Source organism: Dasypus novemcinctus, chromosome 26, assembly GCF_030445035.2.
Source record: "Dasypus novemcinctus isolate mDasNov1 chromosome 26, mDasNov1.1.hap2, whole genome shotgun sequence".
Lineage (NCBI taxonomy): Eukaryota > Metazoa > Chordata > Mammalia > Cingulata > Dasypodidae > Dasypus > Dasypus novemcinctus.
Genome location: NC_080698.1, coordinates 3,524,088 through 3,590,975, shown reverse-complemented (window position 1 = coordinate 3,590,975; position 66,888 = coordinate 3,524,088). Strand labels below are relative to the sequence as shown.

The window sequence follows — 66,888 nt, the reverse complement described above, 5'->3', positions numbered from 1 at the left end:
GTGTGCACATACCCACGGTGGGAGTTTCACCTGGTCTGTGTTCCAGGAATTCCTACACGGAAGACAGGTGTTCAGCAAAGCAGCACTGGGTTGGTGGACAACTGAAGACAATCTGTCCATCATGGACAAAGCATGCAGGTCACCACGGAGCATGCTTTAGACAATGTGGCAACACGGATGGCTCTTCAAAACATAGAGCTGGGTGAAAAATAGCATTTTTATGATTAAACGTATGTGTGCACCAAATGATAAGAGTATTTTGCAAGAACATATAGGAAAGGTGCCTGTTAAACACCTGAATGGTTGCCAAGTTGGGGCATGGAGTTAGGTGTGGAGATAATGAGGAATCAACAAAAAAGGGGGAGGGGTGGTGCTGGGGTGCGGTCACGCCTGAGGGCCAGAGAACCAGGGGAGCCAGCACTGCCTCTGGAGGCTGCCCAGTGCCAGCCCCGGGCTCCGGGAGGCGGGGGCCTGTCTTTGGGGCACGCCAGGGCCCCCCGCTGCCGTGTTTGAGCCTCCGCACCCAGGGAGGGCTGCATCGTTAGCCAGAGGAGGGCTTCTGGAGGTCAGCGGGGTGGGAAGGCGGAAGTCCAGAGCGGGAGGCAGGCGGGGGCTGCTCGGGCCACCTGGGACCCTGCCCTTCCCAGACCGCCTGCCTGGCCAGTGGTTTCCCGGCAGAGGCTGTTTCCCACACGGCACTCGGCTGGAGAGGACAGGGAACACAGCTGCGGGGGGCAGAGGGGTCCCCAGGGCAAGGCCTTCCTCCCACCCCAGAAATAGCCTGTTCTGCCCCAGGCAGAAAAGTGGGAGCCTGGGGCGGCGAGGCCGGAGGGAGGGCACGAGGGGACCAGGACCCCCAGTGACCTGAAGGCTTGCTCCAGGCCCCGTGAGGCCCGGGTGTCGGGCTCCCAGTGGATGCGCTTTCTCACGGGGTGCCCCAGCGGTGCAGCAGAGCTGTACCCCGAGGTGTACAAGCAGAGCCGCGCAGGCGCCGGGCTCCCGGAGTGCCGCCCCCCGCCTGCACCCAGTCTGCCCGGGGGGCCGGGCCGCGGGGCACCTGCGTCCCCAGAGCACCTCCCGCCGTGCCCACTGCGGCCAGGCCAGATGCCAGCCTTGGGAGGCAGCCTGTGCCAGCTCCTGTCGAAGAGTGAGTACGAGTCTTTTCAAGAGCTGCCTGCTCTCTGTCACCTGGCGCCGGAGACGCTGAGCGGGCGGCCTCACGGTGCGGACACCCGGGTGGAGCCGCAGGCCTGGGTCCCTCCTGCCGGAAGGGCCAGGGAGCAGGCCGCAGCCTCACCCTAGCTTCCCCAGGGATCCCCCAGTCGGCAGGTCTGGAGGTCCTCGGGGCAGGGGCAGGGGGCTGGGGCATTTGCCTGGACGGCAAGGCCCTGGGTTCAAGTCCGTGGATTAGTGGGTGGAGGACGTCTGCCCGCCCCAGCTAGCAGCACCTGCCTCGTCTTAGGATTTTTTCTCATTTACTGCCTGTCTCCATGAGGTCAGGGCTCTGCCTCACTCCTCACCACAGCCTCCACGTCCAGAGCTGGGCACACAGTAGATGCTTAGTAAGTGTCTGCCGGGTGAACGTGGTCAGCACGATATTTTGAGCATGTTCATAGATCTCTTCTTCCCGTCCCTCCTGAAATTAGGCTCCTCTGGGGCTGTTGCACCCTGACGCCCGGCAGGGCTGGGAGGAGCATCGCCCGTGGCCAGTGCACAGTGCAGGCTCAGGGAGGAGCACCAGCCAGCCGTGCTGCTCAGGTGCCCGCTCTGGGTGAAGCGCCGCCTGGGGAAGCACCCCAGACGGCGGGGCCCATGGGGTGGACCCGGGGTAGAAAGGCCGGGGGGCCTGGCCCATGGGGTGGTCCTGGGTGGAAAGGCCGGGGGGCCTGGCCAACAGGGTGGTCCTGGGTGCAAAGGCTGGGCAGCCAGGCTCGCGGGGTGGTTCTGGGGTGGAAAGGCCTGTGCCTGCGCCCCCAGCCCCCTCAGTGCTCAGAGGCCTGCGCCCTCCAGGGGCGCGAGGTGGGCCTCGTGGGCCTGTCGTGGTGCTCCAAGCGAGTGGGGGATGGCAGGCGAGGGCAGTTCACGCGCCCGGCTGGGTGGGGGCAGGGTGAGCGGGCCCAGCAGGGGCCGCCCAGGAGGGGCCGCGCAGCAGGGCAGCCCCGGCCGGCCGAGAGCGGGCTCCGCACACCCGCCGACCCCACGGGGCGCAGCTGTGGCCGCAGGAGGCCCCCGCGCTGGCTCGGCTTCGTCTCCTGGGGCTGCCCTTGCCCGCTTCCTCCAGGCGTAACCAGGCAGCCCTCTCCGCCGCTGCACCACGGATGCCTCCTTTCTCTCCTAGGTCCTCGGGGGCCGTGCTGTGCACGCCCGCGGGAACCTGCGTGGAAATCACATGGGCCTGAGGTGGGCATCGGAGGGAGCTGACCTGGACGGATCTCGGGCAGCGGTGGCGGGAGCCAGGGGTAAAGCCCCCTCTTTGTCCTTCGGGACGGCAATTTCAAGGTGTGTTCTGCCAGCTCCTCGGAGGGTCCCAGTGCAAACGCGTCCCCGTGGCCACAGCAGTGGCCGGCTCAGGAACTCCCCGCCATGGGGGCTCTTCCTGCTCCCGGTTAACTCTTCTCTGCCATCCTGCTTCCTGGGGGCCCCCGAGGTGGGAATGCTCTGCGGGCCCGGCAGCTCTCCAGCCCCTCCGTATTCCCCTGTGTGCCAGGGGCGCCGGGGCGCCAGGCTAACAGCTGCCCGAGCCGCTCGGGCTCTGGGTGCGACGTGGGCTCTGCAGAGGGAGGCGCTCGCAGCAGTGCTGGGGGCAGAAGGGGGGGAGCCGTCCTTCCCGCAGCGAGGCGCCTGGCGGGCGGGTCCCGCAGCCCAGGCGCCCACAGCAGCAAGCCGCCGGGCCCTCTCGGTTCTGCCGGCGCACGCCCAGGGGCCGTGCCTCCCTCCCGCCCAGCGCCTCGGGCTTCATTGCCTCCACTAACCTCTTCCTGCACACAGCACCTGGAGCGCGCTCTGCTTCCCGCGCTGACCAGGGTGGACCTGCACCCTCTCCCCAGACTTGGGGAGGGCCCTGGAAGACCACCCCCTCCACAGGGCGAGGCCCCGAGATGCGGAGGCGACCCTTGAGGCGCCCACCCTTCCTCCCGGGCTGACCAGCCCCCTTACTGAAGACGCCGCCCTTCAGCGGGCGCCTGGGGGGCCGATCCTGGCCGCGGGCGGGGCTGGCTTCCCGTGTGTGATTTTCCCCAGTTCAGGGAGACTCGAGGAGACACCACCTCCCTGCGCTGAGGACACCAGCACTCGGCGCTCGGCGTGGACGGCCTGCGGACGCCAGGGTGGGGGCCTGAAAGCAAAACCCAGCCGAGCCAGGGAAGGCTGGAGGACACCCAGGGCTGTGACATCATCGGGCCCACCCCAGGAGGCCCCTGCCCTCCAGGGCTCTGGGTGCTGGGGCCCTTGGGAGCAAGGCTGGGACTGGACCAGGGCAAGTGTGGCACCTGCTTGGGGGCAGAATTTAAGGGGTACCACCCTGATGAAGGGTGATGTTAACATGGGGAGTGTGGGGGGGTTGGGAACGGGGCATGTGGAATCCCCTGTAGCAGTTTGATATAACCGATGAATTCCAAAAAGGAACATTGGATTATGCTTGCAATCTGATCTAACCTGTGCATGATTGAGTTATGATTAGGCTTTGATTGGGCCGCGTCATCAGGGCGTTGCGTCTCCACCCCTTGGTGGGTGGGGACTCACTGATGAAGGCATGGCAAAGGACAGAGCTCGAGCTTTGGATGTGAAGGTTTCCAATGTTGGGAGTTTGATGCTGAAGACCTGGGAAGTCAACACACAGAGGAAAGAGAAGCCAGCCCCAGGAAGGAAGGAACCTTGAACCCAGAGGAAAGCAAGCCCCAGGAACGTAGGAACCCAGGAAGCCTGAGCCCTCACAGACGTCGGCAGCCAGCTTGCCCCAGATAGACTTTGGTGAGGAAGTAGCTTATGCTTTATGGCCTGGTATCTGTAAGCGCCTTCCCTGAATAAATACCCTTTATAAAAACCAACCAATGTCTGATATTTCGCATCAGCACCCCTTTGGTTGACTAATACATCTCTATATTTTTAATGTAACATTTATGTAATCTAAGTATCTTTAAAAAAACTATTTGAAAAAATTTAAGAGGGAACCAAAAGACTCAGTAATCAGGATAGAGACTGTATATTTTAACATTGTGTTGTGCTTACATAACACACAACATGAAAGTTCCCGTTTTACAGCCAAGTGATATCAATTTGGGGTCCCAGCACTGTGCCACCAGCACCCCCCTCCGTTACCAAAACATTTTGCACCACCCCAAAGAGAAACTCTGTACCCCATGAGCAAAACTCCCCCATTTCCCCAACCCCACCTCATCATCTACTTTCTATCTCCAGGAACTTGCTTAGGGTAAATGATATTTTAATGCAATATTTAAAAAATCAAAAGTAATGCAAAAACACGAGAATAAAATATCAACATTTTAAATTGTGCTGATCACGTGCTACAATGTGGATAACTTTGAAAGCATCGTGTTACACAAAAGAAGCCAGGGGTCATATCTTACGACTCCCCCGATATGAAACGTGCACAACAGGTAGATCATCAAGGCAGAACGTGCCCCGGCAGCTACAGCGGCAGCGGGACGGGGGAATGGGGAGCCGCTGCTTAGCGGATACGGGGTTTCCTTTCGGGGTGATGGAAAGGCTTCGGAACTGATGGAGGCAGTGACTGCACAACGACGTGCACGTGCACAATGACGTGGAATCATTCGCTTCAAAACACTTGATTACATGAATTTCACCTCAGTTAACAGCAACATTTTAAAATGAAGACAGACTCAGTGTCACCAACCGGGTCAGCTCCTCTCGTGCCCCCAGTGAATCTCATCTGTGACAACCCGGCCGCGCTGGACGGGGCTCTGGGATCCGGGGACCTGCGTCCGGGGCCCAGCTCTACCCCTTGTTTCCCCCCCTGAGCCCCAGCGTCTCGGGTCGGGGCGCGGCCCCTGACCCTTCCCCTGCCCCCAGGCCTGCCGAGGTCACTGTCCCTCCTCCTGGGAGGCTGTCCCCAGGGCCGTCGACTCCTGGCTATCTTCATCCGGCCGTCCTGGCCTGCACCGGGTGTTTAATGACGGCCAGCTGTGGCTCGGCCCCCTCCCCGGGGACCGACAAGACCACTTCCTTTCCCACATGGGGGGGCCTGGGAATGGAGGGGCCGGCGCGGACCTCTCACCCCAGCCCTGCCCGCCGCCGATGCAGGTGCCTGGGGTACAGGCCCCACCCACGGGGGCTGCCCTGGCCCCCCACCCCTCCCGGGAGCCCGTCCCTGCGGGTCCTGGTCCCCCGGCCTTGCGGCTGCTCCCCCCGACGTGGCGTTCGGTGTGGCCCCCCTGGCCCTCCCCTCCCTCCCGTCGTCGCAGGGGTGGCTGCGCTCCCCAGGCTGCCTGTCCCCCAGGGGAGCCCCCGGTCTCCCAAGGACCGCACTGACCTCCTGCTGTGAGGACCCCTCCCTGGTGCCCCGTCACCCGGACTCAGGTGCCCTGGCCCCCGTGATGCTCCAGAGACCCCCCGGGGAGCTGCCCCTCCCCCACCCGCTGGCCCCCAGGGCCACCTGCGCCCACGGAGTCGCCCTGGTCTGCACAACTCCCAGGAGGGGGCCGGCTGAGTTCTGTCCTCGGGACCGGGGCGGCCTGGTGGGCTCAGCCGGACTCACGGCGCGGGAGGTCAGGTAGGGCCGAGGACCCCTGCCCTTGAGGAGCCCGAAGCACCCACCAGGTGGCGGCAGAGACAAGCGGCGTCCCGGGAGGGCCAGGGGCCAGAGCGGGGCCAGACGCAGGGCTGCAGTGTCCCCCACGCCTTTGCCCAGCCGGGGGCCCGCTCCAGGCTTCCCCCTCCCGGCCGGGCTCCTGCCCGCGCCGTCCCGCTCACTGTCTCGGGGGTCGCAGCGCCGCGGTCACTCTCCACCCTCGTGGCTGGCGGCCCCCTCCCCAGGGCTGTGGCCTGACCCCGAGGTCACGACGCAACCGCTGGGCTTCCAGGCCGGGGGGCGGGTGCGTGGGGGTCAGCTGGGCCTGGGGCCCACGGGGCCGCCGCGGAGCTCTGGCAGCGCGAGGGGCGCACGATCTGCAAGTTGGGGGGCTACGCCTCCTCGGCAAATGCCCTGCTGCTAGGGCCCGCGGTTCCTCGCGCTCCTGCTCCCGCTCCTCCTCCTCCCCCCGGCCTGAGCCCATCCCGGGGGGGGGAACCCCCCCGTTCTCTGATCTCCCATGTGTCCCCCCCCGGCCTGCCTGGGGCTCCCTCCTCCAGCCGCTGTCCCTCCTCTGAGCTCAGAGGGCAGAGCAGGGCTGAGCAGGACACCCAGCTCAGGGAGGAGGCTGCAGAGAGTCCCTTACCCACCCCCTCCCGGGCAGGCGGAGAAACTGAGGCCCGGAGAGGGGCTGCTGTGGCATCGGGGCCACAGGACGGATGGACAGGTCAGCGGAGCACAGCTGGCTTGGCCCTGCCTCCCTGCGCCCTGCGGCCAGGTGTCCTCCTCCACATTTACAGGAAGGAGAGCCAAAGATGCCCGCTGGGTCCGCGCGCTGGGCCAAGGGCAGCCGCTCTGCCCTGCTGCCTCTCGCTGGACGTTTCTGGTCACTGTCGCTGCTGCCGCGGCGTCTTGGGAACCCCCGTGCTGGCCTCCGCTCGGCTGAAGCCTGGCAACGGGGGCATCGCCGCCCCAGGCCCACCTGCAGCTGCTCTGCGGGGACGACTGCGGCCTTGAGAGGCTCAGGACGGCCCGGCCTCGGGAGCGGCAGCTTTGCCAGCGGCTGCGCAGCGATCCGGGAACAGCGCGGGCCCCCGGGCTGGGACTCAGGGCCGGGAGCACGTGAGGGCCCGGGCCGGCTCACGAGGTTCGGAAGGGGCCCTGTGGGCGCAGCGGGGGCGCCCAGCAAGACGGGCTCCAAGGCCCCCTGAACGGTGCTCGACACAGGAAGTGGGGGTTCCCTCGTGAGTCCAGGGGCGGTGGCATCCAGCTTCAGCAGCGTTTCGGACCACACCCTCCTTGGGGCGAGGGGGAACGGCCACGAACTGGAGGCCAGTCCCCGTTGTGGGCCTAAGCCCGTCCAGCCAACATCTGCCACACAAGCCAGCTGCAGACTTGAGGGGGTCTCCCGGCTGGGGGGGGTGGCTGGGCCCCCAGATCTGTGGCCACGACCGCCAGGCTCCTGCCGCGATGCTCCCTGGGCTGGGGGAGCCGGGGATTCAGGACACAGTGATCCAGGTGAGCCCTGAGAGGTCCAGCTCGTGACAAGGACAGACAGCAGCAGGAGGGGTCTACTTTCCCGTCAGGTCGGCGCTCGGCTCTGGTGTCTGGCCCGGCGAGGTCCCTGCGTGGTGAGCCTCAGTTTCCTGATCTGTCAAACGGGGCCAGGCCTCATGCTGGGCTGAGGTGAGGCCCGGGCATGGCGGGCAGCTCGCAGGGGCAGGCACGGCCGCTCCCGGTGCTGGTTGTGGCCACGGCCCAGGGACACGCGGGCCAGGCCAGGCCACAAAGCTCCCCACTGCTAACGGGGTGCCCCCCACAGCGCCCCCCACATCCCTCGAGGACGGGCAGTCGCCTTCCTTGGAGGGGTCAGGGGCAGCCAGGGGAGCAGGCCAGTGTGGGGGGGCACATCTCCGGCCCTGGGTGGGAGGAGGGGCCCTCGGGAGTGTCTGCCAAGTGGAAACCCGCCCCGCATCCTGGGGGGAGTGCCAGCTCTCCGCCACCCTGCGCGTCCCCCTCGCCCAGGCGAGGGCCTCCTCGCCCTCCCAGGGGCTCCAACAGGGCCTCGGGGGCCGGTCAGACGAGGGAGGCCTCGGCCTGGAAGCTGGAGGAGCGGCGCGCGCCGGGGCTGGCGTGGGTCAGCATGGAGACCTGCGTGCTCACGGCGCTGCAGCTGCCCCGTGGGTGCTGGTACTTGGCGTGGGAGCCCGGGGGCGCCTTGGGGTCGCCAGTGCCGCCATTTCCTGCGCAGCTCTGCCTGCACCTGTGAGAGGGGAGCGTGGTCAGGCCCGCCCCTGCGGAGCCTCCCCCGCTGCTGATTGGGCCGCTGTCTGCTGAGGGGGCGGAGCCAGCCAATCACATCCTCTTCTGGGAGCCTGAGCTGGGAGACCCGGAAGCGGCAGGTGTTGCAGAGCAGGGCCCTTCCCACCCCCGGCCTCCGGCTCGCGTGAGCCGGTCCAGATGGGCCTGGGTCTTGCAGGCAGGGCTCCACAGCCGTTCCGCCCTTACCCGCCGCCCCCACCCCTCCCCACGCCGCACACGGCATTTAACCAGATGCTTCTCAAACTCTGATGTGCAGACGTAGTTTGGTTAAAACGCAGATTCCAGGTCAACGGGTCTGACCCCGGCCCAGATATCTGCATTTTTAACAGCAGGGTGACTCTGATGCCTCTTCTCAGGACCGCACTTGGATAGCGAGCTGTCACCCGCCCTTGCTCTACACGTGCTTCCCGGCGGCTCTGGGCCCCAGGCCCCCCTGAGTTCTGTTGCCTGGCCCCCAAAGCCGGGGAGGGGCTTACCTCGCCGTTGAGGAAGCAGTAGAGGATGGCCACCACAAAACCCTGGGGAGAGAGAGGGCAGGGGAGGTGGGCGCAGAGCCCGGGCGCTCCAGTGCCGCCCCTGCCCAGCCCCCCGCCCCTCCCAGGCCTGCGTGCCTCTGGTTAAGCATAGAGCTAAGCACACAGTAGGTGCTCAGGCAGTGCCCATAGTTGGAATCCAGTGTCGGGGTCGCCAAGGGCCCAGGCTAAATTCTGCCAAAGGCCAGAGAAGAACGCAGCCTCAGCCGGCGGGCGGTACCTGGAAAGAGCCCACGACCAGCTCAAAGGCCAGTTTCGCTTCACGCCCGAAGTTTTCCGGGAAGAAGGCGAACATGATGTAGTGTGCCCCAAACAGGGGGATGAGCAGGAGCGTCGACTTGGCCAGCCTCCTGGGGACAGCAAGGGTGGGCAGTGCGTGGGCCCACACGCGCGGGCACGCCAGGGCCCCGTGGGGGGCGGCAGGGCCGGGGGCACAAGGGGGGAAGCCGGGGCTGGCTAGGGGGAGGGCGGGCTGCTGGCCCCCCACCCTTCAGGGCCTGCGCCCACAGCGCCTCTGCTGGCCGGCCTCCCCCGCCCCCCGCAGCCCCCCAGCCTGGGCGGAGGGTGGGCGTGAAGGAGAGTCCTCTTTCCACCCCGCTGGAGGAGGCCAGGGGAGAGGTCCGTGCCAGCCCGAGGACGACGCCCAGTGGGGTCTCGGGCCGTGGCAGCCCCTGGGGAGGCAGAGGAGACCCTGGCCCCCTTCTCTGGCTCCAGCTCCCCATCAGATAAGGGGGTACGCGTATGCGCAACGGGGCCAAATGACAGAAACGGGGTCCACTGTGAACTCGCAAGAGCTTTGGGCGCATAAAGCGCAGTGCTTCCACGAAAGACCACTGCCTGCTCAGAACGAGGGCTTCTGGGAAGGAAGCCTCTCTACCCGGGGCGCTGACCAAGTGTGCCCAAGGGGGCTCGGGCGGGTGCCGGGCGCCCAGGCTTGTGCCTGGAGTCAGGGAAGTGCAGGGCTGCTCGGCCCAGCTCCACCCGCCCCCCCCTTCTGCTGTGCGCGCTCCTCCAGCGGCCGCCACCTTCTCGGGGACTGCGGGCCCCCCGCCCCTTGCCCACTGATCCGCCCACTCTAGCCTCCTCTGAAGGACCAGCTGCCCCTCCACCAGCCTCGGGGGCCAGCAGGGTCCACACTAAGTCCAAACGGCGCGTCCCTCCCCGCGGGGCGGGGCTCGTGCCCGCCTGGCCCTCCGCGCCCCCCGGGCCTGGCTCCCAGCCGCGCCCCGCGCCCTGAGCGCTGCCCAGACCTGCCTGGCCGCGAGCCCGTCCACAGCTGACCCACCCGGCGGAGGCTTTTGGGCGAAGGCTTCTGGGGAGGGGGAGAGGGGCTGCCAGTCCCCAGCCCCCCACGGGGCGCTCCGTCTCTTGCGCCCGCCCCTGCCTTCCGCCACTTACTGCCCGTGAGTTCCCATCTCACCCCCCAGCTCCCTTTGCGGCAGAGTCCGGCTCTTCCAAGCGAGCGGCTGCGCGCTGGGGGACAGGAGAGCACGGCTGCCCCTCAGCGGGCTGCGGACCCCCCACGGCCCCTTCCTCAAACAGCAAGGGCAGCTCTGCCTGCGCAGAATGCCGCCACGCCAGGGACACCAGGCAGGCTCACGAGAGAGAACCAGAGGATTCCAGAAGAAAAGCCTAAAGTCCAGCGGTGCGGGGCCTTCCCGCACAGACCCCCACAGCGAAGCCAGGCCCAGGGGGACCTCTAGAACCCAGGCCTGGGGGCCCCAGGCCCGTCTCGTCAGCACTGCTGATGAGCCCCCGGAGCCCACCTGTGGCAGACCCTCCTCGCTGCCCGCGGCCGCCCGTACCCCACCTTCCTGCGCCCGTGGCTCTGCTGCCAGCCTCGGGGCTCTGGCGCACGCCCGCCTATCCGTGCAGCCCTCCCATGCCCAGAGGATGGCCCTCGCCCCTTTCCCAGCCTGGACACTCTGCCCCCCGCCCCCCGCCGCCGAGCTGTGCTCCTGGGGGAGGAGGAGCTCGTGTCGGTTTGGGGGCAGCTTGGGGGCCTATGTGGGTGAAGCGAGATGCTGCGTGGAAACCCCTTAGCACTGCCTGGCACACAAACGCCCAGGAGACTGCACGGGCCATTTTGTTGGGGGGCCACTGGGCTCAGGGCAGGGCTGGCTCTCTGGCAGACTGGGGGTTCCTCCAGGGCATCCAAGCACTGTGCGCTTATTGCACCCCTTCTATGTGCCAGGCACAGGCCAGGTGCTGCAGACGTGGACAAACCTCGGGCGCTTTGCCGACCCAGCCCCCCGGCTTGGCCGCAGGGGTGTGCCTGGGGCAGATCACCTGCTCTGAAGTGAGTCCAGGAGCAGCAGCAAGGTCTGAGGGCAGCAAGGGCTGAGGGCAGCAAGGGCTGAGGGCAGCCGGGTGAGGTCGGGGACACCCAGCGGCTGCGCCAGGCCGTGAGGGTGGAGAGTGGGAGCCACGTGGACGGGTTGGCTGGAGGCTCTGGGCAGGGGGACATCCGGGGAGGCGGCCATCGGGGGCGGGGGAGCAGGGCCCTGGGCTGGCACTCACGAGTGTGGGCTGCTGTCACTCGTCCTGACATCCGGGGGCCGCAGCTTCTGAGCCAGGATTCGGATGATGCAAATGAACAGGACGAAGTTCATCTGGGGGGCAGAGGCCATGGTTGGGGGGTGGGGGTGTGTCCAGCCCCCGGGCCACTGCCCCTCCGTCTCATCCTCCCTTGGTCTGCCCCTCTGGGCTGACCCCCACCTCAAATCCCCAAGGACGAGGCCCCCAGTTCTCTCGTCTACTCTAGAGGGTGCCCTGGGGGACACGGGGACAGCCCTGCACTGGGCACTGGGCAGCTCAGGTTTCACTCCGACCTCATGTCCCGTGTCAGCCGGGGCCTCGGTGTCCCCACCTCTCAGGGGTGGAGGAAGCCTTACCAGGATGGAGGCGAGGACGGGCCCCTTTATGATCCACCAGATCGGGGACTTGATGGTGTCCCAGCACCTGGGGGCGTGGGTGGGGGACCGAGAGGAGTCCTCAGCCCGGGAAGTCAGGGCAGGAGGCCTCCCTGCTGTGCCCCGCTCTGCCTGCGAACCCCTTGGCAGCCACGGCCCAAGTCACCCCCAGCTATGGCCGTCCCCCTCTGGACCCAGTGGGGTGGCTTTCCCACCAGCCAAGCCCAGGTGGCATCGTCATCCCACCCAGGAGATCTGTCCCACGTGACGGCAGCTGGGGCAGGGGTGGGCGACACTCACTCGATATCCTCAAAATGGCTCTTGACGATGGTCCACACCACGATGAAGGTGCTGGGCACCCCTGCGGGGCCACAGGAGGGAGGACGGGGCCAGGGAGCAGGGGAGAGAAGGAGAGGGCAGCCGGAGAGAGGGAGGGAGAGGAGAGGATGGGTCCCCAGGGCTGCCCCCAGGGCTGCGCGGTTCTCCACTGTGCAGAGCTGCACCACCCAGGGCCTGTCCAGCTCGAGGGAGTGCTTTTCTAATTTTGACCAAGTCTTCTTGTGGAATAAGAGTGGCCCTGAGTGTTTTGGGGGCTGAAGGGGATGGGAAGGATGTTTACAGAGCCTGTGTGTCCCACAGCTGCAGCCTGCGGGCTCGGGCCCCGAGGGTAGGCACTTGGGGGACTTTTATCAGCCCTTGGCCAAGAATGAGAACATGCAGGCAAGACCTGTGGCCTAGCAAGATGCCAACTCTGCAGGCTGGGTCGGTGCCCCCCAGGCCTGAGTGAGCTCCCCGGGCCCCGGCCCCTTGGTCCCCACCCCCAGCCTGGCAGCCCACCCTGGTACCATACCCCAGCCGATGAGTATGTACCCCCAGAAGTACTTCCGCTCGGAGAAGGAGACGGAGAGCAGGGTGTAGAGGTAGAGGCCCTCCACCAACAGCCAGAAGAAGTTGGCCATGACACAGTACTGGAATAAGACCACGGCTGCCTTACAGCTCGCCTGCGGGGAGAGGAGCAAGGAGGGGTCTCCCTGGGCCAGCGGGGGTCCCTGCCCGCCCAGCTCTCTCAGGGGCGGGGGACAGTTGCAGTACAGTCCACTTAAGCTCCTAGTTGTTTTGCATTATCTCTTTAAAAACGAACTCGGTGGTTTTCCCATTATCCCTGATACCTGATATCTTGGGATATGGTGATGATTTTAATTATCCATCTACCCATCATCTATCCATCTTTCCGTTTTTCCGTCCATCCACCTGCTCGTCCAACCATCCACCCATCCATTGACCCATTTATCCTTTGTCTACCCAGCCATCTGCCAGAAACCCACTACCAACTCACTGCCCATCATCTACCACCCATGCATCCATTCGTCAACTCATCTTCCTATCAACCCATCCACCCACCTGTCTCCCCACTCATTTACCTCTTATCTTCTAGACACCCACTGCCCATCCACTCACCTAGCCACCCGCCCATTCATCTCCCCACTCACCCATCAACCCACTCATGCACTCATCTCGCCATCTACCCACCCACCTAACCCTCAACCCATAATGGGTCCAACCTTCCTTCCTTTATCCATCTCTCCCTCCACCTACTCAGCCAGCCATGCACCCATCTAGCAGCCATGCACCCATCTAGCCACCCACTTAACCATCCCCCCCACACACACCTACTCATTCATCTATGCCAGTTAGGATGGAAGGTGCTGGAAGAGGTGTGTGGGAGAATGCCTGCTGGAGTTGGTAAGAGTCTCCCGAGTGTGCCGCGTGTGGGGTGAGGACTGTGGAGCCCGGAAGGGCATGTGGAGGGGGCTGGGGCTGAGGAGCGAGGAGGAAGAGGAGGGTGAGCAGGAGCACATGGTAAGGGAGGGGGCCTCCTCTGGGTGGAGGAGCTAGCAGGAGGCGGGCGAGGACAATGGCGGAGTCGAGACCCCCGCAGGACGCCCCGGGGGCGTGACTGGGAGTCTTGGGCCCTCCTGGGCCTGCTGGCAGCGGCTTCCATTTCAGATCAAGCCCAGCCGCCCCGAGCCAGGGCTCCAAGCCCCCTCTTCCAAGAAGCCCTCCAGCTTCCTCCCTCCTCATACCCAGAGCATGGGTCCCCACCCTTCCCTCGAGGGGTCTTGGCTTGGAGACCCCCTCCGAGAGTTCTCCCCCAGGCCCCACTGACCCGGGTTCTCGTCCCCTGCCTGGCCCCTCTTTATGACAAGAGGAACTCAGCTCTTCACAGGCCAGGTAGCCGTGCCTTAGAAAAGCTGCACAGAGCAGTTAACGGCTGGGGGGTTGCCCAGCGTTACCCTTAACAGGGCTCGGGGGGCTGCGGGCTGCTCCCCCGCTCTGTGGTGCGTCTGAACTGGCTCCCAGCGCCTGGGCCAGATCCTCCGGGGAGCGCTGGGACTGGCTAAGGTCACTCTCCTGGGTTTTCTCTCCCCTTGTTGATACTCCTGAGAGCCCACCGCCACGGGGCTGTTCTTCGGGGAGAAGGTACTGCAACCCGGAAATACGCACTGCCTCTCGGGTGACTCACGAAGCAGCAGATCACTGACTGCAAGGAGAGGGCGGGAGCCAGGGCTGGTCTCCAGCTGTCTGCCCTGTGCTGGGGGAGGGCCTGGGGGCTGGGGGCACTCCGCGAGGGGGCCCTGAGTTCAGAATTACTCGTGGACGCGACTGGCCACGAACCCGGTGGGTGCCCCTTCCCTGGGAAGGCCCAGAACTGGACCGAGCGCCAGAGAGGGAGGCCGTGTCTGCGGGGCGCCGCCCATAGCAGAGGTGGAAAGAAACTCGGAAGTGCGTGCGCACGTGGGGAAACTGAGGTAGGGAGCTCGCCGAGGTCACGTGGGAAACTAGCCACAGAGGCTGGAGGCTGTGGACGGGGAGGCGGGCGGGCTCTGTGCGGCCGGGAGAGACTCGAAGCCGAAGCCGCAGCCGGGAGGGGACCGACACTGCTAGAAGGGGGCAGCGCAGCAAGAGCAGCAGGGGGGAGAGGGGACGAAGCGGGCGATGGGCGCTCACCGAGCCCTTGTCGCAGTGGTTGTCCTCGCTGCTGTGGAAGAGGGCCAGGTCCTTGAGGAAGACAGCGGCCGCCCTCAGGACGAAGGAGGCAAAGAGGTGCATGTGGATGTAGTTCCGCGTGCAGCGGAGCCTCCTGCAAGGGCAGCTGGGTCGGGGGGCTGCGCAGGCTGCGGGACCCCCGGCCAGCCCCGACCCGGGCACGGGCGCGGGGGGGCGGGCGCAGGTCCCGTCCCGGCGCGGGCCCAGGCGCTCCGTCCCCGCGTGAGGGCCGCCCCGTGGGGACCGGGCCGAGCCAGCTGCCGGGACGGGTGCGGCACCCAGGAGAGCTGCCCGGTGGGGGCTGAGGGGGCGGTGGGCGAGGGGCATGAGGGCGCTCGGCGGGCCTCACCTGCACAGGCTCAGGATGGCCATGGCCACCAGCAGGGCCGCGAGGGACAGGCCGTAGCCGACGGTGTAGCCAGCCTTCACGGAGCTGTAGAACGCCTGCCGCGGCGGGAGGTGGGGGGACGGGCTCACCTGGGGCGTCGGCAGGCCCGGGCACCCACACCCCCTGCCTCGGGCGGAAGAGGAGACGGAGGCTGGGGCCGCCCAGAGCCACTGCACACCCCCTTGGTCCCCGGGTCCCAGCCCCCAAGTTTGCAGATGGTTGGGGACTGCTTCCCAGGCCGCAGCTGGGGTGCAAGTCCAGGGTCCTCTCGGCGCCCCCACGAGGGCTGGTGAGGACGGGGGGTGGGGAGGGTTCTCATTCATTCATTCTGCGTGTGGCAAGCTCCCCGCTGTGCCCGGCTTTGAGCTTAGCACCCCTGGGCACCAGGACTGCTCGCCCTTCAGGTGCCCTCCTGGGGCCCTGGGGCCTGGGGGGAGGCCCCCGGGGCCTGTGGGAGGCTGAAGAGTCTCCGCGGGAACTTTGGGGTTTCGGGTCGGGTGGCAGGGCTAGCGCAGGGCCCAGCTGGGCCCCGGGGCTTCCTGGCTGGCCCTCTCACTGCCTCCTGGGCCACACCTGCAGAGCAGGGGCCGGGCGAGGCCCTCCCCTCCCACACGCCGCCCCGACCGGACGAGGGGGCGCTGGGTGTAGGGACGCTGGGGCCTGCGGCACCGGCGGGAGGGCCCCTTGGGAGGAGTGGGAGCCCCACCGAGAAGGCGTCCGGGCGCGGGTGCCAGCTCAGCCAGCCCCGCAGCGGCTCCCGCTCGGCAGGAGCGCGTCCCACCAGGGGCTCAGTGCCACTGCAGCCTCCGCGGCCACCCGCCCACTGGCTCCTGGCCCCCGTCCTCGCGGAGCCCCCCGCGCAGCCCGCCCTCCTGGCAGAGGCCCCGCTCCGGCCCTGCTCTCGCTGGCTGCCGGGATCGGAGCTGTTTCCTGCCGTGGCTGCACCTGCTTTCTCTCTGGCTGTGACAGGTGAGACGGTACCTGCCCCCTGTCACCTCCAGGCCTGAAGCTCCTGCCCGCAGTAGGGTGGCCCAGACTGGGGTGCTGTGTCAGATTTTGCTGCACTGGGCACCTCCTCTTATGTGATACCCCCCTCCAGCACCCTGCCGGGGGCGGGTGGGGAGCAGCCAGAAGGTGAAGCCCCGGAAATGCGGGTCCAGAGAGGGAGGCAGCTTGGGGAGGGCACGGCCAGGGGGCCGGGTTCCCACACTGACAGCAGCCTCAGCCCTTGGTGGGTGCAGGGGCCCGGCGGCCAGGCATTGGGGTGGGTGTAGGGGCTGGAGGCCAGGAGTCCGGGGTGGACCAGGGGGCCAGCAGCCAGGTGCTCAGGGTGCGTGCAGGGGGCCGGTGGCCAGGAGCCTGGGGTGGGTACAGGGGGCCAGCGGCCAGGCTCCCAGGGTGGACCAGGGGCTGGTGACCAGGCGCCTGGGGTGGGTATGGGGGCCAGCGGCCTGGCGCCCAGGGCAGACCAGGGGCTGGGGGCCAGGAGCCTGGGGTAGGTATGGGGGCTGGCGGCCAGGTGCCCAGGGTGGACCAGGGGCTGGTGGCCAGGCGCCCAGGGTGGACCAGGGGCTGGTGGCCAGGCGCCCAGGGTGGACCAGGGGCTGATGGCCAGGCGCCCAGGGTGGACCAGGGGCTGGTGGCCAAGCGCCCGGGGTGGGTGTGGGGGCTGGCGGCCAGGCGCTTCAGGGTGGACCAGGAGGCTGGCGGCCAGGCACCCAGGGTGGGGGAGGCGCCGAGGCCCACCTCGGCCCAACCTGACGTCTTGTTATTCCAGTCGCAGGCCACGGGGTAGGGGCCAGGCTCCAGGGCTGTCCAGCCCTGGTCGGTGCAGCTGCGGCTCACGTTGCGACCTGGGTGGAGAGCAGGGCAGGGATAAGAGAGGCGTGGGGTGGGCGCGGGCAGGTGCGGGGTGGCACTGGGGCCACAGAGGCCTGTCCGCCCCCCACTTGCACAGGGAGGGGAACAGCCCATGCCCGCCCACCCCTGGTGCTCTCCGCTCCAGCTGCCCAGACCTGGGGAGGAACCAGGCAGGAGGCGCCCCTCCAGAGCCCCCTGGGACCCTCCCAAACAGACAAGCTGGACCCCAGCCACAGTGTAAACCCTGCTCGTGGTCTCAGGGACTCAGCCTGGCCCTGGCCACTAGCGGAACGCTGACCCTTGTCCGGATGGAGGCTGGACCCCGGCCGCAGAGGCGCAGGGCCACGGGGCCCCTGGTGGCTGGTGTGGAAGATGGATTTCTTTGTCCTGGGGGTGCAGAGAGCAGCCCCCCGCGGGGCACGGGCACAGGCCTGCCCAGTCCTCTGTGGTCACGGCCTGCGGCCTGAGGGCCCGGGTTGCCTCCCCCACCCTGGAGGTTTCGGAGGTGCTGCTGGAGAGGGGGTCGGGGGGGAGGTAGGGGGCACTGATCAGGGCCCAGATCTGAAATCCTCATAAGAGGGGAAACAGGGGGCTTCCTGGTAGGGAGACCTGCCCAGGTGAAAGGTGTGGACGGGCACTGAGGACACAGCATGCAGGACTCGGGCCGAAACGAGCGCGCGGGGCTGGGGCTCCAGGACAGCTTGGGGGGGTGGGGGACGCTGGTTTTACAGCACGGGATGACGAAGGGACAGGACAGCTACAGGGCACATGAGGAGAGGAGTGCCACCAAGCCCCCCTCTCCAGCCCTGGGGAGGTACTCTCCCCGCTGAGAGGGAGGGAAGGGGTTCTGTAGACAATGGGTGAGCCAGGGAAGAAGTCCGCCTGCCCCTCTGTTAACCTGGGACTCATAAAAGGGCGCTTCCCTCTAGCAGAAAGCTGGCCAGGCAGGCTAGTTGAGAAGGGAGGGGAGAGAGAAGAAAGGAAGAGAGAGAGCAGGAGGGGGGAAGGCAATGGAGGAAGAAGGGGGAGGGAGGGAAAGATAGAGAAAGGGAGGAGGAGAGAGAGGAGGAAATGAGTGAGGGGAGGAGAACAGAGGAAGGAGGAGAGAGGGGAGGAGAGGAAAGGAAAGGAAGGAGTAGGGAAAGGGGGGAAGAAAGATGTAGGGAGGGGAGAGAGGATGGGGTGAAGTGAGGAAGGGGGGGGGAAGGGACCTGTTCCTTCCAGAATGTGGAGCTTATGTTGGGAAAGAGGCCTGCTGATGGGATGGGGTGGGGCTGAGATGGGTCCTAACACCCCTGCCCTCCAGCTCCTCTCTCACTGGCACGACCACCACCACCATCAGAGTGAACGTTGTTATCCTCACCATGGCACCATCGTGACCATCATCCACACCGTTAGCGCCATCACCAGCACCATCAGCATCAGTAGCAGCATCATTAACAGCAGCAGCAGCAGCAGCAGCAGAGTCAACCCTGTTATCCTCACCATCACACCATCATCACCACCATCAGCATCATTAGCGTCACCACCATCATCGTCACCACCACCGTCACCACCAGCAGCACATCAGTGGTGTCACCACCACCATCATCACCATCATCAGCATAATCACCATCACCATCATCACCATCTGTATCATCAGTACCACCATCATCACCATCACCACCATCACCACCATCACCATCATCACCATCATCATCACACCAGCAGCACCATCATCACCATCACCATCATCACATCACCATCATCACCATCACCACTACTCCCATCATCATCACACCAGCAGCACCATCATCACCATCACCACCAGCAGCACATCAGTGGTGCCACCACCACCATCATCACCATCATCAGCATAATCACCATCACCATCATCACCATCAGTATCATCTCTATCACCATCACCATCATCACCATCACCACTACTCCCATCAGCAGCAGCAGCAGCAGCAGCACCATCACCGTTGTCGCCATCATCGGCATCGGTATCATCACCATCATCAGCACCAGCACAACCATCATCCCATCATCACCGTCAGCATTGTGAGCGTCGTCACTTTCACCAGCACCACCGTCACCACCATCACCACATCACCACTGTCCCCATCAGCAGCAGCAGCAGCAGCAGCAGCATCACCATCGCCGGCAGCGCCACCACCCTCACCCCTCCTTCCCCAGCACCCTCACCACCACCACTCTCAGCACCGCCATGGTCGGCGGCAGCAGCTGTTGAGGCTTTCCGTGTCCGCGCTGAGTGCACTTCACGCACACCATCTTATTTCATCCTCTCAGGAAGGTGACTCCACAGCATCATCGAGAAGCAGAGGCTCCCAGAGGCCGGTCACTGGCCCAAGGACACAGGGAGGACGGGGAGGAGCGGGGCGGGGCAGGTTCCCCGAGCGCCCCAGGCGATCTTGGCCCTCACCTGCACTGACGTAACCTGAGGCCTCGTTTCGGGTGTCGGGGTCCAGGACGGGGGAGAGGAGCTGCCCCCTGAGCTCAGGAGAGTCACCGAGCACATGTGTCTAATTGCTTTCGCATTTTGCCTTGTGCCCGGAACATACCGGGTGATTCCGTATCTATCATTTCTGTAAATCCCCCTGGCCACCCCACGCACCCCACACTTTACGGACAAGGGACTGAGGGACAGCTGGAGGGAGGGGAAGGATATCCAGAAGGGAGCGTAAGAGCCGTGGCCCTGGCCGGGTCTCCTTCCCTGGGGAGGCCTGGGGAGGGCAGAAAAGGCTTTGTGGAGGAAGTGGCCCTGGGCTGGGTCTGCTTCCTTCCTTGAAAGCCTCTTCCCTGCCCACGCCTCCTACCCACTCTGTTGCCAGGGGCTCCAGGACGGGAGAAAGCCCTTCAGCTGCCCCCACTCCGCCCACTCAGCTCCACCGTTGCCGCCACAGGGGGCTCTGGCTGGAGCCTTAGCCCACCCCTCGGCAAATCCCAGACCCCGTCTTAGCCCCGGTTCCAAGGAGCTCCCTGTGGGCCCCGAGGCTGCGCTCACCCGCCTCCCCACCCAGGATCTATTTCTTTTAAAGGCCTGTCCCCTCGCTGGGCTGGGGTGCCTGCAAAAGGGGAACAAGGCCAAAACCAAGCCTTAGCCTTTGGCCACCTGCTCACGAAAGAGCCGGGGACTCCGGGAGCCGGGCTCTAAGGCAAATCCCGGTATGGTAAACCCTGCCGGGCGAGCCTGGGGGCTTGGCGCCCGCAGCAGCTCCGCTCGCCGCTCGCCGTGTGCGGACGCGAGCGCGTTTAGGCTGGGGGCGGGGACCTATCCTCAGCCCCTCAGCCCCGCCGAAGAGCGAAGAGCGGGGATCCCCGGCCAAGGGCGGTGGGGGGGCCGTGCGGGGAGGGAGCAGTGGATCTGGGGTGCAGCGCCTTCTGCGCTCTGCGCGGCTGCTGAGAGCTTCCTCCTCAGTGCTGGGTGGGCCCTGGGAAGAGCCTGGGACGTGGCTGAGCCCCCCACTTTCCAGGAGGTGGCAGAGGCAGCCGCCACGGGACCCCGAGAAGCAGCCAAGGGTCCTGGGCTCGGGAGGGCGGGTGGTGGGGGCGAGGTGGCAGGCCCTGCGTTCTCCCAGCGCCCCCCCTCCTTGTTTCAGAGAGCAGCCACAGCCGCCCCCCTGCCCCGGCTCCTCCCTCTCCACCCCTCCCCAGCAGTCACCCGCCCTGTGCGCCCGCCCTGCTCAAGGATGCCTTCCTAGGTTAGGCGCCCATCTCTTCTCCCCGGGGCCGGGGGGTCTCCCGTCGGGTCCCCCTGATGGCCTGCCCCGCACCCCCAGGCGGCAGAAGGGAGGTTCTAAAATGCAGGGGCGTGGCGCTCCCGGGGGGTGAAACCGAGTCAAAGGCGCCTGTCCCTGCGGCCAGGGCGGAGGTCCTAGGGTGGCACCACTTTCCCATCCACGGCCCCATGGCTCAGGGTGGAGGGCCCAGGAGCCCGCAGACACGGGTACTGGGTGCCGAGCCACCCCGAGCACCACGCTGTCCTGTGTTTCATCCTAAAAGCAGAGGTCCACGCTACCTGAGCAGGGGAGGCACCCCAGGCAGAAGGACCGGCCTCAGGAGAGCCTCGGTCCTGGAGGAACGACCGCCACCTGTCGCCTCCCGTCCCCTTGTTCCCGCCCGGGTGTTTTCCCCAGCCGGGGCGACTGCCTTCCCTCCTCCAGCTCCTCTTCTCCAAGCTTCCCCAGCTCCTCGGGGTCCAGGGAGGACCTGCCTCGCCACCCACCACCCGGAGGGGCAGGAGTTGGGACTGGCATCCCTTGCAAACTGGCAAACTTCCCCCTTCGGTCACTCATCACATCTCCCTCACCCAGCTGCCCCGGGACACATCCTCTTTCTCGTCCCATCGGCCGCTGGCCCACAGTCTCCCAAGCCTCTGCGTGGCTTTCAGAGACGAGGGTCATCAAGCTGGCGGACGGAGGGGGCTGAAGTCCACCCGTACCCAGCCTGCCGCTAGGGGACTCTGCCAGAGCAAGGGGGGTCCCTGTCCACACCGAGGCACCCGCGGGCTCCCCGGGCCCCCTGGGGCTCCGAGAGAGGCAGCGCTCAGGCTGGGCCCAGGGGTGTCCCGTCTGCCACGAGCGGGCCCCGCTGGCTGGGAGCGGACTGCCCTCCTGGTGCCTCCCCTCTTCCCCGAGGGGCTGGGGCTGGCTGCCCCAGGGCTAGCCGGGTGGCGGGCAGGAGCCCGGGGTCTCAGGGGAGGCGATGCCGACCATGTTTCAGGGGGACGGAAGGGGGAGCTCTGGGGGAACGCGATTAGCAGGTGCTCCCAGGAAGCACCGAGAAGGCTCTTGGCCGGGCGCTGAGGATGGGTGCACCTGAGACCTGCCCGAGGAACTCACCTCCTACCTGCCCAGGCCGGGGGGTCCCCGGAACAGGACGTTGTTCCCAGAATCCTCGGGGAGGGCAGCCACCCCGCCCCTTATTCTGCGACCCGGAGATTTTACCCAGCCTGCGTAGAGAGGGTCAAGCTCTCCCGGCCCATCCCCGCTCCGTCCACCTCCAGGCACGACTTCACGAACGAGGAAACTGAGATTCAGAGAGGAAAAGCCTTTCTACCCACTCCCTGCTGGTACTCTGAGTCCTCACCTGCTCCCCCACCAGCCCTCCCCACCCCAGGCCATGCCCTCTGCCCGCCCAGCTAGTCAACCAGGGCCCCCTGGCCGACCCCCCACGCCACCCCTTAGCAGGTCTCCCCTTCTCGCCTCCACCACAGTCTGAACCTGTCCCCTTCTCTTGCCGCCTTGGCTCGGGCCTCTCTGCCTGCACTTGCAGAATCCTCTCTTCTCACCGAAGCCAGAACTCTCAGCAAAAAGCCTAAATCAAACGCCTTGGGTGCCCTGCGGAGCCCCGTCCCCAGTCCCCTGGGGGCTTCTCACCGAATTGAGGGGGAAAGTCAAGTCCTCACCTCCTTCTCCAGGCCCTGCGCGTCTGGCTTCCCCCTTGCATCGCCCTCTCCTTCCTCACCTCCCCGCCCCGCGCATTCTCCTGCCCCAGCCTTCTCGGCCTTTCCTTGAGCCCCTACACGGCAGCCAGGACCCCGCTGACATCCCCCACCTCTTGGGCTGGAGGCCCCTTTTCACCCAGGTCTTAGCGGCCAAAGCGCCACCTCCTCAGCCCCTGGACCACACTCGCTGGTTTTCTGGCTCAATGCCCCCCGTCTGGACGTTAGCTGGCTGCTTGGTCTCCTCCTGCCTCCCCGGCCGCTCCTTCCAGTACCCACAGTATCTCTGGCTTCCTGTAGACACTTGACGCACATGCACTGAACGGCAGTATCGCCGGCGCCTCTTCACTGGCTCGGTAGCAGGGAAGCCTGCTCGCTAAAGCACCGGCCGTTTGCCCTTTCTGCCTTCTCGTGATCAGGCAATAAAACAGAACCCCAGGACGAGGGTGTGAGCCCCGCCTTGCCGGGAGCTGGGGCAGCTCCGCTGAGCCCGCTCCAGCCTGAACAGGGGAACGCAGGGCCATAATTCAATTAGCACTTGTCGGTCCATCCGTTCACAATTGCTGAGCAAATATTTAGTAAGCCCTTCCCTCCTGCTTATCACCACCTGAAGAGCTAATCAAAGCCCGGCAGCCTTCAAAGCCCCACTGGCACAGGGGAGAGTGTGAACTGCAGGGTGCACTATTACCCACGTGGTGCAGCAGCGCTCCAGAACGTGTTCACCGAGTGTGATGAGTGTGCCGCAATGATGGGGGAGGTTGTCGGTGTGGGAGGACTGGGGTGGGGGGGTGGGGGTATACGGGAACCTCATATTTTTAACATAACTTTTTTTTGTGTGATATGTATATCTTCAAAACAATACAATTTACAAAAATGATGGAGTGGAGGGGTGGGGAGTGGGGAAAAAAATTAAAAATGGTCATTCTATGCAGCTTGAGATGATATCTCATTATCATTTTGATTGGCATTTCCCTAATAGTCATATGGAACTTTTTCATGAGCTTGCTGGTTATTTGTATTTCCTCTTTGGAGAAACGTCTATATAAAGTTTTTTGCCCATTTTTTAAACAACAACAACAACAACAAAAAGCCCCAATGGCCGCTGCTTCCTCTGCTAGAGCCCCCCGCCCCGGCTTGCTCTGGCCCTTGGGCCGCTGTCCTTTGCCTTCCCACGGCCTTGAGAGCCAAGGCCACTCCTGCCGCCCCAGCTCCCTCCCTTGCGCCCGCGGCCCCTACCTTCACTGGAAGAGAAGAGCTTGAAGATGGACGGGCAGACCCGGACGACCACCTGGCCCCGCGGGGTGGCCGGCCAGCAGGTGAGGTTGTCCCACATCTTGCCACAGCCTGTGGGGTGGAAGCAGAGGAGTCGCAGGTGCCTCCCACCTCCTGCTCGCCCCCTGCCAGGCGGGGGGAGCCCAGGCTCTCCCCTGGGGGGGCCTCCAGCCCGAGGGCAGGTACCACCCCCTGCGGCCCACATACAGGGCCTGGCCTGCCCGAGTGTGGGGGGGCTTGGCTCCAGCTCCTGAGCCCCGGGGTGGGGTGGACCCCCCCGGGGGCACCTGCCAGCACCACGGACAGCGGCAGGGGTCTGGGTGGGCCTCGAGGCGGGTGGATTGCCTGGGGGGGCCCGTGACTTTTGGGGGAGCCCTGGGGCACCAGCATCGGGGAAAACCTTTTGTGGATCCGGGAGCCTGCACTCACTCCATCCGACATGTAAACAGACGGTGCTTACTGCACAGGCTTAACGCACGCCCATGTGCAGGAATGGACCCCAGAGGAAAGGGGAACGAAGTCCCCGAGTCCGGCGTGGTGTGTGTCCTGCCTCCGGCTCGCGCTGCCCTCGAGGTCCGGGCACCGCGCGCCCCCTGGACACGGCAGCCGGCGCACAGCTCTCGCCCGCGCAGCGCTCGAGTTTCACCTGCAGCCTCAGGCCGCCTCCCCTTTCTCCCCGGGGCAGCCACGCTGAGTGTGTGCGTCGTGTGAGCCGAAGGTGCTTTCTTTTTTATTTTAATTTTACATGACGGCTAGAACATCTTTTTTTAAAAAATAAACGTGTGTTTCCTGAATTTTAATTTGGACAGTAAAGAGTCATTACAAAATATTTGTTACTAAAAAGGTGGGCACTGGGCTCCACAGGGTGATGCGTGCCGGGGGTGGAGCTAGAGCTTGTGGAATCTTCCGGGGCGCACGGAGTCAAGGACGCCCCGCAGCCCAGCGACCTGGCGCCGGGAGAGCCCAGGCCAGAGCGGGCGTCGCGGGCTGCGTCGCTCCGCGCAGCGCGGGCCCTGGGTGGCCTGGCCAGCGCAGTCCTGCGCGGGAAGCCCCACCCCTGCGCCCACGCCCGGCCCAGCCCGGCCCGGCCCAGGTCCGAAGGTTCCCGCGTTCCCAAGCCGGGGCTGGCGAGGAGGTGGAGCGCGGTCCCGCCCCCGGCAGGGCTGCGGCCCCGGGGGGGCGGGGGGAGGGGGGCGGCGGGGAGGCGCAGCTCCCGGGGGCCAGGCCACCGGGAGCAGGGGACCCCCCGCGGGGACCCCAGCCCCGGCCTCCACGGTCCTGCCGGCCTCCGCGCCCTCATCTGGCTCAGCCCCTCGGTTCCTGCGCCCGCCTCCGGGGAGGGGCTCGACGGTGGGACCCCAGGCCCGAGCACACCAGCGGCACCCCGAGCCCGCGCCGGCGGGCACGTTCCAGCGCCCTCTTCACACGTGCGCCTTAGGAAGGAGCCCGAGGCCCAGCGCCCCGTCGGAGCGCGCAGTCCGGGTCCCGCCTACCGGGCCTCGAACCCGTCTCCTCCCGCCCGGAGGGCGTCTCCGTGCCCCGGGAATTCCGCGGCTGCTGGGCTCGCTTTCCCGCTCCCCGACAGCCCAGGGCCCGCCCCGGGTCCCCGCCAGACTTGGGGCCCTCTCCGAGTGGCTGCCGGCGTCGGTCGGGGAGTGGGTTTGGGGCCAGGTCACCCCGCGTTTCCAGAGGTGGGATGGGGGCGAGGGCGGCCCCGCCCTCCGGGAGACACGCTGGGCCCGGGCAAGGCTGGCGGGGAACTGGTGCCTTGCTGGGGGGCAGCAGGCGGGGAGGGGACACCCGGGGACCCGCCAGGGCCGCCTCCTGCAGGACGGGGAGCGGGCGGGCGCGCCGGCCCCTGGGCGGGCCTGCTGCTGGGGCTGTCCCCGCAGCACTCTCTCTGCGTCTGCCCCAGGGAGGCCCCCAGCCCGCAGGACGTGTCACCAGACCCACAGACACCCAGCGTCCAGGCTGGCTGTGGGACCCCCAGGGACTGGGACCCCAGCAGGAGGGCCTGGGCGGGGGGTGGCGGGCTCTGCTGTGCCATCTTCTTGGCGGGGGGCACACGGGACCTCTGACATGCGCCGCACACCTGCACACGGGAGGCTCACAGGCTAGCAGACACCGTGCGCCTGGACAGATGGGCGTGCCAGACAGACCCACTGCTGCACCGACACGGACGCTCGCTGACACACGCACGTGGCACACACATCCAGGTGCGTCCACGCCCTAGTCACACACAGACACCCCACGTCCGACGCGCGCGACTGAGGCCCCACGCTGGCTCGGGCAAAGCCGCAGCCCGCACCTGCCCTGCCCTGGAGCCCCAGCACTGCCCGGGGAGGGTGGTGCACCCGCCGGCTCCCTGCACCAGCCACGACCCCACCGGGCTCACGAGGGCGCTGCCCACCGGGCCCGGGAGGGTCTGGGGTCTGGCGCCCACCGAGGCCTGTCTGCAGCCCCGTTCTGCCCCTGCCCGGGGTGGGGCAGGTGCCGGGCAGTGGGCGGGGCCAGCTGCCCTTGACTCAGTCTCAGGGGTCAGGGGGCAGGGGTGTCATTTCCTTGAGACCTGGGGGGGGGCAGTGTCCATCCACGAGGCTACACGGGGCAGGGGCCAGAGAGACCGGGCAGCAGGGCCAAGACAGATGGACGCCGGTGGGGTCTCAGAGAGGCGGTGGGGGGCGGGGAAGATGGGGCGCCACGCCTGGGGAGAGCAGGTCTGAGCTCTAACTCTGAGTCATCCTTGAGATGACCGGCAGGGCGGCCGGAGCCAGTGCTGCCAGTCCCTCCCTCTCCTCTCGGTGAGCCCTGGACTTGACCCGCACCCCTTCCCTCCACGCAGCCCGCCCCCTTGCCCCCCGCCTTCCAGCTCTCTAAACCCTGGCTGCCCTCTGCAATCCTTCCTGCTGTCAGCGGCCCGCTGTGCGGGGCGGGGAACAGAAAGAAGAGGTGTCGGCCACCTGGGCCGATGGCCGCGCTGGGCCTCCAGCTCAGGGTACCCCGCGCCGCGCCCTCCGCCAGCGGGAGCCCTCCCACCCCCGAGGGGCAGCCCGCGTGCTCAACCTGTCTCATCAGCAGCGCGAGGGTCTGTGGGGGGGAGCCGTGCACCTCCGTGTGTGTGTGGGGTCGCGGCTAACCCCTCGGGAGCCATGGGGCCGCAGAGCCCGGGGCTGGGATGAGGGAGCTGGTCCTCAGTTTCCCCCGTGTGACAACCTCCCAGGCCTGTGCAGACAAGCTTGGGGTCCCTGCCTGCTCCGCCAGGGTGGCTTTGAGCATCCAGACAGTGGGGGCAGAGAGAGCGTCCCCCACTCTCCCTACGCCGACACAGGACAATTGCCTGCTCCCCTGTGTGGTGCTCTGGGGCCAGGCGCGTCTCAGCCCCCGCTGAGCACAGGGCTGGGGCCCGGCCCAGGGACACCCCCCCAAACACCCGAGCCCTCGCGCCCCCAGCAGCCGGGGGCCCCATCTTCACGCTTCCTGGAAGAGGGGCGAGGCGGCCCACACCCTGGTCATTCCCCTCCAGTGTCGCAGGATCCCCCTGCTGAGGGCAGTCGGGGGTGGGCTGGTGGGAGCATGGGGCCGGGTAGCCCCCGTCCTTCCCCCTGACCGCCCCCCCTGCTCCCAGCACCCGCTCCTGACCACCCAGTGGACTCCTGGCCCCCTGCCCCGTTGCAGCACGTGTGGGCTGTGCAGACGTGGCCTGGCGGTGTGAGGGGAGCGGGGCTCCCGGGGGCTGCGGCCCCCACTGTGCTGGCCCGAGGGGTCTCACCTGTGGTCTCGTTCTCCGGGTCCTCCTCCTTTAGGCACTTCTGGTGCTCCGCCTCGATCTCCTTCAGGTAGGAACACCCCTCCTGCAGCGGTCCCGTGGCCTGGCCACCCTGGGGACAGAGGCCGGTCAGCGCCCGGGCCCCCCTCGCCCGCAGGCTCCAGGGCAGGCGGCAGGCAGGCCCGTTGCCAGACTGGACCGTCCCCCGGGAGGCCTTCCTGGCTCTGGACCAGCCCCAGTGCTGGCCCCACACTGAGCCCTGACCCTGGCTTGGGTCTGACCCACACCTGTTCCCAGTCCCCAAGGCTTCCCGGTGGCCCCCAGCAGGGCTGTGGCCGGTACGACCTGGCCCCTCTGCGGGCGCTGCTATCCTGCTCAGAGGCCTCTCCTTGGAGCCTGGAGCTGGGCCACGGGCTCTGGAGCTCCCTCCATCCCTGCCTCAGTCTCCCCGATGGGTGGGGCCGTTGCGGGGTGCTCCTGGGTGCAGCCCTGGGAGTTCCCGAGAGGAGGGCTGCGTTTCTCAGCCTGTGTCCCCCTCCCAGGGGGAAGGTCCCCGGGGTCCTGGGCTGGGAAGGGAACTCCTCCGGCCCTGCTGTCCAGACTGCACCCGCCTCGTCCCCAGCGTCGGAGAACTTCAGGTCGTACCAGACCTGGTGCGGGCGAGGGTGCACGCGGGAAGGCGCAGAGGCCCCCGGGGCTGCTCAGGCCCTGCTTGCCCCTGAGAGGCAGGGAGAAGGGCAGAGGGCCCGCGTTCTCCCTCTCCTCCCAGAGCCAGGGACCGGGTTGGGGCCGGACGGGGCGCGCGGCAGAGGTTGGCAGTGGGCAGACGTGTGTGGGGGCCGGTCACTGTCCAGAAAGAGCCGGAAAGAGTCAGGCCTCGCTTGCCGCGGGTGGCAAGGTGGGCCGAGGGACCTCGGGGCTGGTGCAGCGTCGGCTGGTCTCCGGCTTAGGGGCGCAGCTGCTGCCCCAGGCAGGCCCACATCAGTTTCCTCATCTCCGCTGGGGAGGAGAAGGCCGCAGCACCCAACGGGGCCCCAGGGCGCGGGCAGCAAGGCCGCTCCCGTTCTCAGTGTCACCTCCACGTGCCCCTCCCACCCACGAGCTCCTTATCTCCCCGGGCCTTAGTTTCCTGTGGGCCAAGTCTCTCCTTTCTTGCCACAGGGTTGTGGGGCAGGCGCGGGGGGGCGGGCGCCCCGCCATTTCCTTCCTGTAAGGGGCCCTCACCTGACCCCGCTCTTGTGGCCCAAGGCGCCGACTTTGACCGCTGCAGTTCTCGGTAAATCGACCCAGCGTTGAGGGATTTGCACCCCAGAGCCAGGGAGTTCACTGCAGGTGGGGGCGGGTAGGGTGGTCCACATTGAGGCCCAGGGGGCCTCGCGGCTGCGCTCCTTCCGCCTCCACGGCTCTCCCAGCCCGGGAGCCTCCTGCTCGCGGAGCTCACCCGCGGTGCCACCTTCCCCTCTGAAGCTAAGAGCCGTGGTTGGCTAGCTCAGGGGTCCCAGGGAAAGCCTCCCTGTCCAGGATGGCTTCCGGGCGGCCCTACCTGTGGGCCCTGGAGCCGTCAGTGAACGCGGGGCTCCACCTTAGACTGTCAGTTCTACCAGCCAGTTGGGGTGAAGATCTCAGCTGTAAGTCAGGGACAGCTTGGCCCTTTTCAAGGAAGCCTGACCCACCAGGGAGCAGGATGCAGCGCCGCATGGCTGTCTCGAAGAAGAGACGGGAGGCTGGAAGGAAACCTGGTGCCCGTGGGCCCCCTGGGGTCAGGTGCTTCCTCCTTCTGCTCGCCCTCAGGTGGACAACGTCTGGAGGTGCTCCGTCGTCAGGGATGTGGGGCTCGTCCCGCCCAGGTGTGGGAGGAGGGGGAGCCCGAGGACACCGGGAACTGGCCACCGCCACCGCGGCCTGCCCCGTCTTCTCCCCAGGGGAGCTTTGGGCCCCTCGCCAGCAGGGCCCATCTTGCCTCCTACCCTTTCCGGCCCCAGCTTCTTCTCCTGCCCGTTCTCACCTCCCCATCACACCACAAGGTCAAGGCAGGGCGATGGGAGTGGACCCTGCTGCTTCTGCCTCCCAGGACCCCTCACGCTCCTCTGGTACCTATGTCCCCACTCCTGGAAACCACCTCCTTGCCCACTGCCAGCTCAGGGCGCTCTGATGAACCCTCTTCCAGGGAATGGACATGGGACCAAGACGTAAGCCGGTCAGCATTGCTAGCTGGCACAGGGCCCAAGCCAGGCTGCTCAGAGCGGGGAGGTGCACTCCCGGGATTTAGGATGAAGCACACAGCCAAGGGGATTTGCTCTTTCCCACTGCCCTGGAAACCTCCAAGGACTCGGTGCTGGAACTACCACTGCCATTTTGTTGCCAAGTGGAACTCAGTAATGAAAGCCACACAGCCGCAGGCAGAAGAGAGAGGCGGAGCGAGGCGCTTTGAGCTCCCAAATCCAGGTGCGCCTGAGACCAGCCCTGCTTCCTGCAACCTGAACCAAAGCTTCGCCTTCAGGACTCAAACCAGCTGAGTTGTCCTCCCTGCAACCAAAGAGGCCAGTCTGTGCTCTGAGGACAGGCAGTGCGTGCCCCACTTCCTGGAGCATCTTGAGATAGGGCTGTGGCAGTGTGGTTTGCCAAGTGGTATCTACTTGTCAGTCGCAATGGGCATCTGAGAATTCCTGGAACCTTCTGCCTGCCCCTCTCTGGGGCGGAAGGGTGTAGGGTAAACCTCTCCAGCTGACCTTCTGCCCCAGCAGAACAGCGAGAGGAGGGAGGGGTAGACGCAAGAGCCCCCGGGGAAGCTGGGGTGTCTCTGAATAGAGTGGGCACAGCCTGGAAAACGGGCTCTTGTCCTCCCCATGATCTAATTGGGTGCTGGCTGTCATCGGGAGAGGAGCAGAGGAAATGGCAGAGAGAGGCAGTGCGGCACCAAGGTCACCAGTGAACGCACGTTCCCAAGGCCAGATCAGATGGGACCCGAGTCTCTAACAACTGCTCTGGACTTTGTCAGTCTGTCCCCATGACCTTGGCGCGGGCCATCTGGTCAACCATTGCCCTTTGGGGGACGGGGCCAGGACAGTTCTCTCCAACCCTTATCACTGAGGAATTCAGGCAGACTTTGGACTTCCTTTCCTAGTAATTTCCCTATTCTAAACATCCTCATTATCCCTCTGGTCTCCAGACACACAGAGTTGGAAAATTGGCTGAATATAGCCAAGCCCTTGGCTGATCCCAGGAAAGGATTCCAGGGTGGAACAGAGCTGTGGTGTGTCTTCAGAGAGGACGGGGTAATAGAGGAGGGTCTTGGAGGATGTGTAAGAGTTTGACAGAGATGGAGGGAGAGCATTCCAGAAAGTGGGAGCAGTGCGTGAAGAGGCACGGAGGCATGAAAATACCTAACACAGGGAAATGGACTTGGCCCAGTGGTTAGGGTGTCCGTCTACCACATGGGAGGTCCGCGGTTCAAACCCCGGGCCTCCTTGACCCGTGTGGAGCTGGTCCATGTGCAGTGCTGATGTGCACAAGGAGTGCCCTGCCACGCAGGGGTGTCCCCCGCGTAGGGGAGCCCCACGCGCAAGGAGTGCGCCCCATAAGGAGAGCCGCCCAGCGTGAAAGAAAGAGCAGCCTGCCCAGGAATGGTGCTACCCACACTTCCCGTGCCGCTGACGACAACAGAAGCCGACAAAGAAACAAGACACAGCAAATAGACACCAAGAACAGACAACCGGGGGAGGGGGGGAAATAAAATAAAATAAATAAATCTTAAAAAAAAAAAACTAATACATCCCAGGGTTCCAAGAGGCCTGAGCTGGCTGCAGTCACGGGGAGGGGGGGTCAGAAGACGAGTTGGGACATGTAGGCAGGGGCGGGGCACCAAGCTTAAATTGGGGGTTTGACCCTAAGCCATTGGGACCATCAAGGGGTTGAAGCGAGGGAGTGAGGATGGAGCACCCATTCCCAAAGGTCCCTTGGGGCCATGTGGAGGGTGGGCGCAGAGATGGAGGGGAGGGTCCTGTACCAGCCGGGCAGAAACCACGCGGCCTGGCTCAGGCGGGGGCAGCGGGGATGGAGGAGAGCACCACGAGGCAGGTGGCACTGCTAACACGCGGCTGATCCTGGCCTCACCGAAGACTCGGGGTTCCCCTGCCAACCCGCCAGCGACCCCCGAGCTTACTCTTGCTGCTTTCCTTCCTCGGGGCTCAGGAAGGTGGAGAGGGTGTTGGAGCTCTCGCCTGCCCTGAGCCCCCGAGCCTCCACCCGCAGGGACAGGCCGCGCTTCGAGGCAAAAGCCCCCTCTTGGAGCTCGGCCCGGGGCAGAAGCTGGAGGGTCTTTCCATGGGGGGGGGCTTCCCAAGACGGGGCCAAAGGCTGGGGTGTGGGGGTGAAGGCACCAGGTACCCGGGCGGTCGGTCAGCTGCCGGGCCGGCTCGGCTCAGGCCCCCTCACTGGGGCCTCGATCAGGCCCTCCGGCCTTGCCCAGGGCCTGGGTGTGATGGCAGGAGCCGAGGGCCACAGGCGGCCCTGGGAGCACGAGGGCCTGCGGGCAGAGCTGGGTGGTGAGAGGGTGTCAGATGCAGCAGGCTGGGGCGGGTGAGACCGGGGGAGGGACTTCCCGCCTGCCGCGTGGCCGCTCCAGCCCTCTATAGAAGCCCTGCACGCCTCCAGCCCTGTAAGAGCCTCCTCTCCCCGTGGATCCACGGTGTGGCCGAGAGACCCCTCTCTCGGGGAGAAGTGAGGACCCAGAGGGGAAGGGGGCTGGCCAGGGGCTCCCAGGGCCCCGCTTCCCGGCCACCCCCCGCATTTTGGCTTTTTTACTTTTGAGTTGGTGCGGGGTGTTGGAGGGGGAGAGGGGAGGGAAGGGTAACCGGGGGAGAGGGCAGGGCGGCAAGGAGGTAGAGCGTGGAACCCGGCGGGGGCAGAGGCGCGGAGAAGCAGGCTCAGCTCTGCAGAGGGCACGGGGGAGCCCAGGTGAGACCTCGTCTTACTGGAAAGCGGCTCCAGCGAGCCTGCCGGTGAGACAGGACAGCGCTGGACATGGCCCGGCCACGCGGGCCAACCCGCGTGACAGCACGCCGAGCCGCCACCGCAGACCTGCGCCCTCTGCTCATTTAAAGGACAACAAACCCTTCTGCCAACGCCCTCGGGGTGGCACGTGGCATGCCACGGCCCCTCTGGGAGGAGCGGCAGGACAGCCTGGTGAGTTCCACGAGGTTCTGGGGTCAGATCGCCCCTTCTCGGCGGGGTGGGCCGGGGCAGGTCACCCAAACTCATCTGTCCCCTGGGGACTTCCGGGCAGAGGGGCGCTGGCACGCGGGGGCTTTCCAAGGAGGTTCGGCAGGCACCGCGCTGCTCGGGCAGGCTCTGCTGTTGGCGCCCAGCTGGGGCGCTGATTTGGACCCGAGGTGGGGAGGGGGCTTTCCAGAGCTCGAGGTGGTGCCAGGACGCGCCCCGGGGGGACCAGTGACAGTGCGCTCTGGTTATTGGCCAAACCTGGCCGGCCTCAGCCTGGCTTACGCCCAGGGGCCCCCAGGCCCTTCTCGGGGGTTTCCCTTCAGGCGCGGAGGCTTGAGGACTGCGGGGGGAGCCGGCAGCAGGGGCGGGCTCCTCGCAGGTCCCCCGGACACCTCTGGGGAGCAAGGGCTCGGCTTGGGAATGCAGGGCCCGGGGGAGACGGTGCTGCGGCCCCGGGGACAGCTGGGCCCAGCGGCCCTCAGGGCAGCGACCCCCTCGCCAGCGGAGGCGGCTGGCGACCTCGGCCCCCTGCCTGGCCGCCCGCTCCGCAGGGAGAACCTGCCTCTAGGGTAGGGGGCGGGGAAGCGCCTCCTGAGAGGAGCCTTCAGCTCGCAAGCCCCGCGGGAGGGGTGAAGCCGCACCCGCCGGCCCCGCGGATCCCACCCGCACACTGGGCGCCTGCAGCCCGCTTGCTCTCGCGGCGCTCAGTAAACGCGGAGCTCGACAGGCCGAGGAAAACGGCATGCGGGGGACCTGTGGGGATATTTGAATATTAGGCATCAAGAAGTCACGCTGAACTTTGTTAGGTGTGACAATGGTATTGTAGCTACGTAGGGAAATGGCCTTTGGTTTTAGAGATGCCTCTTGAAATAAACTGGGGTGGCCTGTCGTGATGTCTGTAATTCGAAGCATTTCAGCCAACCAAGCAGATGATGCAAATATTAATTGCAAGATTATAAAGGTTAACCGGGTTCCACCTGGGAATTGGGTATTTGGATGTTCATTACGCTCTTCTCTCTCCTTTTGCATGTTTGAAATTTTTCATTATAAAAGTTTATGCACACACGCGTGGGAGAGTAAGCCGTGTCTGGTTTGCTCCGGCCGACGCACTTCTAAGTCGTGCCACTGCTGTGTTCACGTCCTTTCCCACGTGTAAGGAGGTCGGGAGGGCCGGCAGGGGCGAGCGGAGCCTCAAGGCGCTGTGGGGGGAGGGGGCGGCGGCCTTCGCCCGGGCCCTTCCCGCACCCCGTGGGGCCCAGGCAGGCGGCAGGCGCCGGCAGGGCAGATGTCCCCGCCCGCCCGGGCTGGGCCGCCACCAGGCTCCCGCAGCCTTCACCCGCCGCTGGCCGCCCCAAAGGACCCACCCACGCCGCCGGCCTGGAGCTTCAGGCCATCCCAGGAGGACGCCTCGCCCCCCCTGGGGCCCTGCTGGCTCTGGGGACCCCCGGGCTTCTGCCCAGGGGCCGTGGCACTGGCAAGCGGGGGCTCCCAGGCCACTGGCACCACTGTTCTCTCCCCCCAGCGGCCCCCAGGCCCCGCCGCAGGGAGTGGACGTGCGGAACAGAAGTTGTCACTTCGCCCAAGGGGGAGGAGGGCTGGCGCGCCCAGGCGCAGCTGGTTCCCTAAAGCCCATGGGGCGACCTGCGGGGCCAGCGGGCCATGGGGTCACGGGGGCCGTGGCTGTGGGCAGCCCTGGGGAGGCTGGGAGCCGGGGGCAGGCGAGGGTGTCTGCGGCAAGGGGAGCCACGCCTCCCCTACTCCTTGGGCCAACCCAGCCTCTGGGCCCAGCTGGGACCTCTTCATCCTTCTAGGGACAGGCCCAGCGTAGCCACATTATCCCAGGCACTGTCCTGCCTCCTCCAGGAAGCCCTCCCTGACTGCTCCTCACAGGACTCCCCTTCCACAGGCTGGGAGGCTGCACCCCACACCACCTGGGCCCTTCCCCCAGGTCATGGGATTTGGCTTCCCCCTACCAGCCCGGGCGTCCATCCAGGACGGGGCCTGCGGGGGTCTGCTCCTCCCCGGTGCCCCCCCCCCCCACCCGGGGCTGACTTCCTCCTCCGGGAGGCTGGGGGTTTGCTTTCCGTTTTTTGCTTCCCTGTTCCGAGATTTCCCAGGCAGAGGTCAGGGCGCCATAAACAGGAGCGATAAGACTTGGGGCCTTCAGCCTGAACTTTGCAGCTGCCGTTTTACGACTCTGATAACGTGGCTGCCCCCCCCCCCCCCCCCCGCCCGGCTGCAGCAGGATTGCCTGGTGTCACCCCACGAGGCAGTGAGCGGGGACTGAGGGGCGGGGGGCGGGGAGCAGCCGAGGGGGCGGGGCCCCCACTACAGCCCAGCTGGGGCTGGGGGCTGGGGGGACACGGGAGGTGGAGGGGCCAGTCCTCGGTCCCAGGGGTGGTCAGCTCAGCCCCGACTGGGAGGTGGGCAGGGCTGGAAGGTCGGGTCAGAGGCGGAGGGCGGAGTGGGCTGGGGCAATCAGAGAAGGCTGCCTGGGGGAGGACCTAGAGTTGAGCACTGAAGGAGTACGACGTGGAGAGAGAGCGGAGGGGACACTGGGCGAGTCCAGGCCTGGGCATTGGGGCAGAGGTGGCCTGGCCTGCGAGGAGGTCCCACAGAACCCCTCTTGCCCTGGCTGAGACAGCTCCAGGGACGGGGATGGGGTGTCAGTGTGCTCTGAGACTCCCGGCTCACCCAGAGCTGTGGACCCAGGCCCGGAGCTTGGCTGGGAAGTGAGTGCTCAGGAGACGGGCCTCAGGGCTACAGGGGGCGGGGAGGGGGTCCTGTCCACTGTCAGAAGTCCACTTCCAAGACTGACAATGAGCTCCCTGTCCTCAGGGCTTGCGAGACACCAGCCAGGTGGAAAGGGGACCCTGCCCTGGAGAAGGGGGTGGTGTGAGGGTCACGGGACAGAACCGCTGCCCCCTTTGAGCCTTGCCCAAGCAGCACCCCCAGACTCCTTGGGGCCTGAGGTACTGGGGGGGGGGGGCGGCCTCTCTGTCCAGGCCTGGCTGGAGAGGGGCTGGCTTGGGGAGCTCTGCGCCCCGCGGGCCCGTCTGTAAAAGAGTGGGGGCGAGCCTGCATTCGCATCGGGGTCTGCCCCGCAGTCGGGGTGAGGCCCCCCCAGACACGCCCATACCTGGGTGCTGCGGCGCGCGGGCGGGGCACCTGGGCACGCCTGTGCCAGGGGTGCACACATGCTCACGTGGGGAGGACGCGCAGGAGGGGCAGGCTTGGGGGCGCAGGCTCTCTGTCCCCTCTGCCCCTGCCCTCACCGACCCTCCGACCCTCAGGCCCACCGCCCTCCCCGAGGGAGCCGCTCGCTCAGGGGGCGAGCGCCCGCAGGGGGCTCCCGGAGGCGCCAGCGCTGAGGCTGCTGCTGGGAAGACACCCCCATCACCCACCCCACGGACGCGCCAGGGGCCGACCCCCCAGACCCTGCGGGCGAGCCCAGCACTCTCCGACCCCGCGTGCGCTGACCTCCCACCCTGCGCCCACCTGCAGCCACTCCGCCACAGGCAAGTCCGGGACCCCGGGGTCCTCGGGTCGCCACGCCGGCTCCGGGCTTCGCGGCTGGGACTGGGCGCGCCCCTTCCCGGGGTTAGATCCCTCGGGGTTAGATCCCGACCCGGGCGGGACGGGGGCCCGCGCGCCCCTTCCCGCCCGGGCACCGACGCCCGCCCCCCACCCCGGCTGCGGACCGGGCACTCACCGCCGGGCCCAGGGCGCAGGCGAGGGCGCCGGCCAGGACGCACAGCCAGCGGGCGCGCGGCGGGCGCATGGTGCACCCTGAGCCCGCGGCGGCGGGCCTGGCCGAATGCGGCGGCCGCGGGCCCGGCACCCAGAGGCGCCCGGGGGCTGGGGGCGGGGCCCGGGGGCTCGGCTGACGGGCGGCGGGGGCGGCCAATGGGCCGGCGGGGGCGGGGCCGGCGCGCAGGTGCCGGGAGGGGCGGGGTCGCCCCCGCGCGCCGCCGCCAGGCCCCCCGGGTCCCCGTCTCGAGGCCTCCGCCGTCCTTGGCCCCCGGGGCCACCCCGGGAAGTCCACGCCGTCCCCCTGCTGGGCTCGCCCCGGGCCCCGCGCCTGCGCGTGGCCTCCCCGCACGCCCCTCGGGCCCACCCCAGCGCGCCCTTCACGTGCAGCCTCGGAGCCGCCCCCTCCAGGAAGCCGCCCGCCGGTCTCTCGTTTTCCACTGCGGGCCGGGTTTCGGGGGAGGAAGTGGCCCATCTGCCGCCCGGGTGCGGCTGCAGCCCGCCCTGCGCCCCGGGCTGGAGACCCTCGAGGTGCGGCGCGGGGCGACCCGCTCTCCGCAGCCCCTCCGTCGCGGGGGACGCGGGTGGGAGGAGGAAAGCGCGCGGCGGCGGCTCGGGCCGAGGCGCTGGCGTCCCCGCGCGGGGAGCCCCCGGCGGCTGCGCGCACCCAGAGGGCGACCCAGAGGGCGCGCACCCAGACCGCCCGGCGCCGCGCGCCCCCGCCCGCCCCTTGCCCCGCGGGGCCCTCTACCAGACTCCCCGAACCCCGGCCCCACGGGAGGGCGCGTGGGCGCTGCCAGCCCTTTCCGAGGGCCCCGCTGGCGCGACGCCGAGGCCACAGCCGGCGGGGGTGGCGGCGGGACCCGGGCGGGTCGGTGAGCGGGAGTGACGGGGCGCGACGGCTGGTGTCGGTGCCACGAGGGGCTGAGAGCTGCGTGCGCGGAGGTGAGGCGCCTGCAGGTGCCAGCCTCCCTCCTCCTCCCTCCCTCCTCCCTCCTTCCTCTCTCCCTCCCTCCTTCCTTCCTCTCTCCCTCCCTCCTTCAGTCCTCCCTTCCTTTCTTCCTCCCTTCTTTCCTTCCCTTTTCGCTGTGCACTGGGCCCCAGCGGGGACACAGGGCCACATTCCTGGCAGAAGTTGCGGAGGAGCTCCTGCGGCTCCGCCCTGCTTCCGCGCCCTTCCGGGCATGTCCAGGGATCCGGACGGGCCCTTCTCCAGGTCGGGGGATTCTGGAGGTGGCCCTGCCCCAGCTCCCTGGGATTTGGACCAGTCTCCCGAGTGGAGGGAGCGTGTGACGGCGCCAGCTCCTCTGACACGCACCCCCCCCCCCCCTCCGTGGGCCGTGGCTAAGTTCAGAAATCAGGAGCGCTTGCCTCCCCTTGTGACCCCGACAGCACCCCCTTTCCAGGCCTGTTTTCCCAGCAGGGCAGTGGAGCTGTGTCCTCAGCCTGGGGAGTCACTTTGGCTGGACATCTGGAAATGAGCGACCCCGGGCGAAAGGGGACGTCAGCTGGGGCCGTTCTCTACTGCGCCCGCAGCCAGTGGACCGTCCTGCTCGGGCAGCACGTCCCCCCGTGGCCGATCCCCAAGGAGCTGCTGCGCCAGCCCCACCGCTCCGGCCGCTTCGCCCAGTGTCGCAGTAAGGAGAGGGGTCCGCGTGCAGTGGTGTCCACGCCCATCTCCCCCGCCACACTCTCGGATGGCCAGCAGCGCCAGCACCTGGGACCTGCAGGGCCTGGACACTGCTGAGGACGGGACACGGCCTTTGCCCGCAAGTGCCCCGGGTCCCTGCCGAGACCGCGCCAGTGGGAAGCTCAGTACGAGCCGCAGCAATGCTGTTAAATTATCTAGTAGCATGTTTTTAGAAGTTAAAAGGAACAGGCGGATGAGGATGCCAGCGGCTCGGTGCCAGCCATCCTTGCCCACGCCTCCCTTGCGCCCACGCCTCCCTTGCGCCCACGCACGCAGCACCCAGCAAGTGCGGCCTCTCAGCGCCCGCCCTGTTGAGGCTCGCCTGCCCTCTCTCGGGTATCTGGGGCTACGCTGCGGGGTGAGGACTGGACTGAGGGGGGGGGGCCCGCTTTGCCATGCCCACTGTCAGGCCGGGTCCCCGCGGGTGGTCAGTGGGCCTGGGTGAGGAAGAGGGAGGGAACCTTGGGGCCGCCAGCCAGGGAGGGGCTGGCCTTCCCTTGTGCCGGGGGGGGGGGGGTGCACTTCAAGCCCCCTCCTCAGTCAAGGCCCCCCGACACCCCAGCCCTCGCTTCTGGTTCCCAGGAAGGGAGGGAGTGACTCGGAATAGTTTCCCTACGGATTCTTTGCAATGAAAACCACTTCTTTGGTCTTTCGTTCCCCTAGGGGACACGCCCTTCCTCGCCCATCAAAGGGGCACAAAAAAATATGCAGAAGAAAAAAAAAATAATAGTGAAAACAAGCAAAAAACACACAAAAACCCCAAAAAACAACCTTCAAAAATTCACCTACGGCTAAATTTGACCTTGACCAGTAACGGCTCCCACACGCCCTTTCCTGTGCGCTGAAGCTGCGGGCTCAGCCAGGGGTCCACACTTGGGGCATCATGTGGGAGCTGAGGAAGAAAAGCTCTTCTCACCTGGGTGGTCGGGAAGGCTTCTAGAAGGGGGGGATGCTGTGAGATGCAGGGCGTGTGCTGTGGGAGGGAGCAGGTGCCCGAGGGGGCGCGAAGCAGTGCTGGGAAGTGCCAAACCCCGGGCCCCTCTTCGGTCTGCCTTTGCCTAACCCGTTCAGGCTTGGGGAGGGGCCCTGGGCCACCTCCTGCTTTCTGTTCCCCCACGTCCCTCTTGCATGGACCCCCCCTTGGGGATCTCTTGAACCTCTTCCGGGTCCCTGACCCTTCCAGATGTCACCTTCCAGATGTCAGGAATCACAGGGTACCGAGGGTGCCGGAGGTGGGGGGAAGAGAGAGGCAGAGGCACCTGCCAGGCACGGCAAGGAGAGAATCTGCAGTTACTCCTTCAGAGCTGCCCGCCTCCCGCCTGGGCGGTGCCGCGAACACCAGCCCCTCCATCCCAGCTCTTCATCCAGCCGCCTGGAGCCACACCTTCACTGCCTGTGAGCTTGAGGGCGGTGAGGCTGTGGCGGAGTGGGAAGGGTGGTGGAGCACTTTGATATTATGGATGAATTCCAAAAATAGATATTGGATTGTGCTTGTAATCTGGTCTGTACCTGGGCATGACTGAGTTATGATCAGGGCGTTGAGTCCCCACCCCTTGGCGGGGACTCACAGATAAAAGGCGTGGCAAAGGACAGAGTTGAGGGTTTCTGATGTTGGAGTTGTTTTTTTTTAAAATTACTTATTTTACTTCATTTATTTCTCTCCCCCCGCCCTTGTTGTTCACACTCTCTGTCTGCTCTCAGCTCTCCGTGGGGGTGCAGGCCAGCTTGCCTTCACCAGGAGGCCCCAGAAATCAAACCCAGGGCTTTCCATGTGTTAGACAGGAGCCCAATCACCTGAGCCACATCTACCGCCTAATGTTGGAGTTTTGCTGTTGGAGTTTGATGCTGAAGACTGAAGCTGGGGCCCTGGGAAGTCAGCACGCAGAGGAAAGAGAAGCCAGCCCCAGGAAGAGAGGAACATTGAACCCAAAGAAAAGCAAGCCCCAGGAATGTGGGAACCCAGGAAGCCTGAACCCTTGCAGACGTCGGCAGCCATCTTGCTCCAAATAGACTTTGGTGGGAAGTGGACTTGGCCCAGTGGTTAGGGCGTCCGTCTACCATGTGGGAGGTCCACGGTTCAAACTCTGGGCCTCCTGACCCGTGTGGAGCTGGCCCACGCGCGGTGCTGATGCGCGCAAGGAGTGCCATGCCACACAGGGGTGTTCCCTGCTTGGGGGAGCCCCATGCACAAGGAGTGCACCCCATAAGGAGAGCTGCCCAGTGCAAAAGAAAATGCAGCCTGCCTAAGAATGGCGCCGCTCACACAGAGAGCTGACGCAGCAAGATGACACAACAAAAAGAAACACAGATTCCCGTGCCGCTGACAACAACCGAAGCAGACAAAGAAGACGATGCAGCAAATAGACACACAGAACAGACAACTGGAGTAGGGGGGAAGGGGAGAGAAAGAAAAAAATAAATAAATCTTTAAAAAAAACCCAAAAAACAAATAGACTGTGGTGAGGGAAGTAACTTATGCTTTATGGCTTTGTGTCTGTAAGCTCCTACCCTGAATAAATAGCCTTTATAAAGACCAACCAGCACCCCTTCTGCTGACTAACGCAGGTGGCTGGGAGCCACAGCAGGGGCTCAGCCCACCTGGAGGGAGCCAGGCCAGGGTGAGGCGAGGAAGCGACACAGCCGGGGGGTCACTCTTCTAAGAGCCCTCTTCCAGGGCGGGTGCATTGCCTGTCGGCTCCAGGCAAGCTTTGCCCTCTCTGGGCGTCCAAGGTGGAGGTCTTTGCTCGTTGGTCGGGACCGTCAGCTCCAAGCTGTGGAACGCTCCTGACTCCCCAGCCTGCCCCTCTGCCGTGGGCCACCTCTTCTCGTGAGAAGATCCACCTGCGCTCTAAGCTGCAGTTTGGCGGAGGGCAGAGAGACCCAAGCAGGTGTTTAGAGAAGAAATGTTCCCACATTCCTTCTTTAACGGCATGCACTGAAGAGCACCCCTTCATCCCCGATACAGCCGTCTACACTGGCCCTGCGGGGGGCTTGGTGCGTGGTGAGGGAGCCTGGGACCCTTCCCTCCTGCTCACCCTCCAACGGCAGCCTCAGGCCCCTGTCACCGCCGCCGGCAGCGTGTGTGTGTGCAGGAGCGTGTGAATGTGTATCTCGGGGGCACAGACACATCTGCTCCTGGCTGGAGCCCTGGGGACCGTGCCGGGCTCCTCTGTCCTGGGAAGAGGTGAGTGGGGGGCGCGGGCTTGGGTGCCCAGCATCAGGCCAGCGCTGGCTCAGGCCGGGGACTCCTGCAGACCACGGGGACCCTCCCCACCCCCAGGGGCACCCGGCTAACTCGACGGGGGGCCTCACTCCCCTCCCCAGCCCCGTATTCCTATGAATAGTGTGTAGCTGACCTTAAGTAGAGAATCTGGAAAAGGGAGAAAATGTACGTGGGGGCGGGGCAGGCATGGAGACCCAGTTACCGTATGAGCCAGCCAATGGAGTGCTGATGCCAAGTACCAGGAATCTGTTGACTTTTATGAAGGGTATTTATCTGGGGTAGAAGCTCACAGTTACAAGGCCCTACAGAGTCCAACTCAAGGTTACTTTCTCACCCATAGTCTGTTGCCATGTGCTCAAGCAAGATGGCGGGCAACATCTGGGAGAGGTCAGACTTCCTTTTCCCTCTGAAGGCTCGGTGGGGTCAGCTTCTTCCAAGCTCAGCTGTAGGCTGGAACAGGGCTCGCCTATGCCAGGGGCTTGTTTCTTTCTGGGCTCAGCTGCTCTGGTCTCTTCACAAGGTCAGCTGTAGACTATCCGGCAAATGGCTTGTCTCTCTTCCAGGGGCCTCTGCCACATCCATGGAGCTGTCTCTCTTCCTCTGTGTATCTACTTCTGTGTGTCTCCTTGATTGAGTATCCATTTATATAGCCCACAAAGGGGGCGGGGACTCAAACTGAGTTGCCCTAATGATGTGGTCGAATCAAAGCCCTAATCTTAACATAACTTAAAGGCTTCTCAGCTGAATCTAATACAATCAAAGGGCATCACGCCCAGAGGAACAGACCAGTTTATAAACATAATCAATATCTCTTTTTGGAATTCATAAATAATATCAAATTGCCACAGTGATATTATCAGTGAAATTGGACATTGGAGCATGAGTTAAAAGTTTAAGAGTATCCATGGGAAAAATGGAAACCACTATGTAACTCTCAAACAATGAGAGGAGGGGAAAATGAAACAAAGGAAACTCTACCAATCCAAGAAAAAGTAGTTTTTATCGGGGTGGGGAGAGTTAGAAACAAAAATGTATGGTAAGCAAAAACATGAACTCAGGAATAGTTCCGAACATGAGTTGTCATAGCCCATGGGAATGAAGGAGAATTTAAGATGAAAATAACAAGAGGGGATCGAAGCCCCCTCTCAGTTGAGAGGTGGAGTGGGCATCACAACAGGGTCCTCTGGATGGAGAATAAAATATGGATTAGAGTGGATGTACTGGTATTCTAATACACAATTATTGTGATTCTAGCAATGGACTAAATTGTATCACTGATGTGGAGACAGTGGCCACGGGAGTTGCTGAGGGCAGGGAGAGGGAAGAAGGGATGTGATGTGGGGGAGTTTTTAGGACGTGGAGTCGTCCTGAATGATATTGCAGGGACAGATGCAGGACATTTTATATCCTGCCATAACCCACTGAATGGACTGGGGGAGAGTGTGAACTACAACATAAACTGTAACCCATGCTGTGCAGCAGTGCTCCAAAATGTATTCACCAAATGCAGTGAATGTGCCACAATGATGAAAGAGGTTGTTGATGTGGGAGGGGTGGGGGGTGTGGGGAGTGGGGTATAGGGGAACCTCCTATATATATTTTTAAAATTAATTTATTGAAGTATATCACTCATACATAAACATACATAAACAATAAGTATATAGTAATAGTTGTGAACTTACAAAACAAGCATATATAACACCATACAGGAATCTCTTAACTCACCCTACCACCAACACCTTACATTGTTGTTAAACCTTTTTAACTAATGATTAAAGCGCAATGTCAAAATATTACTACTAACCAAAATATTTTTCCCCAACCTACCCTATTATTATATTTGTATCATTTATATATGAACATACATAATTAAGTGTATAGTAAAAGTTGTGAACTTACAAAGCAAGCATGCATAACGTCATACAGGGGTCCAGTACATCAACCCTCCACCAACACCTTGCATTGTCGTGAGGCATTTGTTACAAATTATGAAAGAACATTGTCAAAATTGTACTACTAATTATAGTCCTTATCTTACATTTGGTATGTTTTCCCCCAAACCCACTCTATTATTATTTTTAAAAAATATTTTTTATGACAGAAGTTGTAAACTTATAAAACAATCATGCACATGTACAGAATTCCCAAACAACACCCCTCTATCAACACACCACACTGTGGTGGAACATTTGCCACAGATAAGATAATGTCATCTGATTGTTACAATGTCCGTAGTGTACATTTGGTTCACATTTTCCATACTGCCCCATTATCAACACTGTACATCTTCGGCATAGATGCAAGAATATTACTTATTACTACTAACCAGAGTCCATAGGTCACTCTAGTTGTATTTTTCCCATGCTTCTCCACATTCCCAACACCATGCAGCAGTGATGCACATTTGCTCTCGCTCACAAAGGACACTCTTGCATCTGTGTCATCAACCACAATTCTCACCCACCTCTTGGTTTAACTGTGCTATTCAGTTCCTAGATCATTCTCTAGCATTCTGTCATTTGGCATTTACATATCTAGACTACCATTTTCAGCCACATCCCCATTTATAAACTAGCTTTTACTCACTGTGTGTTACCATCCACTCTATACATTTCCATACTTTTACAGTAAAGCTAATTAAAACTTCTACATACATTAAACATCAGTAGTCCACTCAGTCCTCCTCTTATCTCCTTTAAGAATCCACCGCCTACCAACAGGGCTTAAAGATGTTTTCCTACAATTTCTTCTAGAGGCTTTATGATTCTTGCTTTTATTTTTAGGTTTTTGATCCATTTTGAGTTAATTTTTGGATAAGGTGTGAAATAGGGGTCCTCTTTCCTTCTTTCAGCTATGGATGTCCAGTTCTTTCAGCACCATTTGTTGAATGGACTGTTCTGCCCAAGCTGTGTGGATTTGACAGGCTGGTCAAAAATCACATGACCATACATGTGAGGGTCTGTTTCTGAACCATCAGTTTGGTTCCATTGGTCTATATGTCTGTCTTTATGCCAGTACCATTCTGTTTTTACCACTATAGCTAAATAATATGACTTCAAGTCTGGAGATGAGGGTTTGCATTTCCTTTATGATGTTTCTGGCTATTCAGGACCCCTTACCCTTCCAAATAAATTTGATAATTGTGTTTTCAATTTAAAAAAATGCTGGTGGAATTTTTATTGGGATTGCATTGAATCTGTATATCAATTTGAGTAGAAACTGATATCTTAATGATATTTAGATATCATTAAATATACACATGTGCAGAATTCCTAAACAGCATGGAATGTTCTTCCAGTTATTTAGGCATTTTTTTATTTCTTTTAACATTGAGTTGTAGTTTTCTGAATACAAGTGCTTTACACCGTTGGTTAAGTTTATTCCTGACTATTTGAGTTTTATCTGTCATATTTTATTTTCCCCACTCTTTTGACACTTTTAGATAATTTTATTGATATAATCGTCACTTCTAGATGCTCTTCTAGGCCTCTCTCTCCTGTCTTTTCTTTTCAGGCTCTAGCACACCCTTTAGTATTTCCTGAAAATCTGGTCTCTTGCTTAGAAATTCTCAGTTTCTGTTTATCTGTGAATAGTCTAATCTTGCCCTCATTTTGAAAGACAGTCTTGCCGGATATAAGATTCTTGCCTGGAAGTTTTTCTCTTGTAGTATCTTAAATATATCAGACCACTGTCTTCTTGCCTCCATGGTGTCTGGTGAGAAATCAGCACTTAATTTTATTGGGTATCCCTTGTTTGTTATACATTGCTTTTCTGCTGTTGCTGTTCTCAGAATTCTTTTTGTCTTTGGCCTTTGACATTCTGATGAGTGTGTGTCTTGGAGCTGGTCTATTTGGATTTTTTCGGATGGGAGTATGTTGTGCTTCTTGGACAGGGTTATCTATGCCCTTCACTAAGGTTGGGAAATGTTCTACCATTATTTCTTCAAATATCCCTTCTGCCCCTTTTCCCTTCTTTTCTCCTTCTGGGACACCCATGACCCATATGTTTGCATGCCTTTTGCTGTCATTTAGTTCCCTGAGACCTTGTTCAATTTTTTCCATTCTTTTTCTCATCTGTTCTTTTGTATGTTCACTTTCAGAGGCCGTTTCTCCAAGCTCAAAAATCCTTTCTTCTGCCTCCTCAAATCTGCTATTATATGACTCCAAAGTGTTTTTAATTTCATTTATTGTGCCTTTCATTCCCATAAGATCTGCTATTTTTCTATGTATGCTTTCAAATTCTTCCTTGTGCTCATCCAGTGTCTTCTTAATATCCTCAATCTCTTTAGCCATCTCATTGAATTTATCAAGGAGATTTGTTTGAACATCTATGATTAGTTGTCTCAACTCCTTTATGTCATCTGGAGGTTATCTTGTTCCTTTAACTGGGCCATAGCTTCCTGTTTCTTGGTGTGGATTGTAATTTTTTGTTGGTGACTTGGCATCTGGCTTGCTAGAGTATTTATTCTGGGTGCAGTTTTTCTTTTTAGTTTAGGGCTTCCTGCCCTTTCTCCCTTGCTGGTTGTGTAGTAGGAGCCATGGATGTAGTTGGTGCTGTAAGCTGTGGAGGCTCAAGCTGCCCTCATTGCCCCAGGGACCGAGAAGCTTCTCCCAAGTTTCTCTTTTGCCAGGGGTAGGACAGAGTCACAGCCCTGTGCAATAATCCAAATCATGCAGTCCTAGAGAGAATGATGAAGCTTCATGCCTCTTTCACCCCTGCCTGAAGTGGGGATGGAGCTGCAGGTGTGGGCAGCAGTCTATGCGGTATGGGTCCAAGATGACCGCAGTTGCCCTGGTAGACTTCCAGTTACTCAGTCTGTGCCAGCCAAAGGTACCTGCAGTTACCTGGACAGGCTGGTGCAGGGTCCACCAGCCTCCTCCCTGCCAGAGGCGGGGCTGAAGGCTAGGGTAGGGCTGCAGGCTGATCCGGGTGAAAGAAACCAGTTCCTACCATCACTGTGATTTTCGTTCCTGGCTTCCCCTCAGGCTTGGGGTGGAGTCAAAATGGCGGCTTCCAGCCTCTTTCTGCCTTCGGCAGATTCACACCCCAGCTGTTCCCAGGGTTATCCTTAGGCAGCCAAGTCCACCAATTAGTAGCCGAAATCGGCGGCCAACCGTCCTCTCCTCCCCTGTTTTTGGGAAATGAAGCTTCCAATTCCAGCCACAGAAAAGCTCCTGGGGCAGCTTGCGCTGCCAGAGTAGGATGATCACCGGCCTCTGCAGCTTGGCCAACAGTTTCCAGGAGAGGCTTGCGCAGGTCCCCACAGCTTCCTCCCTATTGGAGGCGGCACTGGGGCCGAGGCTGGAGCTGCAATCTGACCTGGTTGGAAAGAAGCTGGTCCCCACCAGCACTGTGATTTTCAGTTTGTCCCGCTTCCCCTTGTGCCAGGCGTGGAATTAAGATGGTGCTACTGTCCTATTCCTGACTTGGACAGGCTCAAACTTTAGCTGTTCTCAGGATTATACTTTAACCCACTGAATGTACTCATCAGTAGCTGAAGTTGGTGCCCAACCGTCTCCTCCTTCCTCTTTTTTGGAAAGTGAAGCTTCCAATTCCAGCTGCAGAACAGCTCCCAAGGCGGCTTGTGCCTCCAGTGGAGGATGGGCACTGGTCTCCGGGGCGTGGCGCCTCTACTTACGAGTCTTCTCTGCAGACGGGCATCTCCTCCTTCCACTCTTTCAAGGATGTGGCAGGATGCTCTTCTGGCCTCCTGGAGCCCCCAGACAGGTGCTTTAGTTAGCTCTGGGTGTTTGCTAACTGCCCTGCAGCAGGAGCTGACTCTAGGAGCTCCTTACTCCACCACCACCTTGCTGGTTCTCCCTATATATTTTATTATTATTATTTTATTTATTTTCCCCCTTCCCCTCCTCCCACCCTGCTGTTTTTTTTGCTGTCTGTGTTGTCTTCTCATTTTCTCTCTTCTAGGATTCACCAGGATTCAATCCTGGAGACCTCTGATGGAGAGAGCGTTTCCCTGTCAATTGCTCCACCTCAGCTCCTGGTCTCTGCTGCACTTCACCTTGACTCTCCCCTTGTCTCTCTTTTGGTGCATCATCATCTTGCTGCGTGACTCACTTGCACGGGGCACTGGCTCACCATGTGGGCACTCACACGGGCACTGGTTCACCATGCAGGCACACCTTCTCTTCTTCTTTTCACTCGGAAGCCCCAGGGATCAAACCCAGATCCTCCCATATGGTAGGCAGAAACTCTATCACTGGAGCCACATCTGCTTCCCCCTATATTTTTTAATGTAACATTTTGTGTGATCTATGTATCTTTAAAAAATAAATAAGAAATACATATTTTTTAAAAAAAGCAAGGAAAGGCACCAAAAGGAACGCTTCATATGGTTAGAACCGTTGAGCTATCAAGAAGAAATGGGAAAGCAGATGTAACTCAAGTGGTAGAGCTTCCACCTACCATATGGCAGGACCTGGAGCCTCCCGGTGAAAAAGAAGAGAAAGCGTGTCCATGCAGTGAGCCAGAGCCCATGCGAATGCCCGCGTGGGGGGTGCAAGTGCCCACAAGTGAGTGCCTGCACGGCGAGCCAGTGCCTGCACAAGTGAGTCACGCAGCAAGATAATGACTCAGCAAAAGAGAGACAAGGGGAGAGTCAAGATGAAATGCAGGAGAAACCAGGAACTGAGGTGATGCAATTGACAGGAAACCTCTCTCCACATCAAATCCCGGTGAATCCTAGAGGAGAGAAAATGAGAAGAGAAGACAACACAGGCAGCAAAAACAGCAGAGCGGGAGGAGGGGAAGGGGGAAATAAATAAATAAATCTTAAAAAAAAAAGGGGAAGCGGACTTGGCCCAGTGGTTAGGGCGTCTGTCTACCACATGGGAGGTCCGTGGTTCAAACCCCGGGCCTCCTTGACCCATGTGGAGCTGGCCCATGCGCAGTGCTGATGCGTGCAAAGGGGGTCGTGCCACGCAGGGTGTCCCCACGTAGGGGAGTCCCACTTGCAAGGAGTGCGCCCCGTAAGGAGAGCCACCCAGCGCGAAAGAAAGTGCAGCCTGCCCAGGAATAGCGCCGCCCACACGGAGAGCTGACACAACAAGATGACGCAACAAAAGAAACACAGATTCCCGTGCCACCGACAACAACAGAAGCGGACAAAGAAGAAGACACAGCAAATAGACACAGAGAACAGACAACTGGGGCGGGGGGGCGGGGGAGAGAAATAAATAAATAAATCTTAAAAAAAAAAAAAGGAAACGATGGAGCGGATGTGGCTCTAGCGGTTGAGCGCCTGCTTCCTGAGTGGGAGGTCCCAGGTTTGGTCCCCAGTGCTTCCTAAAAACTAAACAAAACAAAAAACAAACAACAAGCAAATAAATGAAAAAAACAGCTCAGGGGAGGTGATGTGACTCTGTGGTTGAGCACCAGATTCCCACATACAAGGTCCTGGTTCAATCCCTGAACCTAAAGAAAAAAGATATGATAACCACAAACATCTATGCATTTAATGTTATAGCCTTGAAATACATAAAGAAAAACGGAGGAATTGTCAAATCTATAGTAAGGAATTCTATTCAGCAGTCAAAATAAATAAACAGGAGGCACATCTCTTTACAGAAACGTGTACCTCGAAACGAGGTGCTGCAGAATGACGTGTACAGTGCAATGCTTCTGACAGGGCTTAAAATCTGCGAACAGTGCTATTGAAGAAGGGAAAGCGCCGGGTTCCTCTAGTTCTTGGCTTTGATGTATGAATGAATTTATTTATTTATTTTTAGATTAATTTTTAATTTATTTCTCTCCCCTTCTCCCCTTCCCCAGTTGTCTGCTCTCTGTGTCCGTTCGCTGCGTGTTCCTCTGTGTCAGCTTGTGTTCATGTCAGCAACACCAGGAATCTGTGTCTCTTTTTGTTGCATCATCCTGCTGCGTCAGCTCTCCGTGTGTGCAGCGCCACTCCTGGGCAGGCTGCGCTTTTATCGTGTGGGGCGGCTCTCATTGTGGGTGCACTCCTTGTGCGTGGGGCTCCTCTACGCGGGGACCCCTCTCGTGGCAGGCACTCCTTGTATGCGTCAGCACTGTGTGTGGGCCAGCTCCACACGGGTCAGGGGCTCTGGGTTTGAACCCTGGAACTCCCTTATGGTAGGCAGATGCCCTATCAGTTGAGCCAAATCCACTTCCCCATAAATGAATTTATGAACATGCCAGTTTAGATAGATCAATAAAAAGAATTTACTTGGTAAGTGGGGGAACGAAGAGAGCTTGCTGACAAATGGAAGGAAAAAATGGAAACACACACCAAGACCTGGCGTGGGCCCCTCTCGGCCGAGCACGCTCTGCCTCCTGTGTTCCTTTTACCTTTTAAACTGCTCATCATTCCTCCCCCTCGCTAATCTCAAGGGGGTGGGCCTCATTATTCGTATTGTTATCGGTTACCCCACCAGGGGTGGGGCCAAGGGCGAGGCCTGTTTGGAACATCCAGGGCCAAGGCAAGGGCCCCAAAAGAGAACCTGGGACCGCGCACTTCCACCCGGGCCCGGGGAGGCCTGCCCGCCACGCCGTGGCTCCTCTTCTCCCCCGTCACCCCGTGCTAACCTGCCTTGCTATATGACTTTCCTGGGTGCATCAATATGTGGCAAAAAGCATAGAAACAAATAGGGGAATGATAGCTATCCAAGCCGTGTTAATGGTTACCTCTGGGGAGGAAGGAAGGGGAATGCAATTAGGGAGGTGTATTGATTTTTTATTACTGTGTAACAGATGACCACAAACGGAGTGGCTCAAACAACACCCGTTTATGGTCTCGCATTTTCTGTGGGTCGGAAGTCCGGGGGTGAGTTAGCCGGGCGCTCTGATGAAATCAGGGTGTTGGTCGGACTGGGGTCCTGTTTGGAGCTCAGGGTGTTTCCAAGTTCATGCCAGCAGAATTCAGTCCCTGCGGCTGAAGGGCTGAGGTCTCCGTGGGTTTTCTGCTGGCTGTTGGGGAGGGGGAGTTGTCACTGTCCGCTCCTAGGGGCCGCCCTCAGGTCTTAGCCCTGCGACCTCTCGAGGCCGCCCACAGATGCTGGCTTTTTCCTAGGCCAGCAAGAGGGCCTCTGCTGTAACTCCCATCCTCTGGCGCCTTCTGTCTCTGCCCTCTAGGCCATTTTAGGGGAGCTTTCTCGATGAGGCCAGGCTGACCCATGCTGGGAGGAGGGGGCTACACGGGCTGTGCATCGGGGACAGGAATCTTGGGTGTCATCTTAGAATTCTGCCCACCACAGGAGGGGATGCAAAGGGTGTCTTCAATTGCATTGAATTTTTTAAATGTCTGAAGCAAATGTGGCATTAGGTTAAAGTCTAGTGAAACTGGGGGAGGGATCCATCGCTTTGATTATTCCTTTTTCCTATGTGTTTGGAAATACTTCACAGAAAACAGTATTAATTCTATAAAAACACCAAAATATCCCTGTAAGTAACTCTTCCAGTAAAGAAATCAAAATCGAAACTGCACATTCATTAGTAATGAATAGCAATGAATAATTCAAACTTGAGAGATGTGGACATTATGGTAATTAGAGGAAAATGTGTAGCTTTAATTATCTATACTAGAAACAAGAAAGTCTGAAAATCTTCACACCAACTAGAAAAGAAAAAACAAAATAAACCCCCCAAAAGAAGGAAGGAATTAGTAAAGATAAGGAGAAAATGAAATAGAAATAAAATATGGAATCAGAAATGAAATAAACTGACCTCTTGAACAGACTGACCAATAGACAAAGGATTAGCAAGTCCAATTAAGAACAGAAGTGGAAACAGGTACAAAAAGGGGCAAAGTTCCAGGAATAGATTTAAAAAGTACAAGAGAGGGAAGTAGACTTGACCCAGTGGTTAGGGCATCCGTCTACCACATGGGAGGTCCGCGGTTCAAACCCCAGGCCTCCTTGACCCGTGTGGAGCTGGTCCATGTGCAGTGCTGATATGCGCAAGGAGTGCCCTGCCATGCAGGGGTGTCCCCGCATAGGGGAGCCCCACGTGCAAGGAGTGCACCCCGTAAGGAGAGCCACCCAGCATGAAAGAAAGTGCAGCCTGCCCAGGAATGGTGCCGCACACACGGAGAGCTGACACAACAAGATGACACAACAAAAAGAAACACAGATTCCCGTGCCGCTGACAACAACAGAAGCGGACAAAAAAGAACACGCAGCAAATAGACACAGAGAACAGACAACCAGGGTAGGGGGGGAAGGGGAGAGAAATAAATAAATAAATCTTAAAAAAAAAAGCTTAAAAAAAAAAGCTTAAAAAAAAAACTACAAGAGAACACCACATACAACTATATACCAATATATTTGAACATCTAGGTGCAATGGATACTTTTCTAGAGAAATACAAATGATTAAATTGACCCTTAAAAAGGTACCAGGCCCGGATGGTTTTATAAGAGGATTCTATAAACCTGTAAGGAACAGCTCATTCTTATGCAATAATTAAACTGCTGCAGAGCAGCGAGGAAGAGGAACGTTCCCCAGCACGGTCTGTGAAGAATCGTAGTGCTGACACCACAAGGCAAGGAGAGCACACGTGAAGGAAAACTGAACTTCTAGTAAGTCCTTCAATGAGTATCAGCCACTACGTTTATGAAGTAACTTAGTACATGCAATGCTCCTGCGTGAGCAGAGGTGGGATTATTAAACTCCTCCAGCAATCGACTAGGGAGCCGCCCCGCCTCCCGGCTGGCTCAAGGGCGACAGGCCCCGGCCGGGGGCTGGGACGGTCTGCTACTGGCCGGGAGCCGTGTCCGGCCGCTGCCAGCCCCTGCCTGGGGAGGCGAGGGAGCCTGGGCACAGGGTCATCGAGGAGAGAGACCTGCTGGCGACACGAGGCAGCTCCTCGTAAACCGTCGTCCAGATAGGGCCAAAGCCTGAGCTCCGTGGGCAGAGGCCGTGGCGCCCAGCCCGCCCAGAAGTGCCCACCGGGCCTTGCGGTCCCTTTTCCCCAGAACCATCATTTTTAAGGATTCTGCAGAAAAAAAAAAAGTCCTTTGGTTTAGAACCTACAAACACTTGTGCATCTTGATCAATGTACTTTTTTTTTAAGATTTATTTTATTTTATTTACTTCTCCCCCCTTCCTGCCCCCCACCCCAGTTGTCTGTTCTCTGTGTCCATTTTGCTGCGTGTTGTTCTTTTTGTCCACTTCTGATGTTGTCAGCGGCATGGCAATCTGTGTCTCTTTTTGTTGCGTCATCTTGTTGTGTCAGCTCTCCGTGTGTGCGGCGCCATTCTTGGGCAGGCTACACTTTCTTTCGCGCTGGGCGGCTCTCCTTATGGGGCGCACTCCTTGTGCGTGGGGGCTCCCCTACGCGGGGGACACCCCTGCGTGGCACGGCACTCCTTGTGCACATCAGCACTGCGCATGGGCCAGCTCCACACGGGTCAAGGAGGCCCGGGGTTTGAACCGCGGACCTCCCATGTGGTAGACGGACGCCCTAACCACTGGGCCAAGTCCACTTCCCAATCAATGTACTTTTGATTGCATGGTGTGAACTAAATTATTGCTGCTTAAATTTGTAATATATCCTGCTTGTATTTTTTTCCAAGTGTATAGTTGGTGTGGCATTTTCATGACAGAATATACACGTTTTGTAAATCTGTGCTTTTTCCAGACATCGGATGCCTTTTTTTTTTTTTTCAATTCTTTAGATTTTTTAGTTGGAGAAAAGCACTTAGAGGTTTTTTTAAGGCTCCCTGGGCTGAAGGGTGGGCTCGGGGGCTGAGGGCTGGGCCGGCAGCAGGGAGCAGAGCCAGCCGTGCAAAAGCGGCCTGCGCTCCCCACGCCAGCCGGGGCCCCCGGGCCAACGGCCCCTGCGCGGCCTCGTGTCGCCTTCACTGCCGTGTGGTTAGCGGAGCCCCGGCCAGTGCTCCACCCGCCCCCCTGGCAGGCAGCTCGGGGTCCTGAGTCCACCGCGGGCCTGGGCCCTGCACCGTGGGCTGGTGCCCGGCCACGCCGCCGCCACTCTGTCCGCGCTCGGGCACTGCGCAGCCAGCCCTGACCCCGGCTGGAGCTGGACACCCTGGCCCACCCCCGGCCTTTCCTCCGACTTGGGTGGGACACTCAGTCCAGAAGCTCCGGGGCACAAGAAATACGGCTTGCCGGTATGTTTTTAGAATTCAAATTAATTTTGAGGACGTGCTTCATCGCTTGGGGTTGGGAGGAGAGACACCCTCCGCCTCCCTTGGGCGTCTGGGTGGGCCGCGCTGGGAGCCCCTCCTCTGTCCTCTCCCTGGTCACGGGGCCACCTGGGTTGGCGTCACGGCCCCACTCGCCCGGTTCCCCCAGCAAGCCGGGGCCCGAGGCTTCGGGGCTAAGCATGTGGGTGGGGCTGGGGGCCCGGGGTCCAGGGCACACAGCAGGCCCCTCTGAGGCGCCGCTGCGGGGGCTCTCATGCAAGCCCCCCCCCCGCCGGCTGGGCCCTGGCTTGGCACGTGAAAACACACCCGGACAGGAAATGCCTCGGGGCCACTTCTGCTTCCTCCCAGCTCAACCTTCCATCTCTTCCGTGGTGGGAATCATCTCGCAAGACAGGGGTCGTTTACAGGGAGCAGGACCACAAGCCTTTGCTGGCCCCCCCGGCTCCCAACGCAGAGCCCTGGGGTGCCCCGCCCCTGCCTGCCTCCAGCTCCCCCCGCCCCCCTCACCTGCTCACCTGCCCATAGGGTGTGTCCTTGTAATCTCTGGCTCCCCCAGGCCCCATCTTCCAATTTCAGCAGCTGAGTTATTATTATTTTTTATATTATTTTTATAATAATCTAAACATATTATTATTTTTCACCAGTTGTTTGTTTTAATAAGGTTCATACACGTCAAATAAAAAACAAATCTGGGGCAATGGCTATTGCTCAAGCATTTGGGCTCCCATCTACCATATGGGAGGTCCAGGGTTCGATGCCCAGGGCCTCCTGGTGAGGGCGAGCTGCCCACGTGGCGAGCTGACCCATGTGGAGTGCCAGCCCACATGGGAATGCTGCGCTATGCAGGAGAGCCGCCCTGCATGGGAAAGCCGCCCCGCGCAGGAGCTGGCGCAGCAAGAGGACGCAACAAGAGACACAGAGGAGAGAAAATAAGAAGACGTAGCGGAAGAGGGAGTTAAGGTGCCACAAGAGAGTAAACGCCTCTCTCCCACTCCGGAAGGTCCCAGGATCGGTTCCCGGAGCTGCCTAAAGAGAAGACAAGCAGACACAGAAGGACACACAGCGGATGGACACCGAGAACAGGCAATGGGGGGAAGGAGGGGGCTGAAATAAATAAAAACAAGTCTTTAAAAAAACCCACAAATCTGGACTTAGGGGAGAGAATTTGTTCAAAAGGATCATTGCCAGGGGACAATGAGGCAGGTGAGTACAGGAAACGAGGGAGGGCGGCGGGTCGGAATAAAACCGTAAGAGCTGGGCCCCCGGCTGGCCCCCAGCCTCGACACGCTGCCCGGCAGCCGCTGGGGGCAGCTGCTTGAGAACAGCCGGGGCCCCAACAGCTGAAAGCCTGCCAAGTTCCTGCCCAGGGGGTACCCCCAAACAGAAAGCCCCCCTTCCCTGAAAGAGGACAAGGCAGCAACTGGGACAGCAGACAGCTGGGGCCCCCTTCATCTGGGGGCGGGGAAGGGCCCGCAAGGCCCCCCGCGCCTCTCACCCCGCAGCAGGCCCGTGCCCACCCCGGTGTGCGCTGTCACCCCTCGAGTCTCAAAGCCCTCTAGGCGCTGGCCCTGTTAAAGCGGCACATCTCCGAACTCTTTCTTGCGACTCAGCCGAGAACCTAGAAACCCAGAACCCAGGACGGTCCACCAATAAAAGGGGCGGCGGCCGGAGGGAGTGGTCCCTGCCGTAGGGAGAAGGCCGGGCGCGGGCCCACGGGGAAGGCTGGGGGGGGCCGCCCTGCGGACGTCGCCCCCGCGGCCTGTTTCCACCCAGGGCCGGGGGGGGGGACAGGCACTGCCAGGTGTGGCCAAGGGCGTGCTGTTCGGCCGGCGGGACCAGCGGTCCAGGGGTCCAGGGGCAGGTGGGGGGCCGCGGCGCTCGCCCAGGGAAGCCGGGGGCCACCTGAGCCTCGGCTGAGCCCCTGGGAAGGAGTTCTTCCCCAAACGCAAAGGGCTGGGGCAGGGAAGGGGCCTTTCCAACCCTTTAACCCTCGCTTTTCCTGGGAGCCCAGGGCGCAGGGGAGTTGAACGGCCCCCCCAGACTTGCCCTTCCCTCTGAAGAAACCTTCCCGCGGCCTGAGGTGGGGCATTGCGTCCCCGCGGCCGCCTGACGTGCTCGTTGGAACGCAGGTGAGTTCTGCGGCTTCAGGGCAGGCCCTGTCCTGGCCCGTCCCCCCGTCCCCTCCCGCCGCCCTCTCCGGCTTCCCCCAGAACGTTCCAGATGCCTTTCTCTTTCCCTGCCGGGCCGCTCTCCCCAGCTCTCCCCCTACTTAAGACCGCAGACTGCCCCCTCCTCGGACCCCCGAGCCCCCACGCCGTCTCCCCAGCACGAACCATCTTCTATGTTATCACATCCTTTAGTAATTGCGGATTTACGTTATTTCACTTGTGCACCTCCCCTGCTGGGACCTAACTCCCCAAGGGCAGTCACTTCCGGGTGCTTTTACCCCTCAACGTAGCTCAAGTCCCTAGAATGTTGTCTGGCACCAAGAAGTCTCCTCTCTCGTCGCATTTGTGCAAGGAATGAAGGAATGAGTGAGTGAGTGAATGATCCTGAACCCCAGGGCTCGGTTGCGCTCCCCCCGGCACTGCGGGCGCCCCCCAGGGCCTGTCTTCCCCCGGTGGATCGTCCCCTCCCTGCTCCTGCCCGCGCCCCCCCAGCCCGGGCCCTCCTCGCGGAACTTGCCGGAATGCCACGCTCTTCCAGGCTCCTCGGCCTGGGAGTCCTGCCAGGAAGGCGGCACCACGCCTCGGGCGTAGACGGTGCCAGGGCCCCCGTCTGGGGAGGCTCCGGGCCCCGTGTGGCGAGGGCGGCAGAAGCCGGAACGCGCCTCTTCCTGTCAGACCTGCCTTGGCAACTGGGCCTTGGCCAAGCCTGGCCCCTGACCCCTGGGGTGAACCTTGACCCCAGGCTGACCCCTAACCCGATCATGGACTCCCCCCAGAGTGGCCTCTGACCCCAAGCTGACCGCTGACCCTGACACAGCTCAGCCCAGCCTGGCCCCTGACCCTGACTCCGCTCCCAGCTCCTGCCTGGCTTCGGGGAGGGGCGAGGGTCACCCTGGGGAGTGGCAGAGGGCGAGGCCAGCTTCGGGGGGACCATCCCCGCAGGGCCCCCTTCCCCGAGTCCACGGTCCCGAGAAGGGGGCCAGGGCCTGAAGGCTGGGGGGCGCCCGCCCTTTCTCCACCAGCCCACCCCAGGCTCCCGACCCAGGGGCCACTGCCCAGGGCCTGCGGCGGCGAGGGGCTGAGGCCCAGCTCCAGGGCAGGCGGGAACCGGCCGGCCCAGCCCACATCGCTGTTTGCGCAGGTTTGGGTAAAATAGTCTCGCTTAGGCAAGGCTCTCCCACTTCCTCCCTACCTCGGACCCTGCCCAGGCCAGCCACGGGCTCTCCCTGCCCTGTGCCTCTTCTTGCCTGGGATGGCACAAGGCCCAGAAAGATGGGCAGGGGCCTGGCAGCCTCTACAGCAATTCTGCAGCCCAAGTAAACTCAGACGCCTGCCGCCGCCTCTAGAAAGCCGCCCTGGATTGACAGCTGGCTTCTCTTGCCTCATGGTGGCCCCAGATAGGGGATTATATGTCCCTTCTTTGGGTTAGGACTTTCTGTCCCCTGTCCTAAAGAGGGAGGAGCCAGGAGAGGGACAAGGAGGAAACTTGGGTCCTGCCCTAGGAGGTGCCAGGAGACCAGGATCCCCTGCGAGGGTGAGGCAGGTTGAGGGGGGGCTGCAGGGTGGGGCTCGGCCCTCCAGGTGGAATGAAGCGGAGGAGGGGCTTGGCGGGGACCAGAAGGGGGGCTGTGCTCTGAAGGGTTGGGGTCTTCAGCTGGGGCAGAGGAGGGGTGCGTGTGGGCCCTGCAGGGAGGGGGCGGGGAGGGCCAGAGGCGGGGGCCGTGCGAGGAGCCCACACCCCACCCGAGGAAAGTGGCGCAGGGCCACGGGCAGGGCCCTCCTTTGCTTGCAGATGCCCTGCCCTGGGGAGGGACAGAAGTGTTTCCATTTTCAAATGCCCCATCGCTGGTCTGGAGAGAGCGCCAGTTCAGGGGGGGGGCACGAGTCTGAGGACCCCTTAACTAGGTCAGAACAAGGGTGGGGTCTTGGGCTTCCCCAGCTCGAGCCTGGCCCAGGCTGGCCACTCCCCAGCGGTCCGAGCCACTTCCTGTGTCCTCCACATCAGTGAGAAGCCACCACGGGAACGTGCCTGTCGTCCAGCGCCCCTGGCTGTCCTGCTTCGGTGGCCGGGTGGAAACCACAGCCCGCAGGCCAGTGGCTGGGTGGGGCTCATCCTCCACTCTGGCTCAGGAGCTGGGTACTTGTCCCCAGGCTGGCCAGTGACAGGCACCGTGGTGGGTCACATGTCCCCAGCTGGGCCAATGAACATCTGTCCTGGAGCTTTTGCTAGGACCGTGGGAAAAGAAGCCTGGGTTTCCACTGTTACGCCAGGAAAAGTCCAGCCTGCTGCCGCCGGTGGCCGTGTTTACGCCTGAGCTCTGAGCCAATACTCGGGAAAGCTGCCCCGATAGATGGGGAGAGACATTTCAGGTGCTGTTGCCTGAGTCCCTGGATCCAGTGACACTTAAAGAGTCTTCCCGTCGCGTCTCCGTTTCTGAACAGTGAACCCCTCCTTTGCTGAAGACACGCGTGCTGGCTTTCCGTCACACGCAGTAGAAAGTGTCGTGATAACACCCCCTTCCTGCTCCCGGTTTGTTCAGGGACCGCAGAGTGGAGGAGCCCACCTGGGGAGGAGTGGGACTGCGTCGGTGGCGCGCTGAGCCCAAAAACAGCGGCGCTCCCTTTACGCCTTTGTGGCAGCCTCTGTGGAGTTTTCTGCACCTGGTGCCTTTCCTTTTTCCTCGATGCAGTTCCCTGCCGTGGAGTTGCTGCAGTGCCCACAGGCCTTCCCCTCAGTCCTGCCAGGCTGCCCTTTCACAGCGAGGAGGGGCCCGAGCAGGCCGTCCGCCGCCCCCTAACCGAGGCCCGCCTGCTCGCCGCTGGAAGAGACCCCGAACCTCTCTGCGGGGCAGGAAGACGTCAGCACGACCTTGATGAGAACCGGTCTCCTCTTTCTCTCCCTCCCCCCGCCCCGCTTTCTTGTCTTTATTTGGGGCCTGGTCATCTCCAGGGGCGTGATGCCAGGAGGGGACGTGTGGGCAAGATGTGCCAGACGCTGTGTTAGTTGGAACATCGTTTCAGCTACGTGTGACAGAGACCAAAGGAATGCAGGCTGAAGTAAGACAAAGCGTCTTTTCCCCATAGCGGCAGGCGGCGCGGGGGCCTGCCCGGGGACGTGCAGGGCCGGGAGTCCTCTCCCACCGCTCTATACTCTCTCGGCTGTTCCCTTATACCCGTTCCCTAATGCTGTGTAACAAACCAGCCCAAAGCTTAGTGGCCGGAATAAATCCTTTGTTACCGGTCTCAGTTTCTGGGGGTCAGGAATTTGAGAGCAGCAGCTCTGGGGTGGGACCTCTCACGAGGTGGCCAGGAGACACCAGCCGGGGTCACTCAGGCCCATTTTCAAGGGGCTCGCTCACACGGCTGTAGGCAGGAGGCCTCGTTTCTCCCCACCCGGACCCCTCCACCAGGCCGCCTGGGTGGCCTCGTGACACGGTAGCTGACTCCCCCAGGGCGAGGGGCCCAGGAGAGCAGGAGGGACTTCTGCAACGCCTTGACGACAGGCCTGGAATCCACGCCGTCGCTTCTCTGGCGTTCTCTCGGTCACGCCGGCCGCCCCTGGCTCCCTGTGGGAGGAGGCCACACAGGGTGTGACAGCCGAGAGGAGAAGAGCCTTGGTCGCGGCGTGCAAGCTGGCTCCCCACCACTTCTGCATTTCATTCCATGGAAAGGGGGGCAGGGGGCAGGAGAGGGCAGGTCCCTTCCTGCTAAGGGGGGGATCTGGAAGTTTCGGTCACCTTGTTTCATATCCTGCTGGCCAGACCCGGCTGGGCAGGGCGTTCCTTGGAGGCAACGGGCCAGCTGAACATGCTGTTACTTCCTTAGTTTGGGTTTCCCTGAAAGCAGAGCCTGGCACAGGGACTTGGGTGCCAGGAGTTCATCTGGGAGGAGACCCGGGGGGTGGAGGAAGGGAGCAGGGGGTCTACAGCGAGGTCTGAGCCATAGGGGCGGGGGGTCAGCTCAGCAGGGGCCCGGGAAAGCTCGCGGAGTGTCCAGGCTGACGGCAGGCGGTCGGGCATTCCCTGCGGGTGGGGAAACTGAGTCCCCTGCCTCCCCGCCGCACCGTCCGGCCCCCCAGCCTGCGCCGTGGCTGCAGACAGCCCTGGCGGCCAAGGGGCCCATGCGCGCTCCGGGGGGGATGCTGAGCGCCTGCCCGGCCCGTCCACCACGCTGGGCGGTCATCAGACGAGGGGCCTCAGGGCATCCGCCCCCCCGCCCCCTGAGGAAGCAGCGGGCAGGTGGGGGCCTCCTGGGAGCCCTGGCACAGAGCACCTGTCCCTCGCCACCTGAAGGGCCTGAGGACAGGGTCCCGGCTGGGAAGCCTGAGGGGTCTCCTGCTGGCCGGCCGGGGCAGGTGCTGGGCTCACTGTAACCCTGCCCTGGAGCTCACGTCCCGGGCCTGCCTCCCCAGCTCCCCAGCCCTGAGCGACGGCCCAGGTGAGCCGCGCCCAGGAGGCCCCCGGACGAGCCCCCCCACCCCGGGCCCAGCCAAGTTCCGTGGTTGCCTCCGCCCACCTGGCCAGGTGGAGGTGCACCTGCTGCCCGGGTTGGGTGCTGCTGAGCCCACGTGGGCCCCGTGCGAGCTGCTTCCAGGCGTGGGCTGGGGAGCGGAGGGGAGTGGGCTGCACGCTACCGGCCCCCTCCCGAGGAGGGAGTGGGGAGCCCCCCGCCAGCCGCGCCTGGGAGGCTGTTCTCCCAGTGGACGAGGGTCCTGGTGGGGGCTGACTGGAGATGGTGCTGGGGAAGCTGCGCCCCCAGGGAGACCCCGAACGGGGGCGGGGGTGTGCCTCCAGGCCTGGCCCTGTGGACGAGGGGCGGGGTCCTCCAGGAAGGGGTAGGGTCCTTCCACGGTGGCCCTGCACATCCAGGGGTCCAGGAGGCTGGCGTGCAAGAAACTGCACTTCCTGCTCCCATTCTGGGCCTCTGCTCTGCCACAGAATGACATTTCAGCCACTTCCTGGGTTAAATGCCTTTCGGGGGGGTCGAGTCAAAGCTCGGGGGGGTGAGAGGGAAGCGGGCGTTGAGGGGTCCCTTGGCGGTCGGGTCTGGGGTTCTCTGCTGCTTCCTGCTGTGTGTGGAGCAGGAACCCGCCCGAGGCTCCTGGCTAGGCAGGGGTGGGGGGGCGGGCAGGGTCCTCTCTGCTGGGCCACCCCCCGAGCAGGCCCCGGCGCCGTCGCCCCCGAGTCCCTTGAGCTTGGTTGCTGCCCGTCCTCCCCCGTGAGCCTTGACGTTGACCTCAGGGGCCCTGGCATCACCTCCCACGAGCCAGGAGGACTCGGGGGGCTTCTATCCCATTGTTGGGGTCCTCTCGAAATAACCCGAGGCCAGGACCTGAGTTTATTTGGGAGGTGATCCCAGGAAACCCTGGTGGGGATGGCAGGGAAGGGGGGCAGCCGACCCGGGGGAGTGCACGGCGACTGCGGGGGCGCTGGGCTCGGCTCTGCTGGGAGCTCTGGAGACTGTGGGGCACCCCCGAGGTGCGCCCCCTGGGGTGCTCATCCGCCATCCCGCCTGCTCTGGTGGAGGCTGCTCCAGGGCTGGGGGCTCCCAGCAGCCGCCCTGCCCCACCCCCTCTCGTCCTCGCTGTCCTGAGGCCCCGGAGCCCTCGGCAGGGCGGGCAGGTGCCTGCAGTGGAAAGTCATGGGTGTGCTGGGTGGGCGAGGCAGGCGTGCAGGCGTGTGGGCAGCTTGGCCCCGCCCTCTGACGGCCCTGATAACGTGTTGCCTCGTGTAGAAATAATAATATCTGCACGTCTCTTTCTTCCTGACTGGGACCCTCAGATTCAGGGCTGTTCCATCAGGCTACGAGGCTCCACTCAGGGACCCCCAAATACAGGTGTGAGAGCCCGTCCTGGGGGGGCGCAGCCCAGCGGGAAGGGCCAGGGAGGTTCTTATGCATTAGCAGATGTTTTCTCCCGCTCCCCTCCAGCAGCCTGTGCACCTTGTGTCCACCAATGGGAAAAGGGCAGGGCCAAGAAAGTGGGTATGCAAGGGAGTGGGTGTGCAAGAGAAGGCATGCAAGAGAGGGCGTGCAAGAGTGGGCGTGCAAGAGAGAAGGTGTGCAAGAGAGAAGGTGTGCAAGAGAGAAGGTGTGTAAGAGAGGAGGAGAAGGGCGTTCCCGGAGGGAAAGGAGCAGCGAAGGAGCTGGAGGGTGGAGGGTGGAGGGTGGGCTGCCAGGAGGAGGCGTGCCCAGGGCACGGGGAGACTGAGGCGGAGGCCCCCTGGGAGTGGCTTCAGGAAGTGCCGCTGCTGGGAACTCCCGCTGAGGCCGCAGCCCTCCTAGCGGGCGCGGGGTCAGCCCTGGTCTCTGCACCCGGAGGTTTCGGAGCTTTTTAAGTCCTCAGATCACAAGACCCACCGCGGTGTGCGGCTGAGCCCGGCCATGACCCCAGGGCCCGGCGGGGGCTGTGGAAGCTGCAGAGCCCCCCTGAGTGCCGGGGCCTCCTGGGAGGGTGGGTGCTGTGCTGCTCTGCACGGTGGCCCCGTTGGCCAAGCCCGTCTGGAGGCCTGCGGGGGGGGGGGCCGCAGGGTGGCTGGGGGGGCTGTGGGTGGGGGCTCAGCCTCCCTTGGCCCCCACGTCCCGGGAGGAGGAGGGCCGGCCCTGGAGCTCCTGGGGCAGCAGTCCAGCACTCACAGCGCCCCTGGGTCCAGCCTGCCGGCCTGGGGCTCACCAGCGCCCCCCCAAGTCCTCCTGTCCCCCCAGTTCCCTCCCCCCGGGTGCCTGGCTCTCGGTATCCCCAAAGTGCCACCCCCCCACACCCCCACCCCCGTTTCCTACATCCTTCAAGTCTCCCACAGCCCGTCCGCCCTCAACGCCGGTTCGTATACAGTTGCTCCTTTCTCGCTCAGTTTCCGCTTCCTTCGGGATCCTGGACTGCACAAGGTCAGGTCTAAGGCGGGTCAGGTGTGGTCTCAGGCTGGGAATGAGCTCTGAGAACATGCCAGAAAGGGCTGGGCTATTTTTTTTTTAGGTCAATCAATGAGAATTTCCCAAACTACACACGCCTTTTCAGAAGCAGCTTCTCCCCCGTTAAACTCACGGGTGCTGAGAGCACCGCTGCCGGCGAGGCTGGCCGCAGCGGCTTCCTCTTCCTTTGTGGCGAAGCGTCTTCGCTCACCTGGGGAACGTGGGACATTCAGGGCTGCTCAGTCCCACTCCCCCTTTTGTCTCAGAAAAAGGATGGGTGATTCCTGCTGGAACAGGCCTTCCTGGGGGCCTGTGCTTGGGCTTGGTCACAGAATTCCAGGAATTCCCCTGGGAGAGGGGCAGCTGGCCCGGTTTTCCCAGTGGCGGGAGACTACACACAGTGTGGCAGCTGGGCAGGGAGCTGACCAGCTGGGGCTAAGGAGGGTCTGGCCGTTCTGGGCTGTTCGTGTGTGTGCGCCCATTATACTGATGGGGAAACTGAGGCCGGGAGCGGGCAGGCACCTGAGTGCGGTGGACTGTTCCCACAGGCACAGCCGAGCCCAGCAGAGCCCAGCGCCCGCCCCCCTGCTGCTCTGTGATGTTGCGGTCATCAGCCCCACGTGTCCTTGGGACGTGAGACACTGCTTGGGGATCGGGCAGCCCAGGACGAAAGAGCAGCTCCGGAGGCGGCAAGGGCCTGCGCCCGGGGAGGGCTCGGCTCCCGGCCTCAAGAGGGCATCGGGCAGTTCAGAAGAGGGGTTTGAGATGCCCCTCACAGCCGCGCAGGCACAGGACAGAGCTGCGGGTGTGCAGGGAGCCAGCAGGCGACGTACCTGCTGGAGCCGGCAGGTGACAGCCAGAGAGCTGCCCACCCCTGCGGGGCTGCAGCTGGAGCGGCACGGGGCGCGGCTGGGGGAACTTGGGCTCTTGGCCCCCTGGCGAGGCCTCCCTGCAGGCACAGAGACCCAGGACACACCCACCTGCCCGGCACCCAAGGGAGGCTCTCCCTGCTGGCCGCCGCGGGCACGGCGTATTCCAGGTAATCCCACGTCCCCTCGCGGAGAGCCGTGGCCTGCGCCGTGCATCAGGGCGCCTTCCGCGCTCTGTTCCATGGTCCCCTCTGCCAGGCAGGTAAAAACCACAGCCCTTCTCAGACCGCGGGGGCTTCGTGACGCCCGCACCGACACGTCCCCACAAGCGCAGTGTTTCTTGAGTTTTCGATGCAAGCTCCCGACCCCGTGGACTCTTCCCTGGGGCCCTGGTTGAGAGCCCCGGCCGGAGGTGGGCCTGGCCGCACGAGTCCTCGCTGCCCGGGGGTGGCCGGGAGGCTGGGGACCCTCGCCCTGCAGCGAGCCCCTCTGATGGGAGGGAGGCAGCTCCTCGGAGGCCGGGCGAGACCTGGGCCTCCCTGGACCAGGGGTGGGCGCCCAGCGCCACCCACTGCACAGCCCGCAGCTGCTCCTCCCTGGAGCGGCGGGGAACCGGCTGGAAGCGGCAGGAGCGCCGTGGGCGAGTCACCGGAGAAGGTCGTTCTGGCTGCCAGAGCCGGGAGAGCCCAGGTCCCGGGTTGCTTCCTGCCAGGAGTCAGGAGACTGGATGAAACTGGACAGTCCCAGAAGTGGGAGGGCGGGGCCTCTGAAGGTCAGGGTGGGGGCGAGGAGACCCCACGACCTGTGAACTGGGGTCTGAGCAGAAGAGGGTCAGGGGTTGCTAAGAGGTGTGGGTGCCCGAAGCCGAGGTGGGGGCTGGGCCAGGTGGGTGGGGCCTCGGGGTGGGGGAGCCTCGGGCGTGGCCCTACCCACCCAGGACCCCAGGGCCCTGAGGTGAGAAGATTTAGGGGTGAGGTGTGACCGGGTCTTGTCTAGGTTCTGGCCTGGGCTGCAGAAGTGAGTTTCAAGAGCACGTCGGGTGAGTTAGGCCAGTGATTTATTCAGGTGAGGAAGAGAAATGGGAGAAAAGAACAGAGCAGGGGTCCCAGGTAGAGAGGAAGGGGCTGAAAAGGGATAAAGAGGGCTGATTGACAGACTACAATTTCCCATCACAGATGATCAACGCCCAGGTTTTCCTTGCATGGTGACCATGGCAGGGGAAAAACGGTGAGAGCAGGACACAGAGGGCAGGGAGAGGATACGGATGGGCACGGGGACAGGGCGAAGGCAAGAGGGCAAAAGAGCTCGGCGCCTGCTTGCTAAGCCATTACCTGTTCCGCCCCTTTGCTGACGGCAGGGAGGCGCCCCAGCTGTTTTGTTGGTTGCCCCACCCATCGACCCCAGGGGGGGCCCAGTGATGAGGCCCCTGAGAACATCGGGGCTTCTCCTGGCTGTGGGAGGAAATCTCGTTCCGACCGGCAGGCTCCCGTGGGGGTCTCCCGCAGCCGTCTTGGGGTCTTCACGTCCACGTGGCCGTCCTGCCGGGTTCCGGATCCATCTACGGATTCTCTATCTTACTAGCCGGCTCCAGAAGGGTCTGAGAAACCGACCGCGGTGGAGGGAGCGCCCACCAGGCCCGCCCCCAGGCCGCACGCCCGTCCCTGTTGCCCCCGCTCGCAGACCCCGTCCTCCGGGGAGGTGCCCCCACCACGGACTCACACGTTTCCACTCCATGGAGGCTCGGGCCGGAGACCCAGCAGCCTAGACATGAAAAAGAAGCTGGCTCCTTGCCTCCACTGGGACGCCTCTGGGGGGCAATTCACGTTCCAGAAGGTTCCGCGGGACCGGGCTGGAGCTTAGGCCAGCCCAGACCACAGCGTCGCTCAGCGCCTTCCCTTCCAGTCCCGCTGCCCCCACTCCCTTCTCCTGACCCCCCTCAATCCACCCGCCTCGGGCGCTGCTCCCGGGAGCCTGAACCAAGACACCGACGCCAGGAACTTCTCCCCACCCTCGTCGGGGAGCGACGGAGAAAGCGAGCACGTGGGTTTTTCTGGAGCGGGGGGCTCGCGGCCCTTAGAGGGGGCGTTTCCCTGGTTTGAGGCAGCGACGCCCCGCAGGCGCCGCTCCTGGGCTCCTGAGACCAGTGTGGGTCCCGTGGGCTGGGGTCCCGGCCCCCTCCCCCGGGCAGGGGTCTTCCTGAAACAGGAGGCCCGAGGAGGCCTGGCTTGGAGGCTCTCCCCGCCGTGACCCCAGAGCGCCTGCTCCTCTCCCGCGGAGGGAGGGGATTTAGGGCAGGAGGAGAGAGGAGGCACCTGGAGAGAAGGGAGGGCGACGGCCTGCCCAGAACCCACGTCCCTCGGGCCGTTTGGCAGTTTGCAGGCGGAGGGCAGACCCTTGCTCATTAACGGGGCGCTCGTGCTTCGGGGCTCAGGCTCCGACATTAGCCTCCGGGCTGAAGGCCGGTGGGTGGACCGTAACTGCTCTGCGGGCCGCCCTGCGCCCTCCCCTGAAGATTTGCCTTAAACTCTCTCCAGGACAACTTGACATTCAGTTCTCAGGTGTGGGAGCTGGTGCCCCAACCAGGTGCGTCAGAGCTACGCGGGGCTGCTCAAAGCACAAGTTATACCTTTAAAATATTTATGTATGGACCAACAGACTGATTTTATTGGTGGATGTAAACATTTTCATTCAGGAATTAAGTTCAAAAATAAGATTCTTTATGCTTTCTAAAAGCTAAAATGAACAACTAGTGTACACTAAAACAAAAACGTCTTGGTGTTGATGATTTCAACATGAAAACAGCACGAGCAGGAGCACCGGGTGGCGGCACTGGCCCCGCTGACGGGAGGAGGGCCTGGCGCCGTCACAGGTGGGGTGGAAAGAGTCTTTCCTGCCGCGAGTTCCCTCGGGGAAGCAGCCGCCTCCCTGGCCACCGGGGTGGGTGAAGCGGACTTTGAGCCTCAGAAGCCGCAGCTTCTAGCACGTACCCTGCGCGGCGTGGAGCCCTGTGCAAGAAATAGTTTCCTGGGCTCAAGGGCTGACCACGCTGAACGGTGGAGACAGTCGCTGCCGCACCAGGAAGCATCGTCTGTCAAGGGTCCCTTGCGGGAACTGATGTTTTTGGTGAAAAAAAAAAAAAAAAGTCTTTGAATCCGCCTGGCACAGGAGATGACCCCGTCCCTCGGGCTTTCAGATCGCCATGTAGGGGGTTGTTTCGCTCTCTAGGCTGGCCTTTTGATTCATCGGGTGACCTTTTCTTTGGGTCGCTCTCTCTGAGTCAACGCCAAACGGCCTCTGGGATTAACTCAGCCCTGCCTCGCCTGCCTCTCGGGGAAGCCCTTGCTCTGAAGATCTGAGACCCGAAGGGTTTTGTCGCCTTCAGAGCTGGAGGCAAAGAGCCAGGGCTTGGGGGCTCGGATGGGGGAGGCCGATAGCTCAAGCCAGCTTAGTGGGTTTATGGGGCGCTGCTCTTGGGACAGGACTTGGGGGGCAGCAGAAAGGAAACAGACGGCGTTTATTGATTGCTTACGCGGTGACACTGGCCATTCTGAGCGCTTTTCTCCCAGCAATCCTGCAGCGATGGTACACTGCCGTCCGCAGCTCACCAACGGG

The 66,888-nt window shown here is 62.4% G+C and overlaps 1 protein-coding gene and 2 long non-coding RNA genes across 3 annotated transcripts; 2 read left to right on the top strand and 1 right to left on the bottom strand.

Annotated features, from left to right (window-relative positions):
- Positions 1-7,711: 7,711 nt before the first annotated feature.
- Positions 7,712-36,338, bottom strand: VIPR1 (vasoactive intestinal peptide receptor 1). Its single transcript, XM_004448624.4, is given in 14 exon segments — positions 7,712-7,969; positions 7,971-8,030; positions 8,566-8,607; positions 8,843-8,972; positions 11,143-11,234; positions 11,517-11,583; positions 11,835-11,895; positions 12,385-12,535; positions 14,544-14,676; positions 14,932-15,026; positions 16,717-16,823; positions 23,513-23,620; positions 27,318-27,426; positions 36,247-36,338. Coding segments are annotated over 14 exon segments (1,350 nt in total). The 5' UTR covers positions 36,316-36,338; the 3' UTR covers positions 7,712-7,843.
- Positions 36,339-36,592: 254 nt separating this feature from the next.
- LOC131276082 (uncharacterized) lies at positions 36,593-40,578 on the top strand. Its single transcript, XR_009183561.1, has 3 exons — positions 36,593-36,815; positions 37,708-39,369; positions 39,676-40,578. It is a non-coding gene; the product is annotated as an uncharacterized lncRNA (long non-coding RNA).
- Positions 40,579-55,163: 14,585 nt separating this feature from the next.
- LOC139437619 (uncharacterized) lies at positions 55,164-58,743 on the top strand. The gene is made up of 2 exons (XR_011647487.1): positions 55,164-55,462; positions 58,192-58,743. It is a non-coding gene; the product is annotated as an uncharacterized lncRNA (long non-coding RNA).
- The last annotated feature ends 8,145 nt before the right edge of the window (positions 58,744-66,888 follow it).